At 41.8% G+C, this 72,089-nt stretch overlaps 3 protein-coding genes and 1 long non-coding RNA gene across 11 annotated transcripts in view; 3 read left to right on the forward strand and 1 right to left on the reverse strand.

Annotated features, from left to right (window-relative positions):
• Nucleotides 1-22,749: 22,749 nt before the first annotated feature.
• Nucleotides 22,750-24,400, forward strand: LOC117592957. The gene is made up of 2 exons (XR_004574700.1): nucleotides 22,750-23,750; nucleotides 23,834-24,400. It is a non-coding gene; the product is annotated as an uncharacterized LOC117592957 (long non-coding RNA).
• LOC117592955 lies at nucleotides 23,748-26,710 on the reverse strand. Its single transcript, XM_034287545.1, has 4 exons — nucleotides 26,608-26,710; nucleotides 26,159-26,218; nucleotides 26,015-26,072; nucleotides 23,748-25,699 (listed from the first exon to the last, which is right to left on the reverse strand). The coding sequence occupies exons 1-4, from the start codon at nucleotides 26,688-26,690 to the stop codon at nucleotides 24,479-24,481; spliced, it is 1,422 nt and encodes a 473-aa protein (XP_034143436.1). The 5' UTR covers nucleotides 26,691-26,710; the 3' UTR covers nucleotides 23,748-24,478.
• Nucleotides 26,711-26,821: 111 nt separating this feature from the next.
• LOC117592956 (cancer-related regulator of actin dynamics homolog) lies at nucleotides 26,822-31,808 on the forward strand. 4 transcript variants are annotated; one of them, XM_034287546.1, is made up of 13 exons: nucleotides 26,822-27,051; nucleotides 27,313-27,441; nucleotides 27,646-27,750; nucleotides 27,908-27,973; nucleotides 28,250-28,397; nucleotides 28,934-28,977; nucleotides 29,129-29,194; nucleotides 29,417-29,503; nucleotides 29,660-29,695; nucleotides 30,083-30,227; nucleotides 30,452-30,523; nucleotides 30,728-30,755; nucleotides 31,648-31,808. In XM_034287546.1, exons 1-13 carry the CDS (start codon nucleotides 26,842-26,844, stop codon nucleotides 31,796-31,798), a joined length of 1,287 nt encoding a protein of 428 aa, XP_034143437.1. In that variant the 5' UTR covers nucleotides 26,822-26,841; the 3' UTR covers nucleotides 31,799-31,808. The 4 variants fall into 4 exon arrangements, with proteins under 4 accessions (XP_034143437.1, XP_034143438.1, XP_034143439.1 ...); XM_034287547.1 differs by having other exon boundaries at nucleotides 29,132-29,194; XM_034287548.1 differs by lacking the exon at nucleotides 30,728-30,755.
• A 37,203-nt stretch (nucleotides 31,809-69,011) lies between these two features.
• atp2b4 (ATPase plasma membrane Ca2+ transporting 4) overlaps nucleotides 69,012-72,089 on the forward strand; it is a 109,459-nt gene continuing 106,381 nt past the window's right edge. For all 5 annotated transcript variants that reach the window (XM_029114218.2, XM_010880880.5, XM_010880882.5 and 2 more), the window contains exon 1: nucleotides 69,012-69,869. The gene's annotated coding sequence lies outside the window, so the exon portion shown is untranslated. The remainder of the gene's footprint in view (nucleotides 69,870-72,089) is intronic.

Consider the following 72,089-nt stretch of genomic DNA (forward strand, 5'->3'; position numbering starts at 1 on the left):
TGTGTGTGTGTGTGTGCGCGCGTTTGTGTGTGTGTGTTGAGGGCGGGGTGGCCAGCTGTGAGTAGTCATATTGATCAAGATGATCATTGATCATGGAAAAGCCTTGACCAGACTGATGACACAATCCTACCAGGGGACTGGGTGGGCCAGCTGTGTGTATGGAAACAAACACCGTGAGGACACACGCACACGTGTTCCAAACACATGAGATATGGGAAAATGGAAAATAAGACCTGAATATCCTGGGGAAAAACGAATACCAGGAAAATACTGAGAAATATGAATATGATCTGATGAGGAAAAGTGAGTGGTTGGAAATCTGTTTCTCACTGTACATTTTTTCATATAGGAATGTGTGTGTGTGTATGTGTGTGAGCTCAGGAACCCCAGGGTTTAAGTGCTCATCTTCTGTCACAGAAATAGAAACATTGGTCAAATATGCATGGGCCATAAAGAGAGACCATATATAAACCATACATTATTAAATTGCTCACATTACTTTTTTATATGAATTCACATGAAACATGCTGTGACACATAGTAAGATGGTAAAGTGTCTTCATTACTGAGACTTGCAGAAGCAGCTACATGTTAACTACTCAAATTTTTGACTTATAATAAGGAAATCTACTGCTCCTACTGTTTTAGATAGAAATGTTACAGCTGTTTGTCGGAGTTTAGAGTGATGAAAAGAGGCTTGCCAACATCAGTTAAAAGCCTTCTCATGTCCGTTGCTATGGATACTCACACAGAGCTATGGTGGCAAAACAATTAATAAACATTATGACCTCTGACACTGATAGGGTACATGACCAATTCTCCAACCAGTTAGATAGTTAGAGTATATGAAATCACAGACTCCTTAACAGCTATTCAAATATAAAATCAGAACAGAAATAATTTGGACCAATCTAACATTTGAAGATTTAACAACATGTTGTGCACAAATGGCTGTACACACCTGCTGAGACCCGTAAATTACAATAAATAATTTGTCACCACTGACATTCAATAATTCATACCTCATCATTGACATGTACAATAATTTATATATCACCACTGACATGTACAAGAATTCATACCTCATCATTGACATGTACAATAATTTATGTCACCACTGACATGTACAAGAATTCGTACCTCATCATTGACATGTACAATAATTTATGTCACCACTGACGTACAATAATTCATACCTCATCATTGATATGTACAATAATTTATGTCACCATTGACATGTACAATAATCATACCTCATCACTGACATGTACAATAATCCTTCCTCATCACTGACATGTACAATAATCATACCTCATCACTGACATGTACAAGAATTCATTCCCTACCACTGACATGTACAATAATTTATAAATCACCACTGACATGTACAGTAATTCATACCTCATCATTGACATGTACAATAATTTATATATCACCACTAACATGTACAAGAATTCATACCCCATCGTTGACATGTACAAAAATATATTTATATCACCACTAACATGTTCAATAATTCATACCTCATCATTGACATGTATACGAATTCATACCTCATCATTGACATGTATACAAATTCATACCTCATCATCAACAAGATTACATATCACATTATCACTGAAATGTAGAATATTACATATCATCAATGTTTCCCAGTTGTCTACTAGACCAGCATACTGTTGATGCCATGTTCATGTTCCAATGCACAGAAAATGTAAACTTCGATATCAAAGGGTAATTAGATAAAGAATCAAAAATGTGTTTGATGACTTAGTTCAAACTGTAGCATAGTTACCAAAGGACTGTTGGACTCACAATATAAATTAGTCAACAGCTGACTAATTTACTTAATTAAATCACAACCTAATATGCTCTTGTCTCATTCATAGTTTATATTAGCTGCAATTTGACAATGAATAACCAACAAACAAACCTTGCAGCAAAACACCATGCAAAGAGGAAAGACGTAGGAGTTTTAAAGACACATTTGAGATGTAGGTTGACTATTCTACTGCAAGAAAATGACAAGCAATCCACGTAGCAGTTCTGTTTTAAAGCACCATCGACCCATGCAGCATGAAAAATCAGAAACATCATATATGTCATAAAAGTCAAGATATGTAATCAAGATATGTATGCACCTAGGCCAGTTAGGCCATTTATTTTACTGTTTTATTTATGCATTTTATTTATCTGTCACAGATGGGATCTTCTGCTCGAGGACAACCCACAGTGACAGACGGGCAAGGATAAATCTTGTTGAAAATGCTCTGCCCTTTTCTGGTTGAAATCATTTCACACTGTTTGCTCAATTTTTGTTATTTGAGACAGCAAGCATTTGAGATTGAAGTAAATCATATAAATTGCTGTGAAATTAAGTGCACATTTAAATAACTGTTTTCAGCAGGAGGGCCAACATAAAGTAAAATTATTGATTAATTGGTTTCCACTAGACCAGTTGTGCAAACCCTTACAAAAACAATTGTTGTTGAGATGGAATTAGTTATGTCATTGATGCCAAATTGCAAATCTAATTTGCACATCTCCAGAACAAATGGGGTAAGGGTGTACCTGAGTCTTATCATCTCTCAGGCTAATCTGTTTGAACCAGTTCTGGAAGAACATTATCCTGCTTTCAAAAGAGAAAATGACACTGTAATCTGTGCCTACGACTGTTAGGTGTATTGCAAAATGTGTGAAAAGGCTGCAATAAGGGATGAAATGTTTTGTCTCAGAATACATCCAGAATATCCACTACCCACAAGAACGCACATGGATGATATGACAACCTTGGCGCTGTTCTGGTGAGTACATGATGCCGACTGATGGCAAGCCAATTTCAACAGGGTTAGACCATCGAAAGCCTTGGAAGAAAGCATGATGCCATTGTAAATGACACCAAGCAACCTCATATGATATGATAGGAAAACATCAGTGGTCTTAATGGCACTGAAAGGTCCATGCTACCTGGTTCCCTGATGCTTAGCCTCCAGCTGTTGCCTCACATGTTGTGGCCGATAACTGTGGAGTTTGTTAGGCGAGGTGATTAGGTCCTCTCCGAACACAATGATAAGAGCTGCTGCGCCAACCATTTTGATGGGAGGGAAGTGGTTCAACACGGTTCAACACGGCCGTCTGACACACAGGCTCAACAAAGGCAACACAAGCCAACAGCAGAAGAAGCACGAGCAGAAGAGATCAACGCGTTGAGTCAAGGCAGTCCCACAAGTCGAGCTGGGTCTGTGTATGAGGTGATGAAATCTGGAGATGGGAAAGAACAGGTGGAAGGGACCTATGAGACAGGAGGGACAAAACCACAGCTTCAACAGCTTCAGAGACGAAACCAAGTTTTCACAGATTTATCTGGCAACAAAAGCAGAAACAGATCTATCTCAGATTTAATACAAGAAAACATGCTCTGAAGACTCATTGGATAAAAAGCAAGAAAACCAACAAGGGAGAAAAGGCACGTTTGGCCACTGAATGCTAACAGACGTGGTTTATCCTTCTGAGGCAAAATGGGCAGAAATCATCATGAGCATTTTTAAGGGTTGAAATTGTCCATTGTGTGCAGCAGCTGTAGACCAGGAAGTATATTCAGATCCACGCTCTGCCAAAATCAGGGACCCCTATAACTGTCAGGGTAGTTACTGTTACCAAGGCCAGAATACCTGTCAGGGACTCAAACAATGAGCCCATTCTGGTTTTGTGGGAGATGACGCATTCACTATTTAAAGGGAAACACCATTTAATGATGTACGGGTAAGAGACGGCAAATGCATGAAACTTTTGAAATGTAGAAATTATACGAATGCAAATGCATGTTGTAATGAACTGAAAAAATATACAAAATTCAACTTGGAGGATGTCAGCTCATGTCCGAAGCGTTCCTGTTCAAAACTAATGACATGGTTCTTTGATTACAAGTTTCATTTTGGTCTTGATAAAGCTAAAAAGATCTACAACTTCCGTCACCAAGAAACCAGAAGAAATTAAAAGCTGCTTTCACATCCCTTTGGTATGAGGAAAGAGTCTGTAAACTGTTACAGACCTATTGTATCCCAATGGTTTTTTCATTGTTTAAACCAGGCATCATTAATTATGTTGTCTCCCACTTTCGCTGTTTTACCCACAGAGCTAGCCAAACCATTGATGTCGATCAGTTACGTGGGGATATGTATTTAGATCTTTCAGAGTTATACAGAGTTGCGAGTTTTCCATACATACACATGCCTGAACATGTGTTAACGTATAAAAGTATGCAAGCAAACATGCTATTGGACTTTTTAGGTGTTTCCATGTGCCAATCAATGTATTTTGAAAATGTCCGTTCTCAACAGTAAGACACATAATTCACCCAAGTCAGGTCAAAAATTGCACAGTAAGGACTGAGAAATGGCGGGGGACCAAATGAATTTATTGGCGGGGGTCGACAAAAATATGTCATAAATATGAACATCTTAATCAACTCAAACATGTTTATAGATAGCATATATATAAATGGCACTAAATAATAAAGCTTTGAATACTTCTATACACTTCTATGTTGATCTAAATGTTAACATACTTTCTTCACATGAAATGACAACTTCCAGCTTGTAACTCTACAAACAGTTGTCCAGCTATAAACAAACCCAAGTCTACATAGTCGGACAGTAAGTGGCCTTGTCAACAGCTGTCTAGTTATAAACAATATCCCAACTTACACGTGGATACTTTTACAAGGTTCTGTCTGCACAAAGCATAGCAATACAATGCTAGCCATGGTGGAACGGAAATATCAGTCTGGTTCAAGCGGTATGATTTAATCAGATGTTTATGGGAATAATCAAAGACTAATTGCAGATAAAAACATATAGTCTCAAGTGCTTTACGTAAAGTGGCTTTTCAACTTTTGGCTACAAGGTTAGACTGCTTCAGAGTACAGCCATTGTTTCTACCAGTAAAAATAACAAGACTAGCTGAAGAGAGCTCAAGCAAAATAGCCGATCTGGTTGGTCAAAATTACTGCATCAGAATTCGGCTGCCTGTGTAAATGTATCAATAAAAATGACTGCTCTAGAATGCCACTAAAAGCCTGCCAAAAATGAAATATGTTAGTATAAATAAATGTTCCACTGGAATCGACTTGAAGTAATGAATATATCGACCAAAGGTTAGGACGCGCTTGTGCCAAAAGCTTTAATTCCCAAGAAACAGATAAAATAGTTTTTCCCAATATAGTCAAAATATTTGGGAAGTCATACCAAACGTTATCATACATTATCACAATTGGAAATTAGGTTTTTGTAAGTGTTTCAGGTAGAAAGGAATAAGAGGGTTTATGATCTTTATTCATTTAGTTGCCCGGCTTATTATCTGTTCTATACCAAGTGGTTCTAATACTGATTGGCGGATAGCCATGTTAAATATGTGCTTATATGAGAGAGTATACTGCTGGCATGACATCAGATCACACACTGCTCTTATTGCATTGGTAACCATTTTAATAACAATAAGGTATCTTGCGGGTTTGTGGTAATATAGTGGCAATATACCACGCCTAATTGCTGGGTCCCAGAACTCCACATTGCGCTGCGCCTAAGAAAATCTTTTAGCCGTGGCATAATTGGCCATATACCATGTCCCTCATGCAGTTTTGCTAAATTAAAACATGACATTTGAGCCATAAATATGCACATAGCCCACTTCTGTCTGTCAAGGAAATGCGGAAATATCCCTGCAGTTATGTTACACACTAGTGCAAGTGAGTAGGAACAGGGAGGGGTAGAGGATACATATCCCCCCAGTGATGGAAACATGATTCCCCCACATTAATAAGAACGCATTACACAAAATATACCCCGCCCACAATCTTAAGGTGACACTCTGCACTTTTTTCGCACATGCTATTTTTGCACATGTATTATTTTTATTCTATCTAAAGCTGCATGTTCTAACACATTTCTGTTGAAGCATGTTACATAATATTGTATAGAATTCTCATAACCAAGGTGGCTCGATCGCACCTGGCTGTTGTTTGCACTAAAGGTTCCCTGGCCCAATTTTAAAGACTCTAAGTAACCCTGTTTCAATGAAGATTAGGTGCACTTAAAAAAAAAAAAAATTAACAGTTGGAGCAAAAACTAAATATTGTTATTTAGTTGAGTATCTGGAACAAGAAGGTGGTTTGAGTTTTGCCTTGGTAAGTAAGATATATTTAGTTCTTGAATCTGGACCAATCTGTTGCCAGATCATACTTTTCCCTATGTCAAATATCCTCTGAGAATCATGGATTGTCACAGTCCATTAACCTGTAGTATGCTCATAATAGAAACATATATATTATTGAAAAATTGCAATTCTTACCCCATTCACAATGATTAAAAACATAGAACGCCCAGCCCATCAAATTTCCTAATCATGTCATTTCAAACAATACGAGTCTTGGTTAACTTTGACATTTCTCACCCCATACGCCGCACAATGGTCACAAACGTTGTTTGGTAAAATGCATGCAGTACAGTAATTAGATATGCGTACATTAGTTAAGATCAAGTCAGTTAAAGATGTATTCTATTTTTGGCCACTGGTTGTAAGTGTTGCTGCTGAGACAAAACAGGTCTCCAAAAAATGATGCACTGTCATGTATGTGTCAAAATCATGGTCAACCGAAGTGTGATAGTGATTCTATTAACAGAGTATGTGCATATAAACAACATATTACATTCAGCCCAAAATTTGGGGTTTCAGAAAATAGTTTATTTGCAAACAATGCATCTTAAACTTTGACCTCTCTGGAGGTTGTGTATTTGGACATTTGGGTGCATTTCTCAATAACATTTACATCTGTCAGCAACAGAAGACTGCCAATTCCAATTTAGATCATACATTAGAAGGATTTCCTAGTAATCCAACTCAGACAGTAAAGCAGACACTGACGTCAGAGGCTCTTTGACTACAGACAGTAATCAATCAAATGTATTTTATAAAGCCCTTTGTACATCAGCCATTGTCACAGAGTGCTTGTGCAGATACCAAGCCAAAAACCCCAAAAACAAGAAATTGTTGCACCCTGGCTAGGAAAAAATCCCTGGTAGGGTCAGAATCTAGGAAGAAACCTTGAGAGATGCAAGACTCTAAGGGGTGGCCTCTCCTCTTCCAGCTTTTCAAGATAACAGCACATTATCTTTTCAGGCAACATCAATAATGATGCATGTTTGCAGGGATGACCAGGTGGACAAGGACAGGGAAAACCAGATAGCAGAGACAACCAGGTGGACAAGGACAGGGATGACCAGGTGGACAAGGACAGAAATGACCAGGTAGATGAGGACAGGGATGACCAGGTGGACAAGGACAGGGACAACCAGGTGGACAAATACATGGATGACCAGGTGGACAAGGACAACCAGGTGGACAATTACAGGGATAACCAGGTGGATGAGGACAGGGATGACCAGGTGGACAAGGACAGGTACAACCAGGTGGATGAGGACAGGGATGACCTGGTGAATGAGAACAAGGATGACCAGGTGGACAAGGAGAGGGATGATCAGGTGGACAAGAACAGGTGCAACCAGGTGGACAAGGACAGAGATGAGCAGGTGCAAATAATTCAAACTGTTTGAGAACATATACTGTAAATTTTTTACCATTGTTTGCTGAAACTATGTATTTACATAAATACTGTAGAAATGTTCCCTCCTTAAATTAGTTGGCCAGAGATTTCATTATCAGGGACTGACTTCTTTAAGCATGTCTCAGACAAATCCATACACTGTATAAATAAGTAAAAATTCCAATCTGTATCCATTGGATTTTAGCCCAGATTCAATCCCTCTTGATAACTCAGCTATGTACACTGATATTCACAATTCCGAGACCAAAATGTTTCTAAAATTCAGTTGGGGCAAGTAAACATTTCATGTAAGGACCAGCTTTTGGTTAGTTTCTTCTCAATCCTGAAACTATTTCTGTTGACATATAAATTTGTGATGATTTACATTCTGTTACTCCCACCCCATACTCTAACCCATAGTTAACCCATAGCTCCACTACTGAAAATGTCCTGTTGCCGTCAGAACAATCAAATATTGATACAATGGTTTCAAACATTATGTCCTGTGTGCTCAGAACTGTCAACCTTGAGTTCAGTATGAGCCACAGTATGCAATTCACAGACATGTAAACATTTGAATGTTGCCTGCATCTGATATGAAATGACATTGAGGGACACACACTGAGGCCTTCAGTATGAATGGACATGGGTGCGAGGCTCCACACATTTTTAATGAATGTTATCCTATGTTATATTATTCAGGAGCACAAAAACAAACCGCTCCACAAAATCTTTCGTAGCAAATGTGACCAAAATTCTTGTACTGTAGGATTCTATATGGACCCGATATTTGGGTGACAACAACCTAAAAGGCGTCCTTTACAGCCGGCATTTTGATGACGGTTAAAGAGCTACCAGTGCATGGCCTGTGTGAATAGGTCTTTATTTAATGCAGCATGCTTTGATTGGTGTAGATGTCATGGCTGATTGGAAACCATGTCCCAGTGATGCGCTGGGCCATCTTCTCTACACACTGGAGGGCCCTGTGGTGATGCGAAGAGCGATTTCCACACTGGCATGCTCAAATTACCAAGATTCATATTCTCCAAACGCTATCTCAATGGCAGCTGAACGTTTGCGGCTTGCAGAGATGCCCATCCATTTACAGAGACAAGATGTTCAGAGAGTGATATCTCAAACACAACACGTACAGAATGGAGTCACTGTCTCACACTTTGTGAGTCTAGGGTTAAAAACCTACTTGCATGTTGATGTATTGAAGTTTACATAAAGCATCTATCCATGACATTACTTTTTCCAGGAGAATACAAAAATAATAACTCTGACAAAACATTATGGCAGAATGTTCATTGTGCATTCATAACTGAGTAAAAATGTATCCAGAACGACAAATAATCATGGCATTAAACCGCTCTTAAAGCTGCTACGATTCCAAAGCGGTTTTCCAGCAGGCTATTAAGATGGGCACATCCTGTGTTTGCCACAGATTAAAACCCTCCATTTCTGGGATGATTGACAATGGAACCTTGTTTAAAGAATCCTTTTTTAACTGCAGCCATACAGAGTTGGCCACTATTCAAAGGTTTTCACAAAAGCAATTAATAAAAACTGATATGACCAATTCGTCATAGCTCTGCCACAAAAATGGAAGCGGCAGTTACTTGAAAGAGCTAGGTGTTGGACCTGTTCATGAAATAAACCGGGTCTCCTTGAACCTCCTTGGGTCACATCGCCATACAGCGCCCTACATGCTTTCGTGCTAAGCTTTTGACCCGTTCACGAGACGAGCCTCGGGACGACATGTTTACTGTTGCCTTCTTCATTAATGATCATGAATACATTCTGCAATTAGTTTATCTGGTTTTGAAAGCTCCCATTCGGTATTAAACATAACATCCCAGATCCTCCCACTGGTGTGTTATGAGATGCGTGGGTGGTGGCTTTGATTGATGGGCCCTTTGATCTGCCTTCCATGTGTGAGTTCCCCTATTCTCTCTATAGGGTTAATTCTCATAGGTCTATATCTCCATTCAAATATTACATAAACGTTACTGTTGGAAGCTACATGTATCTTATATAACTATAGGCAATGTACTAAGGTATAAAATTAATTCCACCCTGCTGAGATTCCGCTGTGCTTTCTGAAAAATATAAAATTTTAATAGATTTCACTGCATCCATGTAGTAACTGGAAGAATTAATAAATAATAAATGAATAAATGTTATACCTCTCCTGATTTAGGACACATAGGATCTGGTAAATAGTGTTATGTTCCTAACATTTAGTATCATCTAGGCAGTTGTGAAGTACTCTGTAAAACATAAAAGATCAAATGCATGAGTAAGTGTACAAATATGGTTTAAAAAAGATGAAAGGCTACATTTTAATATAATTCTTTGAGGGGATCAGAGTAACTAGTAAAGAGCAAGGTGTCATCTAGAGATGTAAAGAAGCTTGCAGGGTTTTTAGTCTTCTGAACTTGCTTTCTCACTTGCTCTCTCTTCATGATGTATCCTCTGATGAAATAGCATTTGGAATGTGGCGAACCTTTAGACAAAAGCTACCTTGTCCAGACAAAAGCTACCTTGTCCAGGAGAGATCAAAACTCATCAGGTAAAGCTTCACAAAACACACCAAATGAGTCCAGTCTGGGTCTCCTTCCAAAATAAACATACTGTACATAAATGCCACTTAAAGCTTTGTATTGCCCTGTAGTTCTCCCCTTTCCATACCATACCATCTTCTTCCGCTTATCCGGGGCCGGGTCGCGGGGGCAGCAGTCTAAGCAGGGATGCCCAGACTTCCCTCTCCCCAGACACTTCCTCCAGCTCTTCCGGGGGGACACCGAGGCGTTCCCAGGCCAGCCGGGAGACATAGTCCCTCCAGCGTGTCCTAGGTCTTCCCCGGGGTCTCCTCCCGGTGGGACGGGACCGGAACACCTTCCCAGGAAGGCGTTCCGGAGGCATCCGAAACAGATGCCCAAGCCACCTCAGCTGACCCCTCTCGATGTGGAGGAGCAGCGGCTCTACTCTGAGCTCCTCCCGGGTGACCGAGCTTCTCACCCTATCTCTAAGGGATCGCCCAGCCACCCTGCGGAGAAAGCTCATTTCGGCCGCCTGTATCCGGGATCTTGTCCTTTCGGTCATGACCCAAAGCTCATGACCATAGGTGAGAGTAGGAACGTAGATTGACCGGTAAATCGAGAGCTTCGCCTTGCGGCTCAATTCTTTCTTCACCACGACAGACCGATACATCAACCGCATTACTGCAGAAGCTGCACCGATCCGTCTGTCAATCTCCCGTTCCTTCCTTCCCTCACTCGTGAACAGGACCCCTAGATACTTAAACTCCTCCACTTGAGGCAGGCACTCTCCACCAACCTGAAGTGGGCAAGCCACCCTTTTCCGACTAAGGACCATGGCCTCGGATTTGGAGGTACTGATTTTCATCCCCCCCGCTTCACACTCGGCTGCAAACCGTCCAAGTGCATGCTGAAGGTCCTGGCTTGAAGGGGCCAACACGACAACATCATCTGCAAAGAGCAGAGACGAAATCGTGTGGTCCCCAAACCTGACACCCTCCGGCCCCTGGCTGCGCCTAGAAATTCTGTCCATAAAAATTACAAACAGAACCGGTGACAAAGGGCAGCCCTGCCGGAGTCCAACATGCACAGGGAACAAGTCTGACTTACTGCCGGCAATGCGGACCAAGCTCCTGCTTCAGTCGTACAGGGACCTGACAGCCCTTAGCAAGGGACCCAGGACCCCATATTCCCGAAGCACCCTCCACAGGATGCCGCGAGGGACACAGTCGAATGCCTTCTCCAAATCCACAAAACACATGTGGATTGGTTGGGCAAACTCCCATGAACCCTCCATCACCCTGTAGAGGGTATAGAGATGGTCCAGTGTTCCACGGCCTGGACGAAAACCACACTGTTCCTCCTGAATCCGAGGTTCTACTATCGGCCGTATTCTCTTCTCCAGAACCCTGGCATAGACTTTCCCCTTTCACTTTTCTTAATGTAAAATTCGCAATCATGGCCTAATCCCATCAGCTCCAGAGCAGTTGCAGGAGAGTCGAAAATGAAAACGATACCTCCGATGCACCTCTCGTCAAGCCAGTCTGCTTCTCATAACACTGGTTGCTCAACCAGGAAGTTTTCCCCCGGCACCCATGCACTGAAGGTGACCACATTCACCAGCCAACAGCCACAGTTGTGCTTGCAGGCGGCAGACCCACCATAAGGACTCGTTACAACTTGACAAGCCAGCCGTGCCTGACACCGAACTGTCCACCCCAGCCAGTGATCAGACAATTTTGCACCGCTCTCTGTTGGACCTCCGGGCACTGTCAGAAAGCTGGGAGTCAATAATATCTGTCCGCAGTGATGCATGTGGCAGTGAATACTTCATTCATATTTATCTCTGCTTGAGTGATACTGCAAGAGCCCAACTTGGAGAGTAACCTCCTGGGAGTGATGACAAGTCCTGTTCCAATCTAGTGACGTGCAGCTGCGTGACAATAGTCAAAAATGAACACAGCAAATGATAATCACTCTTTGTTGTCGTGACCTAGTCACAGAATTGGTCACTCACAAATCACTCTGCCTCCTCACAAAGACTGAGGAATTCCAGAAGGACCACAACAGTGTACCCAGAAGCTGGACCACTGCACGTCAGGACGAGAGGAGGCGCTGCAGAGGAGGAGACGCAGGGGCATCCAGGAGGTGCTTTTCTACGTACATCATCCATGGCCGGCGAAAGGGTGAAAAGTGTGGTGAACATTGTCATTCCCTTTGCTGTTTCACACGCATGTCTGTCTGCTCCCACATCTCCATCCCTCTGTGGTTTCTCTGCACTGTGCATACATCAAATGAGTCATATTTGTACAGTTTTAAAAATGGGAAGCACTGGAATTATCGTTATTGCAATGGCATGTTTTACTACGCGTCTGGCTAAAGACAATTGTACTCACCTCAAAAAGTGTGTAGCAAAGCTTAATTTGAGCACATTCTGTACATGTATATTTTTTTAAGTAACTAATAAAGACGCTGAAGACAATTCGATCCCATAGGACATTGATCAACGTGCTCTAAAGGGCCTAAAATCCAATGTGTGTGGGGATCTGTATCTAGGGAGCCGATGTCTTTAAAACCTGATTCATGCAATGAAGCCGTGGGGGCTAAAAGCATCTCTCTGAAGCAGTATGCTGTAGTTGTTTTTGAGTGGGTTTCTGTGGGTTTTGTGTGCATTCATTAATTCAACAATGTTTTGTTGTTTGTAATGTCATTTTGTTCTCTTTCAAACACGTTGAAAAATACTACTTTTCACACTTAGTGAACCAACAGTCAGTTGTAAAAAATTCATAAATAACTGAGCTATTTTCAAAGTACAACAAAATATGGTTCTTCTGTGACTATCTTGATCAGATCATCTTTCTATGCTCTCAACTCTAACACAAATGTACAAATCATACTTTTAACATAACGGCATTTGATTTTAGTGTAGATTCGTGGTTATGGTATAGAAAGTCCTTAAGCTGATATTATCATTCTGTGTAACATTACCTTGACTAGATAAACACACATTATGACAATGTCATGAAGCATTATAACTATCCTGGGTCACTTTGAATAGCAAAATACACAGTAAAAGGCATGGATTCGTGGAAGTTATGCTGAGAAGTGCACAGAAAATGAAGTTAATCAGACATATTGTGTCGTATTTACTGTAGACCAGTGACATACAGGCAATACATGTGTTTAAAACATCTCAAACGTGACACATGAAACCTTGTCTTGAGCGCTCTCTTTTAAAAGAAGCAGTCCAATTTTTAACACTGTGCTTTAAAACAAAAAATGCCCCCAAAATAAACATGCACAGTTCCTATCTACGTTACATTGAATCATTGAAGATAGTATACTGTCCCTTTAGCCACAGTGTCATAGTATAGCAATATAACTGTTTGATTACAGTATATTGAATGACATAGTTTTTTCCTTGTTTTCTTAGTTATTCCTGATTTCTGTTTATTTCAAAGAGCTTTGAACTAAGTGCTGGGTTTGATTCTGACAGATTTACCCAAGCATGTGCACGCAGAGATGTAGACACTCTGTCTCTCTACACACGCTCACACTTGAGATTGATCAGATTGGCTTAAACAAATCACTTCACTGTAACTACTCTCCAGCCGGTTTCTGCTGATAAAGATTTTCTTTAAGTTGCTTGTGAATCCTAGTGAGTAAACCAAACATCTACAAGCTGTGTGTTTGTGCTAGGATACAAATACAGTAGTGAGTGTGTATGTGTGTGTCTGTGTGTGTGTGTTGGTGGGAACACACTGCTTTCCTTAACCAAGTGTGTGTCTGTTATTCTCAATATGTTTATTCTTGTTTCATCTGTTGTCTTGTGTAGATAACACCCAGTTAGCTGAGGGGGTACAGCCTCAGTTTTCGTAGATAAAGGAGGTTCCCTTCATTTAAAGGGGCTTGCATACGCTGCCAAGTGCTCAAGGAAAGCCAGCATCTAGAGCCTATGTTTATGTTAGGCGATGAAAATTATAAACAGCTTTATTGTGAGAGAACAGAGCGCCTGCGGAACAGAGAAGAGATGTGTGTGGAAAGATAAAGACTTAGCGGTTCTAAATGGAGGGGAAACCAACAGACATCACAGCGACAGAGAGGGAGATTTATCTAATGATAAACCCACAGCAGGCCCAGGGGCTGCAGGTAGACCATCCAACACACAGTGACTGGACATCCTGCTAATGAAAACACCAAGAGAGTTAATGAATGAAAATACAGAATGAATATATGTTAAATAAATTGGCATATGAATGTACTAAATAAATTATATGTAAATGTACTAAATAAATGATATATAAATGTACTAGCAACGCAGTATTTTGTGTTTACAGAGTAAATATTGCATTCTGTCTTTTTAGTTTATGTTTTCAAACTCTTGGCGCATCGTACAGGATCCCCAATAATATTAACAATAATCACATGTTGGCCACTTGATCAGGTAAAAATACCAGTCTTACTGCAAATGAACTGTTGGCAATATAAACGTCCAAACCATATACAGACCAGCGTACATGTAGTTGGGTTGACAGCTTAACTCTGCCCGATGGGCATTCTGTCTCTGATTAACCACCACAGAGTCAGCAGTAAAGTATATAACACGGACATACGAATTTAATAAACATCCAGACTTGTGATCGAACAACAAGGCATACCAATGCACGCACACGGGCAGCTGACAGTTAAAGGGAATTTCCAAATGGGCCTACATGTTAAAGACAGGAGCCGAGTTTTCCGCTCTGGGATTGTAAAAAGGCCAAAGTGTTGCCCAATTGAAACATACACACAAGGGGTCACACTGACTTGACTACAGGATTGACACATGCTGACCAAAAGGGGTCGCCCATGAGCAAGGAACTATACCGGGGCTTCCAACTGGGGCAGGGTGGTAGCAGAGTGGGCTGAGATGCCCCACCTGGGAGGTGGATGTGTGGGAGGGCAGATGGAAGGGACAGGGTGGGGGTGAAGACCGGCAGAGAAGGAGAGAATGCGAGCTGGTGTGGCATTTCCCCCCTCGTGCTTCAGGGGCAGCAGGGTGACAGATACAGGCAGAATGGGACAGTGTGACAGAAGGCTGGTGGCTACTGCCTCGTCATGCATGTCATTCTATCATGCGTATGTTCTGTCGCGCCGCTGGCTGTCCGGGGGACGGAAGAACCGGCGGCTTCTCAGACTGTTACCAGCTCTCTTGCTCCCTCTTTCTTTTCTCAAACTATGCCTCCCTCTTTCTATCTCCCCCTTTGTTTTGCCTCGCCTTACTCTCTCCCTCAAATCTCTTGGCACATATTGAGTCCGTCCTTCTCTCCGTTTTGTTCTCTCCCACATCGACATGATGTAAAGATGCATGGAGCCAAACTGCAATCAATCAACCAAATAATCTCTGATCAGCCTTTGTCCTTCAGTTTACATCTTTGCTGTTCCCCTTTAGCATCAAGTGATTAATAGAGAAAACCTTTTCAACCCTGACTGATTAGTTAATGCATTTCAGGACCAGTATGAAATGTCTGTCTGTGTGTGTGTGTGTCTTTAGGGTTTGGGGTGGGGGTAGCGACAGCCATCAGAGATAATCAAGAAGATTGCTGATTCTGCTTACAGGAAGTTTGACCTCTTCTCTCATTGAAGTCAAGAGACACATTGCAGCCTATTGAGAAATATGTGTTATGGATTAAATGTTTTGTTTCACACCCAAATATACCAACATAAAGATTTCTTCCTCACACCTTTTTTTGTTGTTGCCTGAACTCATGGACACACACGCACGCATGCACGCACACACGTGCACGCACACACGCGCACTCACACATTTTGATAGAATGGAAAAGGCCGTTGTGGTGGTGGGGTGGTGATAAATGCATCTCCTTGGACCTCTCTATGGCTGCCAAGGAAGCCCTTAGAAAAGCAATCATAACCCAGTCCTGAAGGCCAGACCAACACACACACACACACACACACAAGAGTGGGCTATTGGCAGTATTGCTGCTCCGCCCTGTGATAAGGGTAGAGAACACACAAACCCAAACTGCAGTGTAAGCCCATTAACTTGAGCTATTACCTCTAGGACAACACTGCATCATTGTGACATGTTGGCTGATTTCCCTTTTTTCGTCCGCCACCGGGGGCGTATATTGGGTATGACCCTAGCCTAACACCAACACATTAAAACGACAATTTAAATAATTCCAATCCTAATTATAAGAGGAATGCAGTTTGCCGGAATCAGTGCGCTGGCTTTAGGACCGTGGACATGCAGCTAGGCAGCATTGGGGGGACATGCAGGGGAACTAACACACGTCACTCACCACCTTTCGAAATGGTGCAGAGATGGTGTAGAACTTGGTGACAAAGGGTCAGGGTTTGTGACTAGAACAATTCAAAACCAATAATCCACCTCAGCAACTCTGACTCCGAAAGGTGCACCAATGAATATGTCGGTCCTATTTTATTTGGTCTGGTACGGGATAGCTACTCTTGATGTAACAATTAGAACAATATAATGAAATGTAGCCCGGGACAACCAGCAGTTACGACTACTGGAATAGACGGTTGATCCTGGGCAATGTCCATGTTCTGAATTCAATTATTTATTATTGCAGCAATCCGGGGGCATCCCTGTCAAGGCGGATAGCAGACATACTGTGCTCATACACTTCCCAAAGTCTATTATGCTACATGGAAGTGGATTAAGTCAATATTCCGAGAAATGGGTCGTCAAAGAAATTCAGTTTATTACACTAAAGCAATGAAGTCACAGTTCAAAAGACAATCATTTTACATATCAAGTAGTATCCAGACTCCCCCCATAGCAAAAAATGTACATCACTTAAATTGCGTTGGTGACGTAATCCACATAACCGCATCAGTTTTATGAGCCAGACCCTCTTAGCATCTACCTCCAAAGACATAATCCCATTACACTATAATGGTACACAGCTAGGTAGACTATGGGTGTTTTACTTAACATGAAACCAGAGTTCCTAATTTGGGTGCTGACCTAGGGCGTAGCAGCTAAATTCCTGTATGTGTTTGCTGCAGCTAGCCCTGTGGTTACCAAACGTTTTTCACTCAGGCTTCCATCACGTGAGGACAGGCAGGCTGCAATGACTGGGGTAGAGAATCTGGCTTGTTTGAGTCTACTCTCAAAGGTTCAGAGGAACTTGATTCTCCAACACTGTGCATTTCATATCTTTTTACTCTGATTAAACACTGCATTCAGCAAGGGCTTTGCAATGTCATACCCGTGTGGTTTAGATCACTGGATCAAAGTAAAAAAGTCTCTACTGGAAACACTAACCAAACGAATGATGTTGTGACGTTTTCTCGACTCCACTTCTGGGAGTTTTAATGATAGGTTTCTATATTCTAGTCATTAACTACAGTCTTACATATTATTTCACTTAGTATGACAGTAGCACTGTGTTTGTCATGTCATCCAAAAAAAAATTATCACAAACAGAATAAATATTCAGATCTTTTTGTTGGTGATTTGCCTTATATGTAATATAGGAAAATGTATATTAAAAAGTGATTCACATCTGCATTTATTTCATGATTCCATAATCTATTTTCTATTATTTTAACTGTGATAGCGGGTGTGTAAAGTCCGATTTAGTCTGCAAATGTTTGACTACATTTAAAAAAAGAGCTAATTGCACAACTGTATTGGAATGACTTGGTGCAAGAATAAAAATATTGATTAAAATAATACACACTGGTGTTCTAATTAATTGAATAATTAATTGTCAGGCATGATGAACGTTTGACTCAAACCTCAACAGTAGATGTTTAATTGGTTCATATGTGATATTGTTTTTCTTTTGCATGGCTCTCGTTCAAAATGCTCATTCATGTCAGTTTCTTTTTTATCACATTACTTTATCACATGACAAAAAGAAAATGTCCCAGAGAAACAGGATCATGATCCATGAAAAAGATGGATAACGTTCATCTTAAAGCTTGCTTTTATGCTTCAGAGTCACTTGGTGGTATACATTTAATTATGGTAGTGGCCGCTTCAACACCCTGAACATTTTTGCCCTTCTCTTTCCCTTAAATTGCTAGTTGTATTTAGTTAACCTTTGGAATTGTTTTAGCCCTTAATCCACCTGCCTCCTATAATTTCAATTAACTTGGTAACAATTTAGAACAAAACCCCAGTAAAAATAAAAAGAATAACCAACCTCAGCCTTCTAAAAAACCTGAACCCTGGTATAGATTCTACATTTTCCTCATGACAGTTATATAAATTGTAATACCAAAGACACACCAGAGTGACTTCCAAAAGGTGTTCTTGAATAGTGGAGTGTCAGTTTTAAACGAACAGCCCCCCAATTGCCCCACTACATTGCCAATGGATCAGAGTGGCGTTCAGGAGCGCCGTACGTGGCTCAATGTGTCGGCGGTGTTGCAACACTGAGTTACTAGATATAAGCCAACTACGGGGCCATCTGTTCAGACAGCCCACTAACCCATTTGGTCACGCCTCTGATAACACTGCTAAACAGAAAGACTGAAAAGCGGCCGAGCCAATTTCTATGTAAATGCACTGCGCATTCAGGCAAGTGACAAGAATGGAGAAAGCCGCAACGATGCAACACACACACCAGGGCATACCAATGGACGAGGCGACCAATCACAGTCCCTCTCTCCTTCTGCTCCTCTCTACATCCTGACTCCTATAGTTTCATGTTCGTTTTTATTGAGCACAGACAAATAGTTGGCACAGGGCAGTCTGCAGAAAATAGAAGAACTGTTACTACTTAAAAAAATATTTTTGGTCCAATTTTCACAATTATGTGTTGAATATTTGGAACTCTTGATGCTAATACATTTTTAATTATTGTAACACAGCAAGTCTAATTTTTTTTTTTTTTTTAGTGCACATAATGTTTTACATCCACACAAATGTCTGACAGGTCTGGATAGAGGGGAAAAGAGGCTGGTACTATCATTATCATGGCAAACTGTCTTACCTTACCTGTATTGTAATCATATGTTGTATTTTACAGTCTTGCCCCTATTGTAGCCACTGAACAATATAACTTACTTGTGAGCTCAGCTCAACTGCCGTACCCCATCCAAGTCATAAGGCTGGTTTCAATCAAATGAAATGATAGTGTTGCCACTGAGACCATGTCTGTCCTTATGCGACTGCATTTTCCCTGAAAACCTCATGTAAACCATACAACAGCAATGTAGTATATGAAAAGCACCATAGCAAGGTTGCCAAGGAGGTACTGTGGTCCCACTGGTCCAGAAAGGGCTCTGCTGCCAGTTATATCCTGTCACTGGACATTTCTATGTTCATTACTTTCTGGCTGCGTCATACATAACCTAACCATGTAGAGTGGAGAACATCACATGAAATTGTATGGTACTGGTGGAACCGGTGGAACCGGTGAGGCGATTGGACAGACTGGTAGAAAGTTTGAATATCCTGTTAAACTGGACAGATTGGCAGAAAGTTTGAATATCATGTTAAAACCCCTGATGGAGGCCTGGAGTGGCGTAAGCCCTTGTTATCAAAGTAACTTCTAGGTGAAGCCTTCATTATGGGGAGGGAACCACTGAACTCGTCTGACAGAGATGCGACTGGACAGGTATGGGGAAAAAACACATTGGGAACTACTGTAAAATTAGAAAAATGTTACACACTAGCAAAAGCTGTTCAGCCAAAAGCCAGGTGTATTTCTTGTGGGATGCACAGGCTCCTACACCTAATGAAATGAAAGGTCCACAGAGCCAGAGATGGTAGAGATCCCGTTCCTGAACTGTCATGATCATAGGAAGTCCAGATGTTATTGGGGCCCAGCAATATTTCAGAGTGTCTGCAAGCAGAGGAACCTGTTTACAGTATTGATTCTGTCAAAGGGGAGGGAGTAGGGAGAAATCTTGTCCGGGCTGATTTACGTCTCGCTTAAAGGCAATACCAGAATGTGAGGAGAATTTTCCACTGCTCCATAATTTATTTAGTTAATTAAACGCAGATAATAAACCCGCCCTATGAAATGTGTGGGCGATCTGACCCACGCACTGAATGTTGTCCTCTAGTCTAATGGCTTCTACTACATTTGCAAGCAATGTAGTTCACACAGTTGGGGTTTTACAAGCGACTTTGTGAATATTGTCCTACTGGAACTTCTCACTGATGAAACACTGTGATACCAGTGAGACTATGTATTTGTTTGAAATGGTCAGCTATAGCAATTATTTTATAAACTTTTTCAAATGGTAGGGTTTCAGAAGTTCTGTGTTCCACCAGACTTCCACCAGTGGGGTGCCAGGACATATTAGATCTTTAACTGGGCCGAGCTCGGCGTGGGAGATCATATATACCAGAGGTGTATAAACAAATAGCTTGGATAGAGATGTAGAGTCTCACTGTAGCATGATGTTATAAGTGGCAGTTTCCCCTCTTGCTCAGTAGGCAAGCATCACAGATTTGTAGTGGACGCAAGCTTCAAGGGTAGAGTGTTGTGACATGGGAGAACTTGGATTGTGGAACATGATGCGGGGCTGTAGCGTTCTGGATAATTTGCAACGGTTTGATGGCACATGCAGTGAGCACAGCCAACAGTGAGTAGCAGTAGTCTTGACATGAGATGACAAGTTCCTGGATTTGGATCAGCACCACTTCCTGTGTGAGGTGAGGTTGTTCTCTACAAATGTTGTAGAGCATGAGTCACCGCTTTGATGTTTGTGGAGAACGACAGGGTGTTGTCCAGGGTTAGGACAAGGTTCTTTGCACTCTGCACCTAAACTAGCCCACCATTGAACAGTAACTGTGTAGAGCTGGCCCAAAATCCGAGTGGGAACATTTGGTAATCGTTTTTTTGGGAAAATTATATATAGGGTTGAAGCACAATTGCAAACACAAACAACTTGTTAGACATTGTATAAAAATGGGGAACTGAGATCAATTGCTGTAGTTTTGAAAGTGGAGTGTTGTCCCATTCTTGCTGGATATAGGATTGCAGTTGCTCAACGGTTCGTGGTCTTCTTTGCTGTATTGGTCATTTCATAATGCGCCAAATTTTTCAATGGGTGACAGGTCTGGGCTGCAGGCTGGCCAGTTTAGCACCCAGACTCTTTTACTATGGAGCCATGCTGTTGTAAAACATGCAGAATGTGGTTTGGCATTGTCCTGCTAAAATAAGCAAGGCCTTCCTTGAAAAAGATGTTGTCTGGATGGCAGCATATGTTGCTCCAAAACCAGTATATATTGTTCAGCATTAATGGTGCCTTCACAGAAGTGCCATTCACCCATGCCATGTGCACTAATGCACCCCCATACCACCCCCAAATGCATCAGATCACAGGACAGTTTTCCACTTTAGATACAATAAAAGATACATGAGCATGTCTTCAGATACAATAAAAGATACAATAAAATGTCTCAGTTTCAACATTTGATATGTTGTCTTTGTACTATTTTCTATTGAATTAAGGGTTTAAATGATTTGCCATTTTTTTTGGAAACAGGGTTGTAAAATCTCAATATTTTCTTCATGGTGATTTTAAAATACTTGAAGGAAAATCACCTATTAAATGGATACTTAGTTATGGATCGTCAGTCCATTCATCTCTACCTATGTATGTATATTTGAAAGTGGTTCAATTTCTCCAGCCCCAGTGCCTCACTGGCATTTCATTCACTGGCATATCGTGACGCCGGGTCAGGTTTCAAGCTGTCCCTACAGTCAATTAAGAAGCGGTACCCATGAAAGCGGTACCCATCCTGACGTAGATAAACCCACCAGCTGTGATAACGGCGTAGAAACACCGGACATGAAATAAAAATACACAACCCACCCACCACCCCCCCACCACGGGCCCTGATGTAACCACACCTCCTGCACACCTGATAGTTACGCCACTGCTCAGGTTTTGCCGACACAGGGGTAGGGAGTACACTTCATCGTTTCAACTGCTTGGTGCTCCTTTTACTGTAGTCGTGTTCCAGGGATGACCCTCTTGCCCTCTTTTATCGTATTGCTCCCTCCATCCTGCTCTCTTTTTTCATTACTCCCACTCATCCACATTCAACTATCTTTCACTCTTCCCTCCTTCCTTTTCCCTCCCTTGCTGTGACCTATTGAATTCTGTAATTGTAGTAGTGGCCTGTTGTGTGTGTGTGTGTGTGTGTGTGTGTGTGTGTGTGTGTGTGTGTGTGTGTGTGTGTGTGTTTGTGTGTTCGTCTCGGACCATGGACGGGCCATAAAAGAGGAATTTATGACCAGGCATAATCAGTTTTTTCTCCCTGTTCTATACCCTTCGTTTCCTCTTTGCTTTCTCTTTACAACAGCCAGCAAAGGAAAATCAATGGGAGCAAGAGGACCAATCCAAATGTACTGCTGCTTGGAATTCAAAGCCAGACTCAATCTCAATCACTAGGTTCTGTGGTCCTTTCGCTGTAGAGAACTTTATATTGAGAAGTGCCAATTAACCTGCTTTCACTCCAATCTCATCTTGTTCTATTCCTTAAACCCTACCCACATGGAAAGAACCTATATGAGGATATATGCGCATATATGTAACCTATATGCAGTCTATATGCACATATATGCTGCATATATGCTGCATATATGCACATATATGATAATATATATGCTGCATATATGCGTGTATATGCCACATATAGGCAAAATTGAGGTGCATATATGTGCATATACAGGCCATATAGGTCTCCTGTATTGCTTCTTTATATCCACATATAAGCCCTATATGTACATACAAGATACGTCTCCTAGCTCATGGCAAGATCTGGTCATTTTGTAGCTCATATCTCACTTTGGAAACTGTCATACATGATGCCTAGCTCATATTTTCTATTATCAAGGCAATAACTAAGAAATAACTAAAAAAAATTATGCAAGAACTTATGTATGTGCGAACACGTGAAATGGGTATCACATCTAATTGGCATGTTATGGAATTTAACTATGGCACTTAAGTGAGAGGAGATGGAAAGCTATGATGTCTACACGTTTTCCTGAAACATTTACAAGGTCAATAGTGGAAAAGAAGGAAATGTATAACAAAATGGTTTGTGTTTTTTTTATTTTTGTCAATCAAGCCTTTTTTCCAATTTCAAGTCACTTCCAGATTCACATTACAGCTCATACACATCCACACATTCACCGTTACATCCACCAAATGCAATGTTTTCTGTATTGTCTTAATGCATTTTCCAGAATATGGCTGAAAGGTCATTACAGTCTGAATGTAGCAAAAAAACTAACAAAAGAAAAGTACATAGAATATACATTCAGGTAATCATCATCATCCCACATCTATCTGAGCATTTCACTGTGGTTAATGAATTTGAAGACAATGTCAACATTTCTGTTCACAGTTTTAACAAACAGACACTTTTCTTTTATCTGAGATGCTTGTATAGCAACTAAAGGCCCCAGACATTTCCTTACAGGGACGTAATAACAAGGATTCTTAAATTGACCGCAGATGTCCTGTTTCACTTTTTGGTAGTACTTCCCCACTGCATAACATGTCTCCCCCTGCCCCAGATCACAGACAATGAATGTCTTCACAGAGAAAATACTTTCCTCTCGATCAGAAAGAATGACAGTCTACGAGTTTCTCCGAAAAGTACGTGAGTAGTTTTGTGAATGAACTATTTCAAGATTAACCACTACTCTGCAAAAATACTTCACAGTGACTCTATTTTCAAGGTTGCTGATGCTGTTCAAGGCCAGAAAATCATCATTTCTGATCATACAAATTTTAGGCCTACCCAGAGATGTAACACCATGACAGCGACTTACTTCCTGCACCATTTTTTTCTCAACTGAAAAAGACTCTAAGAGAGCTAAGTAATCATCAGAAGCTGCCACCATGGTTTTTTGGGAAAATGATGGAAATGCAACCTGTAGCCAAACTGTTTTCATTATCTGCAGAGAAACTCCCTGGCTGCTCTTTATCATATCTAAAATGATCCCATTGTATGACTCAAACACAAATGCAGACTGTGCCCAGAGGGGACCCCAGTTCCTCACAGTATTGGGCAGATGAAGGCACAAATGTACATTGAAAGTGACATTATTGATCCCATAAAGGGTCTCCATTTCCTGAACAAACTCTGTTAGCAACCCCTCAGATTCTGATATGTGCAGTGGTGATATATTCTCACCGAGTAGAAGAGAAACCCCCTTTACCAACTTAAACCAGTGCTTCAGATATTTTTCAGGTAAGACCCCTTTCAATGTTGGTATGCTGTAATAAAACAACCACATGTTCCACTCGTGTGCCTTCCAGAACTTTTTCTCTTTCACTGAGCGAGGGACACGGGAAACATTACAGGGGGGTTTAATAGAAGTTCAAATGTCATCAATCTGTTCTGTTGAGTGTCCGATATACCATGGCGATTGGTTGTTTTCAGAATGAAACCACAGCGTGGTGATGCTTCTTGCTACACCCAGCAGCACACTGTGCATATAATCTGGAACACAGCCATCAATGATATTAAAATCAGGTAGACAAGACAAAATACTAGGCCCTTTCACTCCCTTAGTGGGGTTTCCAGCAAGAGCCTCTTCCACCAGATCATCAGTCTGGGAGGGATTCCTCAACTCTGCTTTTTCATAGGGATAAGCCCTTACACGCCCCCTGCGTTTTAGCACACTTGTTCCTTTCTGCATACAAAAAGAACACCCAAACTCACCATTAAACTGTTTAAAGTTCTGAATCAGTGGCCGAGCAACTGAATCTGCCACCATGGTAGTAAGCAGTACTTTACTTGTGACAATTTCCCCACTTTCACTTTCCCATATAAGACCATTAGAGTACAACTCTATGCATTCATCGACAAATGGTTTCATGTAAGTGTTCATATTTGGTTTGTTTTGACCAAACCACAGGCCACAAAGCATAACATGTTTTGCACGTAGCTGTATTGGCAGTTCATTAATAGTACACAAAATTGGCCACAAACTTTTTGTGTTTGATTTGTGCACTGGCACTCCATCACAGTTGAAAGTCAGTGATATGCTGTCTGGTGATGCAAGGGGTGATCGTTTTTTGTATAAATGTCCATCATATATATCTTTGATGGAGGCATCCTTCTTCTCAAAGCGGTGTTTCAGGTGTTTCCCTAATTGGTGGTCCTCAAGCAGTTTTTTAATTTGGTATTTTAGTGGCAAGTACAAAAAACACTGGTCTTTTTGTGCATGCGCTTTTGATGTGTCCTGGTCACAGACTGGGCACTTGACATTAAAGGGACCTTCCTGCATGCTTACCTTGCAACTCTTGCACACATAATGTACTTCTAATATGTCTTTCACTGAATCAAATGCTTTGTAGAAAAGGTACTTTGAGCCACTAACCAATTCCCCACCAGGACCAGCAATAAAGTTGATAAGATGCATGATGTCCTCCAAGGCTCTATTTGTTAATCCATGTTTGAGTTTTAATGCCAGCAGCAGGAGTTCCACCTGTTCTTTTGTTGGTTTCTGGTCTAAAGTTGGACTTGTGGGGTCTTCTAGATGTTCCTCTACTGGCTCCCCAGGTGAAGAGCTAGGGCCAGGTATGGGTTGGTTCATCTGTGAATTTAAAACATTGGATTAGCAATCCCAAATTTGCACAGACTCATACAAATGTACCATTTCATGTGGTTGGTAACCACTTGCATTTGAAGGCTCAAGTGTCTTTGTTTATTTTTTTTAACAGTCTTCTCCAAATTAATTTTATGCCCCCTTTTGTCCACATGTATATTTTTCTGACACTTTAAGCAACATCAGGAAGAATTGGGTTGTGGAATTATCTATGATGATTTACATTAACTAGTGTGCATGCACATGCACGAACAAAACAAAAAACACCTAACTTTAATATTTTTGCCATTTTTAGCCACTTACTGTGTCATCAGAAGCAGTAGACACCGGGTCATCTTGATTGTCCTCTTGGGTGAGATACCTAAAATAAAAATAAAAATCATTCAGCAAGAAATATGTAGGTTTTTTTATTTGGTATTTAATTTGGTGTGCGTGTTTTCTACTTACTGAGTTGTAGAAGAAGAGGCCACAGCTTCTTCATCATCACCCATATCTTCAGAAATGTCCCTAACAAAAATGTTGTGGTAATGTTAAAACACTTCATGCATCACTCAATATAATAGGATTGATATGACTGATTGATTAAGTCCAAGCAGGTAAATTCCATTCATGAGGTGAAACCTTTAAGACTGTAGATTCAAAACACACAAAGTGAAATATTTTCCTGGCTAGAGTTCCAACTTGAACAGTTTTCTTTATTTATTTACTTTGGACATGGAAAGGTACAGTGGACATGGAAAGATACATTTTACCTTTATACAAACATACTTAACATACATTAAGGGGAATTATGCCACATGCGTTTACATGGTATAGGAAATGATCTGTAGCTGGTAGCTTTGTTAGCTGGCTAATTTAGCTAGCTAGCTTCTAGTACGTTTTGTTACAAGACTTACTTTCGTTTACGTCTTCTCTTTGTTCTTTCTGGAACGGGTGCTTCGTCGTCAACGAGGTACCTTTTGTAACGTACTGGATCCATATCTATTGCTTTTCTTTAATTGCGTCTAAATTGCATTTCTCCACTCTGCTGCCACCGATCAGCCGCTACAGCGTCGCGTAGTTGATGACGTCATCCGCATGCGGCCCAGCACACTATCTTTCGCGCCGAAAGATAACGGCTGGGCGTAAAAATGGCGATATCAGCGTTGGAGATCCGCTATGTCCTACTTGAATGGACTGAGGGTGAGGATAGAGGGGCCCATAGTATTTTGGCTCTCGACTGTGTCCGGAATTTTTCAGTAAAAACATTTCTTGAAAGGACTGAAAAAAACGAGAAGCTGGTGGAATGGCGAAAAGGCCGCCAACCCTGGCCGGTGCACCGAGCAAGAATTATTGACGTGGCAAGTATGTTACATGCTAACTTTATCTGACGTTATGTAGTTACATACCACATTTAATGTTTTTTCTCGCTCTTAAAGAAGTCTAAAATGGATCTTGCTAGGTCCCTGGTTAGCAATAGCTTCGCTTTCTGGCTCATGTTAGCTACATAATTTGCTAATGTAAGCGAAGTCCAATTGGGACTAATGTTAGATTTGGTAACGTTAAGCATGATTAGACAAACGTTTGCAGTTCATGATAACATTTTAATTTTATTGCACCAGAATTTGAAAAAACTCTCCAAATTAAACTGCGTGGGATCGAGATGGAGAAAGAAGTCACACAGCAAACAAAACATCCCAAACTCAAAGTACCGTGATCAGGGGCAGACTGAGAAGGCTTCAAAGAAAAGGGTAACTGACTGCACCAATTGGTGCTTTACTTAAATGATCTCCCCCTCTCTCTCTTGTTTCTTAATGTGTAGGCATGTGTGTAGGTTTGTAATTGTGTCATCTATGATGATTTCATGTGCTTTGTTGACAAGATGTATGTGCAAGGTGGTGTAACGTAAGTTAATAAGAGTTGGGCTAAAAGTCAGTCTGTTTCTCTCTGTCAAGGTTGACAATAAAAAGAGATGTCCTTCTAAATACAACCACGAGGAGGAGGAGGAGAAGGAGGAGGAGGAGGATGAGGCGCGTCATGACAGGCCTTCAAAGAACAAGGTACACTACCAGTCTGCATCCAGTGTGTGTTGTTACATTGCAATACAGTAAAGATAAGTAAGACTTTTATAATAAAGTGCATTACCAGTAGCTGTAACAAGGTATGACACCGGCACAGTAGGCAACTTTGTCCTCTCACTTTCTCTCTCCCTCCCAGCGGGCCAGCGAAGAGGAGGAGCGTATTGGGGATGAAGAGGACATAGTACCACCCTCTAAGAAAAAGGTAGCCTAAATGATGACATCCATTGTGTGGTGTATTACATACATACATTACATGACATACAAGATGAGGAAGTTTCATGTTTTAAGTAAGGAATAACCACCAGGAGGCCAGACAACCAGTTACATATAGCCAAGTGGAGGGACTTCTGCCCTAGACTTCTTGCCACCTTCCTCTTACACCTCTCGTGACATCCTCCCAGCCAATCAGAATCAACCATTTACAAAATAAGTTATATAACAATTAGCTGTTGTTCTTCTCTCTGTCTCTTTCTCGTAGACAGCTGCTGAATTTAGAAAACACCTGGATGAACAGATGTGGGAGAGAAGGAAACTTGACCAAATGCAAAGAAATTTGCAGGAGTTGAGAAATGAAGTCCATTCTCTTAAAAATGAAAATGCACGTCTGAAAGACATTATCATCAATCGTAAGTATTCCTAATTTTTATATTTATTAGCAAGGTTTTTTCTGGAGATGGATATTGCGGTGGCAGAGAAGTGTAAACTTAGAAATGTTATGGGCTGAAACACGTGTTTGGCAAAATATGTTGTTAGCTGGTGAGGTAGTGTGTGTGCTCATATAGCCGTTGATAAGATTCAAATTAGATTTATATTTATTTGTCTCTTTCTGGAGGAATTTGTAGAGGGTTAACAAAAGTCATGGCCTAGAGAACATACAGTTCATGAGAATAAATGATGCTTTTCTGCCTTCAACGGCTCAAGAAGGCAATCGGCTCCAGAAAAAAACCCTGGGGAATTAGAATTTGGGAGAAATTGGAGAAAGAAAATTGCGTTCACAACCAGGTTTCCTATGCAGAGCCTTATCAATGGGCTTTGGAGGGTTTTAGCTTGAGTTCACACCTGCAGGAAATGTCTTTCGAAGAGTAAGGGCACTGAGTTGCTGGGTGCTATTTTGATCTAGTGATTGTAATTATAGTTTTTTATTTATATAACCTCTTTCTAGAAATCCCTCAAATGAAAAGTGACATCGCCATTATTGCTCAAAAGGTAAGTTCCTCTGATTTTCATTGCTTTTTAAAATTGTTTCTCAAGCAGAACTGGAGAGACTTGTGATGTTGGGCTGATTGATAGTGTTAATTTTTTATGTATTTACACTTTAATTTATTTAAGAGAATAACTATATTTTTCTTCTATGAAGAAGACTGGAAGGACTCCTGTGGAGGATCTAGATTCCTCCTTCTCGACTTTTGGAGAAATGCAACCGGTGAGTAACCCCCTTGCATTTTTATTTATTTATTTATTTTACTTGTTACTCAAACAGAGCTATATGGATTTTTATTATGTTTGGCTGATTACTTTTGCATGTAACTTTAATTTATTGGCATGTTTAATGTTTTTCAAGCCCCCCCTGTAAATAAGAATCTATAGTGGCTTGCTTGGATGAATAGAAATTGTTGAGTTTGACTATGTTTCTTTCTTCTCTAAGACTCCAGAGAGGAGACAGAGCCCAGAGGACACCGAGCCCTTTAAAGAGAGTCCCATGGTGACTGAGCGCTTTCGAGAGACACCACAGGTGTGTGTAACCCTTTTATACCTCAGATTTTACTTAAGGCTCCAACTGAGCTATAGGGATTTTTATGTTGGGATAGTTAGTGGTAATATGTAATTTACTTGCCCCATATTTATAAAATTGTTGAAGAGTTTAACAATGTTTTTCTTCTCTAACAAGACTGCAGCAACAGCTGAGACCTCAGCGAAAACACAGGTGAATAACATATTATGTAGTAAGGATGGGTATAAACTGTGTGCTTTGTAGGAGCCAATTAGTGTTATAAGTGACAATCATCCTCTCCTCCTGCCCCCCTTCACTCCTCTCCACCCACTGTCTTTTCTCCTTCCCTACTCTCCATCCAACCTCCTCCTTTCCCCCCACCCTGTCCTCCTCCTTCTCTCCTTTAATAACGTTTTGGGCAGTGATTAATTTGTTTCATTTCTTTATCATTCATCTGCATTTATACATATCATTAATCTGCATTTATACATAAAAACCTATTAACTATTGGGAAGCTAAGCATAAGAATCAATATGAAACATGAAAAAGTTTCTAAAAATTGCCAATAAATGTATATTGTGATGTGAAATTATTTTTCAGATGGAAGTTATAAAGGGCTCTGGGGTGTTTTGCCAGGCAGAAGCGTGGAAAGCAGCCCGCCTTGCCCCCTCTGCTACTGCCATGGTGCGGAATCTCCTGCTGGGCACCTTTGATTTGGAGACTTTGCTGAAAAGCAACCTGAATGGTACAAAACAACATGTTCCTAATCTCTTCTGTCCTTGAAAAAAAAAAACAGTCATATTCTGTGGAATAAATTATGTGTGTGCGGGCATACCATCGCTTTTTTACTTGGCATTTTTGTATTTCCTTGCACCTCAAGAAAACATGATGTGTATATAAAAAAAACTCTTGCTTTCTCCACCTTCATTTTACACCCCTTTCATAATAATTTTGAAATATTACTTTAAGGTGGGAAGCCAACCAGAGGGGATGGGGACCAGCTGGTCGCACTTGACCAAATTAAAAAGGCAGCCATTATTGGTGAGTAAATGCATAATGCATTGAGAAGGGAAAACCAAACTTTTAAGACTTTATAAGTTCACCACTTTAACCATAGCCTACTTGTAACAAAATTTATTAGGCATCAATGGAGACTGCATAAAGTAGGGCACCAATTATTGTTACTGTATCTGCTACTAATTCATCGCTTTCTGACTTCTTGATCCTACCTTTCCTCTTCTAAAGCCACATTGCTGGGGTATTGCGCTGTAAGGTGTGTAGTCCTCTATTTTGTAGAACATATAGTGTTGCAAATAACCTCATGGCATATTGTTGTCGTCTGAAGTGTTCTTAAATAATCATATTCACCCCTCCTTCACCTTAATCCCCTCTGTCCTGTGTTTGTGCCTTATTTTGTCTATACCGGTTATTGATTTGCTTGATTTTATTGCTTGATCTTATTGCACTTCGAGTAAACCTAGCATGGCAGCTCGCGGGTGGAATGTGTGTGTGAATGGGTCAATGGGAGGACATTGTAATGTATTTTGGGGGTGCAGGAAAATGCTATAAAAGTGCAGCCCATTGACAACTAGATATGTTTACATGTGCAAAGTTTCTTACATCAGATAAAAAATTTGAGGGATTAGAATATCTGAATCTGTTTACATGGAAACAAATAATCTAATCATGACGTGCATAAACATGCACCAAGCCTTATTCAGAATAATAGCATTTTGACATCCGCAGAGCGGTCTTAATTTCCCTAAAACAACTGCAGAAGTTGTACTTCACCTGTGTTTTAAGCTAAACAAAAAACTCGGGAGTGGCAACATTTTTCCTATCCATGAATTTTCTCTGCTTTGGATGCACATGATTGACTGTGTGACTGTTAACAATGCAGTTCCCATGACGGACGTGTGCATATGAAAGAACAATGCCCCCCCCCCCCAAAAAGGGGGGGTGATGTTTCCAATCAGAATTTCTTTCAGATTTAGCAGAATCCAATCAGAATCTTCCAATTGACGTGTTTACATGACACATTTTTTATTATGGTCAGCCCTTTATCCAAAATATGTCTCCAGTCGCAGCTGTACTGTAAGCACTTTGGGTTCCTGATGAAGCACTATATTATTATTATACTGTCTAATTATTTTTGTCTTCTCTAGATGCTACATTGAAGAAGTGGCCGGCAGCCAGCCGAGGGCAGATAGGCACATCTATCAATTCAAAGCTCACGGAGCTGAGAAGATCAACAAGATAAATAGTTTTTTTTTTCTATTCAGTTTTTTGTCTTGTTTTTGTTCTTGTTCTATTTGATTGTTCTTAAGTAAATAAATAAATGTACATTTCTACATTTTGGGCTTTTATTTATTTTGCATAGTAGCTATGGATTTTAATAATTTTACTAATATATAGGTAAACATATAGGTGCATATATACATGCATATATGCACCCATATATACTTGCATATATGTACCTATATAGGTACATGTATGCACGTATATATGTACCCATATATGTACACATATGTGCATATATGGGTACATATATACGTGCATATATGTACCTATATAGGTACATATAAGCCCGTATATATGTACACATATGTGCATATATGTGTACATATATGCACACATATATACGTGCATATATGTACCTATATAGGTACATATATGTACCCATATATGTACATATATGTGTATATATGTACATATAATATAGGAAAACGGCCAATTTTATATATGTCACATATATTAAAAACATATATCAAAACCTATATTTAAACATATATGTTTATATAGGTTATTTCCATGTGGGTACCCTTCCCACGCCCTACACCCACCCTCTCCCAACGCTACCCACGACCCAACACACACCTTCATCAACCTCTCTCACCCAACACACACCTTCATGAACCTCTCTCACCCAACACACACCTTCATCAACATCTCTCACTTAACACACACCTTCATCAACCTCTCTCACCCAACACACACCTTCATCAACCTCTCTCACCCAACACACACCTTCATCAACATCTCTCACTTAACACACACCTTCATCAACCTCTCTCACTTAACACACACCTTCATCAACCTCCCTCACTGAGAACATACCTTCACATGAACTTGCCTCTCCAATCCAACACACGCCTTTACACAACCTCCCTCCCTCCCTCACACAACATGACAAAACCTCCCTCACCCAATAAACGTCTTTACACAACTTCCATCCCTTACCCAACACACCTTTTAAAAACCTCCCTCCCTCACCCCACCCAGCCACCACTAACAGCCTTACACTTGTGTATACATGCCCTAACACACAACATTCTACAAACAAAAACCAACTCATTTCCCTGACCTCTCCCTCCTTCAAACACACCTACTGATATAAACACGTGCACGGGTACAGCACAGACAGCGTAGCAGAAGACTGTCTGGAAGTGTATTCATGCTGCCTGTGTGTGTGTGTGTGTGTGTGTGCATCTGTGTGCGTATGTGCGTGTGTGCGTGTATGTGTGTCCCTTAGTCTGCATGAACAACTGCCATACATATTTAAAAAACAAAACGGTCAGAGCAAGAGGTGGGGTAAAAATCCATAACATCGGCATTGCCTGGTGAGTTTTATGGCGTATGGAGAGGCAGTTGACAGTAAAGATGCCCCAATCTCATTTTCAAAATAAACGAGCACGTTCTGAACACTCTGGTCATGATTCATGGACACACACGCACACACCCATAAAATGAATGGGAGAATGTTTCTGATAGTTATTTCACAAGAGACAGGGGTACAAAACCTCAGTAGTCATTACACATATCGTATCCTTATGAATGAGCTATACGCTGAACAGGCGATGTGGCACGATTTGTAACAATTTACATTTATTTATTTTTTTGTTTGTAAAAATGAACCAGAGGAGATATACAAAATGGTTTAAGCCTAAGAAAACACCTTCTCTTTTCACATCTCTTTTTGTCTCATATTGCTGATACAGTATAGAATGTCTGTCCTACAGTAGTATTTGGTAAATATATCCTAATATTTTTAATTATTTCTGATTAAAATCCGGAGGTATCAGGAGGTGGTCCTCGGATTTTTCAGTCTGTTAGTTAATGTGATCACAGGGAAAAGAGCTATTGTATTAGTAATGTGCATATTGTTACATTTACGTTACTATCTGTAAGCTATAATTGACAAAAAAATACTTCTGCGACAGTGTGACTTAAAATATATTTATCTAAAAGAATCAAAAGCCTTCTTTCATGGATGGTACTTTATAACACAAAACTAAGTGTATTGTTTCGAGGTGGCTTGGACCTTAAACAAACCTAGCGTCAGCAGCAGAATAATGGCCAGAAATCCATCTCATCGCTTGGGGAGTTGTCCTCGCCCAGCATTATGAGGCTATAACATTCGTTTTCAACTCTACTCACAAACCATTGTCAGTAGCCACAAGTGAAATAACATAAACAAAGACTTTCATTCAGTCTGGGAATTTATTATTAAAAATAAACCAGTTCTGAACATATCTATTTATAAGGAATTGTAATCCTGAACAAAAGCTGACATTGAAAGGTAGCTATTGAGCAAGTTGCTGGGACAAACACATCGTTGCCATCCTAGAATGAAATTGCTAAAGTGTATTGATTCTTGGTTGTGAAGAAGGGGAGAGACCTATCTGTGATTAAGGGATGCCAAACATTTCTCACAGCATGTTCAGCTACAGCTTTGTATGAGAGATAAAGTTTTGCTCATAAGTTTGCCCTGGAAGGAATTATGAAATTGTGGCATTGATTTAGAAAATATGACTGAATATGCACAAAGAAACTGTCTTTTATTTAAGGATACTGATCATATGAAGCCATTTATTATCACATAGTTGTTTCCTTTTTAAATCATAATGGTACAGGCTGCTCTGGAATAAGATGGTATGGTTGTTTCAAGCAGCACAATACGACGATACTTGAACAAAAAATTGCTGCATGTTCGAGTTGCCAGAAGGAAGCCTTAACTGCGCCAATGCCACAAAAAAGTCTGGTTACAATATGCCCGATATACCGTCCCCACTGTGAAGCATGGTGGTGGCTCACTGATGTTTTTTTTTTTTTTGGGGGGGGGTATTCTAAAGGCATGGGGAATCTTGTGAAAATGAATGGCAAGATGAATGCAGCATGTTATAGTAAAATACTGGCAGACAATGTGCATTGTTCTGCACGAAAGCAGTGCATGGGACACTCTTGGACTGTCCAGCACGACAATGTTCCTAAGCACAAGGCCAAGTTGACCCTTCAGTGGTTACAGCAGAAAAAGGTTCTCAAGTGGCCATCACAGTAATATCATCGAGCCACTCTGGGGAGATCTCAAACATGCAGTTCATGCAAGACGACCAAAGACTTTGCATGACTTGGAGGCATTTTTGCCAAGACCAATGGGCAGCTATACCACCTGCAAGAATTCGGGGCCTCATAGACAACTATTACAAAAGACTTGTGTTTTGCCTGCTCAATCGTGTTTTCATTACAAATGGTACATACAGCTCCAGAAAAAATTAAGAGACCACTGCACTGTTTCTTTCCTTTCCAAAAAAGTTAAAAAGGAATGTTTTGAATGAGGAAGAGAAGCGTTCAATTTGCAGTGGTCTCTTGATTTTAACCCTTCTGTTCCTCATGCAAAATCTTCATTTTGACTTTTTTGGAATAGAAAGAAAAAGGTGCAGTTTTTTTTCTTAATTTTTTCCGGAGATGTATATTATCAATTATCCAAGGGTATGTAAACGTTTGAGAACAACTGTATTTATTGTTCAGGGGGGAGGAGGAGTTAGTTATGTTTCCTCTGCCAGTCAGGTGCCTTCAAATAGATTTTCAGGCATCAGGGTAGGCTAGTGGAAAAGAGTGTTGGCCCAGGTTTTTGCAATGTACTTACCCAATACAATAATGGTTGCAAAAACCTGTCTTGCATGAGACAATATGAGTGGCCGGTAGCTCAGTTTGACTTGTGAGTGTGTGGGAAAGTGTATGTTCAGACATTTGGAGGAGGAGTGTGCTGATCTCTGAATCTCCTGAGCCCCATCGGAATTTGCAGCAATGACAAAAGGTTGTATTTACGGGTCTGGATGTCACTGCAACTTCCCAGGAGGCTCTGGAGAGTGAAAGATCAAGCCATGTCTCCTCTACCAACAGCTGTTCCCAGTAGCTGAACGAATGCAGGGCAAACACTGTGATTGTTATTTTTCTGTAATGCAAAAATTCAACTTTGATGTTACATTCAGATTCAGGAGGTGTAGCTGCTGCTTCTGTTAACAGCTAATGAGGATCCCAATAAAACTGGTAAAAAAAATACACACACACATGCACTCACAAAGAAAAGTAAATTTTCTTTAAGTTGCACCCATGTCCAGAATCCTCAAGCACCCAATTCACTGCATCTGGACATTCTTCCTGACCCTGTTTGGAATAGGCAATTGTTAGTTTTAGGGCAAGCTTAACCATTGGTGTTAGGGTTAGGCATTATTGGTTAAGTTTAGGGTTAGGCTGAATAAATAATATAATGTTAGTTCTCAAAGGAAATTCAGTCTGTGTGTGTGTGTGTGTGTGTGTGTGTGTGTGTGCAAGCATGTGAGCTTGTGTGTTTGAGAAAGAGAGCGAGAGAGAGAGAGGGAGAAAGAGTGAAATTGGTCCTATGACTATTTGTAATCGGCCATTGTGACATCTATTAAATGAGAGAAAGGTTGCAGTCACTTTAAAAACAGCCGTCCTCCCAGACAAACACCATGAGACCCTCCCCAGCAACACATAACAACTCATTCACACCATCCAATCCCTCCCCAGCATCTTGACATGTCCCTGCCTCATTGTTCATCTCTGCATGTGCATGCACATACTTGTCTGTGTCAGTTGGGGAAGGCCATGGCAGAGCAAACTCAAACCATATTCATTCATGTCTGTTGTGACGGAACAGCACCCAGGAGAGCGATTCAACCATGGTTCGGTGCCTAGCCAAGAAAAGATCCATTCAGCATATTCATTAAGAATGGTCTGTGCGTGTGTGTGTGCGTGTTTGTGTGTGTTTGTGTTTGTGCCTGCTTTTGTTTGATAAAATTGCTGACGAAACACTGGTGTGAGATGGAATGCTCGTCTTGAGTGCGTTTGAACAGATGTCTGTACCAGGGTTAAATGGAGTGGTCCAGGGAGACCTGTAGCTGGGTTAACACCCTATCCCGTCTGACGTGGGACATGAACACATACAGTTGTCAAAACATCTCTTTATTAAGTGAATGAGACATGCATCTTCACCTGAAGTGGAAGAACAGTGAAGGAGGAATGATACAGGGAGGGTCATGGCCCCTGGACAGGGATGGTCGGACTTACCGTTAGGTATTATAGTTTGGGTTACTTATTCAGGTTAAGGTTAGTAATTAATTTTGATTGGTAAAGGTTAGGTTTATTCTTATTATTCTAGGGTTTTTCTTCTTAATAGTTAAGGTAGGGTTTTAGATATTAAACCTTTAAGGAAGAGGTTTAATATCCCATCCAAAATGCCCCATACTCACTGCCCATCTACAATGCCCAATCACAATGCCACATCCTTATTGCCCCAGCCTCAATTCCCCATCCTCAATGCCACATCCACAATGCCCTTATTGCCCCATCTTCAATTCCCCATCCACAATGCCCCATCCTTACGGCCCCATCCTCACTGCCCCCTCCTTATTGCCCCATCCTCACTGCCCCCTCCTCAATGCCCCATCCTTATTGGCCCATCCTCACAGCCCCATCCTTATTGCCCCATCCTCACTGTCCCATCCTTATTGCCCCACCTTCACAGCCCCATCCTTATTGGCCCATCCTCACAGCCCCATCCTTATTGCCCCATCCTCACTGTCCCATCCTTATTGCCCCACCTTCACAGCCCCATCCTTATTACCACATCCTTATTGCCCCATCCTCACTGCCCCATTCTAACTGCCCTATCCTTATTGGCCCATCCTCAATGCCCCATCCTTATTGCCCCATCCTCACAGCCCCATCCTTATTGCCACATCCTCACTGCCCCATTCTCACTGCCTCATCCTTATTGCCCCATCCTCGCTGCCCCATCCTTATTGCCCCATCCTCACAGCCCCATCCTTATTGCCCATCTTTATTGCCCCATCCTCACTGCCCCATCCTTATTGCCCCATCCTTAATGCTCCATCAATAATGCGCTCTTCACCAGTCTATTCAAATGAGATAGTCTTCACCTCTGGCAATCGTGGCTGGTTTTCAACTTAGAGATGTTTTACCCACTTGACAAACGCTTTACGCTTTAACCTGTTTTCTCACCTCCCCAGACATTTCAGTTATTTTTACTGCAACCCTAAACCCAACCCTATAACCCTACGGTATAAAGAAGAGGAGAAGGTGGAGGTGTAGAGGAGAGTAAAAGGGAAGGAAAGGAAGTTGTGAGTTGTGGATTTCTGGATACAGAGTTCTAGTTAACTGCCAACACTTAGCCTGCTGTCAATGAGAGCAGTAGGAATGGGCTTTTTCTTGATCAATGCACACAAGTGCATGCACTTGTCCAAAAACACAAACACAAACAAATGCACGTACACACACACACACACACACCCATGCGCAGACATACACACTCTCTCAGACCTTTGACTAGTCTCTTCGCTCTTCATGTCATGAGGTACAGTAGCAACTACTGTAGAACAACAGGACAAAGCCAGGCCGACTACTGTGATATGCAGTAGGAATCAGACCGTAGGAATGTTGCTCTGGTTTCCTGGGGACTCTCATTTAACAGAGGCTGTGTGTGTAAATCTTTCTGCTTTCCTTATCACAAAGCTTGCTAACTCATTAGAAGCTCCATCCAGGGACTGAGAGTGAGAATCAGAGGAGCTTTGCAGCAATTATGTAAGTTTTACAGCCCTCAGGTTGTGTTACTGGCCCTGATATCACCATGGACACCTCAACCTCAGGCTAGTTGTTTGGTTGCTTTCACTAAAACACTTTAGGTGACTGGAAAAGAGGTTTTCATATGAAGATGGGTTCTCACATGAGGAAAGATTCTCACATGAGAATAAGGGAAGCAATACAGACAGGATACTGTTTGCAATGCTTTTTATTAACATCTTAAACATCGAATGTCAGGAACCACATCTGCGTTAGTTTCAACACATGGTATGCTTACTGCCTGTTCCCTCACCGCAACAACAACAGAAACAAAGCAACCTGCTGTAATGACTACAACGAATGCAACTTGTAAATCCCAACAGTTGATGAGCTGGGACTGAATAATGGGTACTGTTGCTCATACATGTTCCAGAAGCGAAGATCATGCTACTTGCCTGACTACCTAAACTCACCAAGCTACAGCAAAACGTTACTCAACACTGTGTTTAGAGCTACCCGCAGGTATAGAGTTGTCTATGTGTGTGTGTGTGTGTGTTTGTGCATGCTGTGTGAATACTCAAATACTCCAATCATCTTTGGTCAGACACGTTTTAATGATTTGAAAGGTAACTTGGAGGACAGGACACAACCGCCCCAGACCTTAAGTTGTCTAACCTGCCCCAGTCTCCTGGAGCTCACTGTTCAAGTCAGCCATGCAAGAGGAATGTGACTGCCGATTCAAAATGAAGACAGTTTTAGTGAAAAGGCATGGAGACACGAGCGCTGTGAAGGCAATGATAAGGAACCTCCTGTTGGCTGACTCAGGAATAAGTCACTCTGGCCAACTCAGAGATAAAGCCACCAAGCATTTGGGATTTGTACTCCAGACAGGCCGCAACACAAGCGATAGAACGGCATCAGAAATACCTGGTTCAGGTTGAGGGTGGAGGCTGAGAGGATGTGGACAGTGTCTGGGCTAGCTCTTTATTTATCAACACACCCTGTATGTCCATGTTTAATGTGAAGCGCTGACTTGGTTAATGGTGGATTTGGTATTCTCCAGAACCTCACTCTCCTTATTGCATATGACACATTGCGATTGGCTCAACCACTTGACCTACTAAACACACAAACATCCCTGTCTGATTTTTCATAGGGGTTTTGGCTGACTGAAACCTTTTAATGTATCCCCTCTGTATCTCTTTCTACATCACTTCAATTTCCTCTTCTGGCGTAGTCGCCCTCATTTGTCTCTATCATTTTGTTGGGCTGGTTGGTTCTGGGCATTTTGTTTGGCGTGGCTCCACTGACATGTTGCTGTGAAACATTAATGCCTGCTAATGTATTATTAACACAAAGTCAGTTAATTATAAATGGCCGCGTCCCAGTGAGAGGCTAATGACAAACCACTCACTGCTGATAAATGGAGAGCACTATTCCCTTTGAAGGACGTCACTTGTCAATCAATCACCGCAATCACAAAGCCCGCCCACTCATCAGCCAGGGTCTGTGGTGTGATAACATCCATGTTTCTGATACCCAGTGACTGGGAATTTCATTTAGTCTCCTTATCTGTTGGTACAATACTTTTCTCTGTCTGTACCATGGTCTCCCAAACTATACATTTATTTTCCTGTTCATCTCTCCACTCTTTCACCATCTTTGTTAATCTCTCTCCACTCTTTCCCTGTCTTTGTTCAACCCTCTCCAGTTCTTCACCATCTCGGTTCATCTCTCTCCAGTCTTTCACCATCTTTGTTAATCTCTCTCCACTCTTTCCCTATCTTTGTTCAACCCTCTCCAGTTCTTCTCCATCTCTGTTCATCTCTCTCCAGTCCTTCACCAACTCGGTTCATCTCTCTCCAGTCCTTCACCATCTCTGTCCATCTCTCTCCAGTCCTTCACCATCTCGGTTCATCTCTCTCCAGTCCTTCACCATCTCTGTTCATCTCTCTCCAGTCTTTCACCATCTCTGTTCATCTCTCTCCAGTCTTTCACCATCTATGTCCATCTCTCTCCACTCCTTCACCATCTCTCTTTATCTCTCTACACATCTACATCACCTCTGTTCATCTCTCTCCAATTCTGCGTGAAATGGGTCTGAATGAGACAGCTACTTTATTGACTCCCTTGTCACTTTCCACAGGTTTATTCAACAGTATTTGCTGCAGGCACTCTCTCTCTTTCTCTTTTTTATACACACACACACACACACACACACACACACACACACACACACACATCATCACACTCTCACACAGCACTGTAATGCCTTCCAGTAACTAATACATTCAACCTGCTTTAACCTCTCCCATTGTGGATTGAGATTCACTGACCTGCTCACCTTGCAGTGAGAAGCAGAGAGAACAAGACTTAGAGAGACAGAGAGAAAAAAAGATGTACAGAGACTGAGGGTTTGAGTTTGAGCCATTTATTTTAGAAAAAATCATGTGGTATTTTAGATGTTTAACTAGATATGAAATGAATGATCAAAATATATAGAAAAATAAAACAAGAACACGTATTCCTGGTTGCCTGGCTGGTGGTAGAAGCTCCTTCTGGTTGTGACCCTGTAGACTGCCTGGCTGGTGTTTGAAGCTCCTCCTGGTTGTGACCCTGTAGTCTGCCTGGCTGGTGTTTGAAGCTCCTCCTGGTTGTGACCCTGTAGACTGGCTGGCTGGTGTTTGAAGCTCCTCCTGGTTGTGACCCCGTAGACTGGCTGGCTGGTGTTTGAAGCTCCTCCTGGTTGTGACCATGTAGACTGCCTGGCTGGTGTTTGAAGCTCCTCCTGGTTGTGACCCCGTAGACTGGCTGGCTGGTGGTAGAAGTTAAGGGACGTGGTAATGGTTCTAATACATCTCCAGAGAGGTCACAGAGAGGTCACGTGTTGGGCATTGCATGGTATGTTTGTATGTTCCTGTGTGAGTTTGGGTATATTTGTTTGTGTGTATATTTGTGCGAGAGATAGTGAGAGAGAGCTTGTCCGTGGGCACAACTGTGCGTGCCTCTGAGCACGTGTGCTTGTTCCTGTGCGACTTTGGGTTTGTGACTCCTTCTTTCCCTCTTCCTCTCCCCACTCGCTCCCACTCCTCTCTCTCCTCCTCCTCTCCATCCTTTCCTCACTCCCTCTCTTCCTGTTCCTCTCCCCCGCTCTTTCCTGCTCTCTCTCTCTCCCTATCTGCCCTCTCTTCCCTAATTGTCATTCTGCTCCCCTCTCTGTAGCTCAGTCTCCAGCCAGCCCCCTCTCTGTCTCTGCTCTCCCCCTGACAGATAATCAATGCAGCCTGTGCCAAGGAGAGGCCCCGCATGAATTTCCAATGAGCAGCCAGCTGAGGGAATACATTGGTGTGTGTGTGTGTTTGTGTCTAAGTGTGTGAAGAGGGGGAAAATATATTTCACACTACTGGAATCAAGGAGTCAAGGGTCAGGACTTATGCATTCTCTTAAGCCACATTACTATTGGAGAGAGACAAAAGAGAGACAAGGTGAGAAGGAGAACTCGAGAGAGTCAGAGACAAAACTGAGAAAGTTAAGAGAAAGAGAGAGAAAGATAGGGCAAAGAGCAAGTTAAGAGTGAGACCATGAGAGATCGAGGAGAGAGTGGGGGGGAGAGATGGATAAGTGGGTGTGTTGGTGTGCCCTATAACAGCCTAAGAACATGTTGCTTGTGCACTTCCTGGACCTCATGTTCCTTCCTCCCACACAATTGCATTCCATCATACCAGAACAAACAATTATTACAAATAGCAATAGAAAATTATTCAACTACTTTTTCATTCTTTCATCCACAACTATAATCTCAGTCAGTCGTACCGCCAAATATAGTTTGAATGTTTTGTATGATTAAATGACCCTCAAGAACTCATTGGAGTTTTACATATCAGCATTTGTCCATGGAAAGTCTATATAGGAAAGAACACTGATCATTGATCATTTACAGGTGCATTGTTACCAACAGCTTTTTTTTTTTTTTTTGCTTCTGTCTCATCAAGGTGCCTCTTTCCCTCTACAATGACTGGATGTATTGATGTCCTCGCCCCTGGCCTGTGCTAAACTCTTCTGCGGCCGTGAAGGGGTCTGTGGAATGTAGCTGGACTTTAAAGTCAAAACAGGGACACCACAGCGCCCGGAGTACATCAAAGAAACTCAGGAACACTCACGCTCGCACACCAGAACATGCACACTCACCCTCACACCCTCTGGGCTGTCTGGCAGCAGTCCGTTAATGCCGTGAGGGCCGTGTCTGAGTAGAGAGGAGAACACAGGGGTAGGCAGATCTATAACGTATTGATGCCAGCTCCAGGTTATCTAAACCACGGGAGTACATGAGTGACTGGTCTCTATTCCCACCACTGACAAACAGACATCCCACAACTCTAACCCTCAAACGTGATGCAACTACCAATCCCCAATGACAACACTGTACACCAGCAAAAGAGTCATTCCCAATGTGAAATCACATTCCCCACTCCCGTGCACTGGGTCAGAAGCCCTGCGCGCCAGCCGGTACTCCCTGCTCACAAAATACCAGCCCAGTATATGTACCCCAGTAAAGGTCAGCGTGTATCTTCTTGGCAGCATCTTCTGTAATATATGTATTCAGGGCGTCGGACTGAATATCGTCGAGACAGACACGAATAACAAAACCTTACATATTGTTTTGTTATTTTTATTTTATATCTACGGGGAAGACCAGCGGAGGCCAAGGTCTCCTTTACAGTGGTGCCCTGTATTACAGCAACAAAGAGAAAACGTTAATTAAACCGATACCGAACACATTTAAAAAAAAAAAAAAGCAAGTACAAAACATTGTAAAATGTTCAGTCAGACACTTTTTACAATGTGCTGTGGACACATTATACTTCAACCTAAGGTCATCCTGTAGACCATTCCACGTTTGAGGGGCACAGAAGGTAAACGATGTCATACCAATCCTAGACGGAGCCCGGGATGCCTCGAGAACAATTCAATCTTGCGATCGTGTTTGATAAGAGCCGTTTTCCAATATAAAACAGCTCTTATCAAGGTCTGATACAACGTCCAGTCTGATACAACTGAATTGACTTGCAAATTGCTCTTTTATTTACATTTTAATTCTCACATTTAGACTGGCCACTCCACAGAAACCAGTTTGAGATTAAGAAAATTGAATTGGATTAGTAATCTCACCATAGTGATTCTCATTTTGACAACCTGTGTAGGGTTTCCTGCACCACGGACACCTGCTAGTTATTACTGCCCACACATGTGTTCCTTATCACCGGACCTATGGAAGTTCCTCCTTCCCTAGAGTTTCTTGTCGCTCATTATTTGGTTCTCTCCCCCATTGTAACATTCTTTACAGTTTCTTCTAGTTTCTGTTTTTGTTACTTCTTAGTTCTTATAGCCTGTCTAGCTATATCCCTGTGTCATTACAGAATGACGGAGTTTGACCCGTTTTATAGATAATTCCAAGGCATTAACAAATTAATGTAATATAAATAATTGAATAAGTAATAGGAGTACACAGTTGCATTAAAAGAATCAAATAAAGCAGTTCTCTGGAGATACAAGATGGCAAGAGATAATGGATGCAGAGAGGCTGTGGAGAAGAGAGATCATTTCTACAACCCCCTCAACTAAAGTTGAAGGGGTTGAACTTCTAACCTAAGGAAGGATCACAGGACTAGTCCTGAAGAATAGTCTCCCTTATCAACTAGGGACACATTCCAATCAATGCTTCCTGCTGCTATATCATAAGACAGTGGTCTAAGTCATGGGCCAAGCTGGGGTGATTACGGCATAACCTTACGTCTTGTATTCAGACCCAAAGAAGCTCCTCCTGGTTGTGACCCTGTGGACTGCCTGGTTGTAAGACATTAACAATCCAATCATAGCATATTACCAGACACATAGGCTGTAGGCTAGGGCTGAAATTGAATATATACATTGGGGAGAACAAGTATTTGATACACTGCCGATTTTGCAGGTTTTCCTACTTACAAAGCATGCAGAGTTCTGTCATTTTTATCATTGGTACACTTCAACTGTGAGAGACGGAATCAAAAATCCAGAAAATCACATTGTATGATTTTTCAAAAATACGTTTGCATTTTATTGCATGACATAAGTATTTGATACATCAGAAAAGCAGAACTTAATATTTTGTACAAAAACCTTTGTTTGAAATTACAGAGATAATACATTTCCTGTAGTTCTTGACCAGGATTGCAAACATTGCAGCAGGGATTTTGGCCCACTCCTCCATACAGACCTTCTCCAGATCTTTCAGGTTTCGGGGCTGTCGCGGGGCAATACAGACTTTCAGCTCCCTCCAAAGATTTTCTATTGGGTTCAGGTCTGGAGACTGGCTAGGCCACTCCAGCAGAAAGTGCAACCGCATAGAGTGGTGTGTGCGCACATTTTCATACTTTTAAAGATTTTTACTGTGAAGCCCACAACCTTGGCCTTGCAAGACAAGTAACATGCTGTACCACCTGAGCCACATTAGATGGTATGCATATTCTACGCCTGAATGAGTGAACTAAGTGAATAAATGTTTTTGTCAAATTAATGAAATATTCATTTTCACCTCTCAGTGTAATTGATTTGAATTGCTGAGTTAAATGATAATGCCTCCAATAAAGATTAAGCTCAAATTTATTTTCCTGCAAATGCAATTCAAATGTATTGTTTAAATTCAGAAACTGACCCCAACCCTGACACACACCCACAAACTAACGCACAAGCACGCACATAAACAAACACAAAGTGGTCTGTTACCCGGAGCTGCAGCTGACGTGTTAGACTGGAACGAGAGCCCTGTTAGCTGACAGCAGAGAGGATGGAGCCTGACTTAATCCAGAGAGGGAATGGATCACGTCCCTACACAATTACACTGACAGGAATTTGGTCTAACCGAGAGACTGAGAGAGCGAGGGACTGAAAGACAGAGATGGAGAGAGACAGATGGAGAGAGACTGAATTGGAGAGAGACTGAGAGAGACAGAGAGACTGAAGGAGAGACAGATTGAGAGAGACAGAGACAGAGATACAGAGAGGGAGAGAAAGAGAGAGAGACAGAGAGAGAGATGGAGAGAGATGGAGAGATCAACCCTCAACCCACACAAACACACTGGGCTGTAACAAAACCATATTCTAGTGATTTTGAATAGGTACAATTTGCTAACTGGATTACCTGGAATCATGGTAAGAAGAAGCAAAGAACACATTGACTTGAGTCCCACTTATAAGTCATGCACTTCCCTTGTCAACAGGTACATAAAGAGTTTGAGCATAAAGAAGTTTAGAGCGAGTGTCTGCAGATGGATCTGTAAGGAAATTATTCAAATTGCAATATTTAATAGAGCCCAGCAGCTTTACTGGAATCCTTGGTAAGGATGAATAAAAAGGCAAGCCAATGAAACAATTTCATTGTGATTTTTCAGCTTGAACTGACATTCAAAATATGAGGGAAACCACTCTCTTTAATTGAAGTACAATTGCTCAAAGATAAAACCAAATTCCTAATCAAGAAACACATATTTAATCAAAAGAAATGTGGCCCAGTTATTGGCGCCCCTGCGTTTTAGTAATGCCTACATCATCCCGAGGCTTCAGCACCAGAGTATTCTGCTCTAATGTTTGCTGAGGTCAGAGAACACACAGCAGGGATTCTGAGACCATTCATCCATGTACAACCTCTCCATGTCCTTTAGTCTTTGGTCCTCCCTCCTCTACCCAGCAGGTTTTTAATGGGCTTTAGGGCATGGTCCTGGGATAGCCATTACATAAAGCTGTGGATACCGTGGACTGGGAGTCATGCTTGTGTGGATCTTGAGTAAAGCTTTGAATCCTTGTCCTGTGGAAAGAGCCGAGTCTCTAAACTCCTGGCTGACGAGGCCGAACTTTGCTCTAAAATGTCTTGGTACTTGACCAGCTTAATGAAGCCACACACCCTAACAAGGTTCACGGGGGCCTTTAGGAAACCAAAATCCGTAACGTCATTCAGCCCCGTTTTCAGAAAAGTTGGAACGCTGCGTAAAATGCAGAGAAGGTGGGGGAAAATGTCTCAGTTTCCACATTTGATATATTGTCTTTCTACAGTTTCTGATTAAATATAGGGATCAGTAATGTGCACATCATTGTATTCTGTTTTTATTGACATTATATGCAGCGCCCCAACTTTTTTGGTATTTCTTTGCCAAACCCACGTCAGGTGTCATCTGAAAAAGACGAAGGTTCCAATGATGCCAGATAAATACGTTGTAATGGGAGTTGGGCTTTGTTCTGACAAGACATCTGAATAGCTTGTTGGCATGGAGGATGTGTGTAACTGCCGTTTTGAAGATTGACTTACTGCTCCAAGTTGGTTCAACAAAGTTCCAGTTGATTAAACGTCTCAAATGTTGCATTTATAGTGGAAATTTGTATTTTCAGAACTGTAGCTTTGTTATACAGCCATTGCTAAACTCATGAAGGGCATTTTGACTCATTTACTTTGTGTTCTCTTACCTTCCATATGTTAATAGATGACTAAAGGCTGCAGTCCAATCATCGTTTTTATCCCCTAAGCCCTTGCACAAGCTTCTTTCCCTGAGGGAAATCCTTGTGAAAACTGAATGCAGTTTGATTGCCATCTTAAGTGGCAGTCCAATTTACAAAAGCTGCCCCATCTGCCCTTGATTTAGCTGGAGGGGACATGTTTTTTCACTTGCAGGGTTGATATCACCTATAATTAAATGCAGACTGTAGTCACGTGTCTAATACTGGAGGCCTTGAGGTGTCAAATTTAATTAACACCTACAACGTTTTTCAGAAAGTTGGAGAATGTCGGGTTGGCAAAAAATATATGTCTAGATGAAAAATGTAAATTTGACACTGAAATTTTATCAGACTCATGAGGTGCAAGTATTAGTTTTTCACGAATGTATCAGAAGAAATCACCAAACTGCTAGCTAGCCAGCTATGTGTCACTTTAGTCAACTCTTAGCTACTACATGTGAAGTATGAGTTTACCTGAGTTGTTCTCCAATGACTATTTATGAAGTTTTTAACTATATTAGGTGAATAACACTGTTACAATATGTATATTGAGAGATAAATCTATTCTACTGCCAATAATTGAGTTAAATATTAGAATTGGACTTAGTGTGCAAATCTAGCCAGAGTCTCCTCCTGTCAGGCATTTGTGTGTTGCTAAAACATTGTTCTGTTAATGTTTCATGACATGACGAATAACTTTATAAAATGCATCTATGAAAAGCAACGTTCTTTACATCCCCTAAATAATAATCGTATGTCCCCTATGCCGCTACACAAATGTGATGAAAGATGCGAGAAATGTTTTACTGTAGGTTAATTGCTATCAGCCACACCCGGCATTCAGAATGACAACCAGGGAAGGGAAGATTGAACACTCATACGGCCTACGTAAATCATCTCAACTAGGACAAACATCTCAGTAACAGCAGTAATAAATCATGTGGGATAGTAAAAAAGAAAAAGTTATTCATCTATGTTTTGGATAAGATTGATCAACCAATGTATGCAAAAGAAAATCTAATATTAAAACTGACAATTCTGAAATAACCCTAAAAAACATATGTGGGGAAATTATATAGAGCTCTTCATCCCTTCTAAATCATTTGTTTTCGTCCTTCCAAAATGTATCAAAGAACCTTTCTTCCTAAATGGTTGTTTGGATGTTTGAAGGATCTATGTAGATCAGTTGCTTTTCAAAGAGCCCGTGTATCTCAAAAAGGTTCCTCAGATCAAAACAGTAATTGGTAGGAGCCCGTCCCTCTGTTATCCCTCTAAGTATTCTGTTAGCTGCATGTCTTTGTTTCATGCCACCACACATGCTCACTTCTTACACATTTCGAGCCATAAATTCGAGACTGCAAATCCCATGGCCATCCTGATAATCTTAAGCTTCAGCTTGATCAATACACTGATCAAAAAGGTGGTCTCATGAACGCAGAAATATGTTAGGAATTTAAGCATGCATGAAATGCCTTATTGATAAAAAAAAATCAATTGATCCCTTAATAAAGCTGAGTAGAATATTCTGAAACATTAAGTTCTGTCAGGCTTCTGACACTCACAGCAGAACTTTGATTAATTCTCATTTGGAGGCCTGTGTCTTTGAACAGACAAGTGTTGTTTTAAATAAATTCCTTTCAGTGTTCTTCCAGTGTTCCACTGGGCTAGAGCCTGGGTTCCTTCTACGCTCCATAGAACCACACCAATCAGACTGCTGTTTGCTGTGTGCTGCCAGTCACATCTTGTATGCATGGTAATAAACTGCATAGTGATAAAATGTATTTTTTTGGGGGTCGTTCAGCTTTAAAATGTACATCTTGGGCTGTGTTTGCCATCCCTGGAGACCTGCAGTAGTAATTGCTTTTGGAATGCAGATGAACCAGTGTAGGCAGCAGGCATAGAGAGGGTTTATTTTCAGCAGGATTTAGAGGAACTACCTAATCACTGCTTAAGGACTGTCGTAGAGAGCTAGGTTTAATGATATAACATTCAGGCAGAACAGGAGTTCGGCATACATTGACGAAGAGGAAGAAAGTGGGCTAAATGAGAGCAGTGGTGAGATAGATAGTGCATATTTGGTGATGAGCAAGCAATCATGTAGTGAGTTGATTACCAACGGAAACAACATTAAATAAATGCCCTTACTGAAGATGACTTCTCTGGATGTGTCATAGAATGTGAAAGTGTAAACGTTTCTCAGGACTTCCCTGGAAGTGTCATAGAATGTGAAAGTGTTAACGTTTCTCAGGACTTCCCTGGAAGTGTCATAGAATGTGAAAGTGTAAACGTTTCTCAGGACTTCTCTGGAAGTGTCATAGAATGTGAAAGTGTAAACATTTCTCAGGACTTCTCTGGAAGTGTCATAGAATGCGACAGGAGGAGGACAGGAATAAGTCGCACAATGTTTGTTCTCCAAAATAATTTTTAAAAGCTGAAGCAGTGTTCTGGGCAAAATCTCAATAAAAAGTTACTCTCTTAAAGATACAGTCTGAGATTTTTCCATGCAATAAAATAATAATGATGAACCTCCCATTTCGGGCTGGATGTGTAATATGTTGTTTATATGTGCATTTTCTATAATTACAATCACAAACGGGCAGTACATCTTCCTGAATCAGTCTATGAATGCAAAAGATGAAGGCATTAGGGTCACTTACAGACTACAGGGAGGGGTGGAAAGGATAACCATGTACCTATAATTATCAATGGTAACCTAATCTAACAGTAGGTCCCCCATGTTGGTGTCAGTGAATTCGTGAGTCCGCTGTAACAGAAAGTATTGAGGTGGTCATCAGACGATTACACATACGAGCTGTTTTTCGGGGGAAATCAGCAGTGAGAGGGGATGAATGGCTGTCAGCTTCCCTCCATTGAGGAGGAGTGCATGGCCCCAGACACTTGATTTTCCAAAGACCCTCCCCTGGCAGGTTCAGGTCAGTCATGTCCAAAACCACACGCCACCAGAGAAGCTTTTTACCCCATGCTGGTGTTCTTACCAACCGGCCATCAAGCCCATAAGGACTGAGGGAGTTTATATTCTATGCTGATCATTGTACTTCTAATAGCTTGTAACTTGTATGGCTGATCTTGATGTCATCAGGGGCCTCGTAACTAAGGCATCGTTTCAAATTAATAGTCATTCAAAATCTTGATTTTTGAAAAATCGAGATTTAGATTTTTAGACCCCATGCTACACCCAGAGCAACCCTCTAACTGCACCCCAACACTCTCACTCTGTCTTGACTCAGCAGCAGTGAAGGGCGGTTAGCGGAAATGTCGTTCCACCATTTTGTTGGCTATGTATCATTTGTTTTGCAGACTCAATTATAATATTGGTTATATATTTTTTTCACACTGGCCTCTGCCCAGCGCCTCCAAATCATTAAGTGTGCCACTGTTAATGAAAATGCCTGATATTATGGCCATTGGGGTTATTTGTGAATGCAGTGTGCTTTGTAGCCTACCATTGCTTTACAGGCACATTTTAATACATTTCCTTACTTCCCTTTCATACTCCCTGCCAAAAACAGACACACTACCCAACACAAACACAGACACACTACCCCCAACACAAACACAGACACACTACCCAACACACACACAGACACACTACCCCCAACACAAACACAGACACACTACCCAACACACACACAGACACACTACCCAACACAAACACAGACACACTACCCAACACACACACAGACACACTACCCAACACACACACAGACACACTACCCCCAACACAAACACAGACACACTACCCAACACAAACACAGACACACTACCCAACACAAACACAGACACACTACCCAACACAAACACAGACACAGACACACTACCCAACACAAACACAGACACGCTACCCAACACAAACACAGACACGCTACCCAACACAAACACAGACACACTACCCAACACAAACACAGACACAGACACACTACCCAACACACACACAGACACACTACCCAACACAAACACAGACACACTACCCAACACACACACAGACACACTACCCAACACAAACACAGACACACTACCCCAACACACATCAACACACCCCCTCATACACACAAACACACACACACACATATGCACATACACGAACACACACACACATACACACACAGACCCGCACCAATGAAAATAACAATTTAGCCAAACCCGAAACCTCGAACCAAACCCTAACTAAATTTTTCTAACTGTAATTTAACATTAAACCTAATTCTAAGCTTAATCCTAACCTTAACCTCAAATAAAATAAAGCTTATTTTAAGGACTGGACAAATTGCATTATTTTGCAGGAACAAACCCCTTGACACACACACAGACACACTCACCCACACACACATTAACATGCCCCCACCCAACCCACGCACACACACGCACACACACTCTCCCACATACACTCATTACCAGGAGCGGTTGAGCATGGCAGTATGATTGAAGTACAATGTCATGCAGAGAGGGAAGAAAGGGTATTTCTGGCCTGTTACTGCCTTTGCTGTGTTGCTGGCTGAACACTTTCAACTAGACTTGTCCATAGGACTCCCGGTGTGTGTGTGTGTGTGTGTGTGTGTGTGTGTGTGTGTGTGTGTGTGTGTGGAGCAGGTTTTACTATCATGGTCATGCTTAAGATTCTTGAAAGGATAATAGAGCAAGAAAAAAGGGGTAAAATTAACTGGTGTCCATTAGGAAAAAGGCTATTTCAGGTTTAGGGAAAAAGTTACAAATAGGGTACGTTTTGGGGTTAGGTAAAAAGAAAGCAAACAAGAAAGACAACAGAGAACCACATCCAGTACTCTGATCTAACCTCTTTGATCTGAATGCCTCTAAATCTCCCATTTTCAGTTTAAACGTAATCCATGTGTAATTTGTGTACATGTTTTGATAGTAAAAGGTCTTCCACTAACCTTATCACGTAGTAGTTGGTGCTTGTGCGAACAACGTGGGGAAAGGTGTTGTGAAGATGGCTGGTTTGCAGCCTAAGCCGATTAAGCCTTTGCCTATTGGTCCGGGAACATTTGACAAAATGTTCCTGCTGGCTAACGAAGGCCAAATTTGACTCATCGTTCCACCAGACTTTCAGTGTCTGGGAATAGGATTATGTGAAGCTTGGCTGCATGGAGAAGGAGGTGCTTCCTGAACCCAGAGATGTTTAGACATTCATTTTCTTGTTTAGATATCCATTGTCATTAGTTTGAATACTTTTGAAAGATGTGGATGATGGTGAATTTCTATTTTGTATTTAAAATGTTTGCATGAAGTGTGTGAGAGAGAACGAAAGATACAAACACAGAATGTATTTCTGTTCTGGGTGATATGTGTGTTTGTGTGTTTGTGTGTGTCAGAGTGTGTGTGTGTCTGTCTGTGTAATACAAGGTTTAAATGTGAGTTTTATGAGTCAAACTCTCCCTTCGGCTATGCTCTAAATCTATCTTCTGTCTGCTTCCATATATCTGCTACAGAGAGCACACCCCTAAGTCAAGGAAACCTTTATCTAGAACATAACTATCTAGCCTTGTCACTTTCATCTAATTTAGGCCTTAGCAGAAAACAAACCTAATGCTTTAGCACTGCAATATCCTAGTTCTCTCCAGGCTAACACAAAAAAGACAAGTGCAAGGAGAAGAGTACAAACAAGGAACAATTTGATTTGATTTCTCTGACAGGGTTGATATCACTGCAGTGGGAATCTTGTACTATTAGTTGTGTGTTATGTTTGGCTTATGCTGTTATAGCAACTACATTAAATAATTGTAAGTTTAATGGAGTTTTATGCACACATACACACATGCTTGTGTTATTGTACTAATGAAGAGTTTTGGGGATCACAATTGACTCCCATTAAAACGTCTATCCTTTCTAAACCTTAACCTACCCCTAACCCCAACCTTAATCCTAAGATTAACCCTAACCTCAACCATAACCCTAACTTTAATTCTAACCATAATACCATCCTTAACCAGTCACCAGTCATGATTTTCCATAGGTTACTATACTTGTGAGGACATCTGGACCAAACATGTATAGTAGTACATGTAAATTAATTAAAGAAGACCCAGCTTATGGAATGCCTGTTTTAATCAACAACCTCCCACCTCTTCCTCCCCCCTCTTCCTCCCCCCTGTCCTTCTCTCTCCCTTCCCTCCCATTCCCCTTCCCTTTATTCCTGTTTTCATCTCCCTCTGCCTTGTGTTTTCATCAGAACCTCACCTTTACCACGTTCCATTTGTGGTATGCAGTCAGGTTTGAGGAGCCATTATGCCATAGTGTGTTTTCATGTTTAGCCTGCTTGTTTGTTTGCATGTTGTGTGTGTGTGTGTGTGTGTGTGTCTGCGTGTCAGCCTCGAGTCATTAGCCAATGCCTTCATCCTACCAGTGATGGATGAGTATGGACTTGGAATCTGATCCTGCTCTCAGGCAGGGAACACTGCGTAATGATACCCATCAGCACCTATTACCATTGCTGGCCAAAGTCTGATTAATAGAGGACTAACCTCTCACTTTGTCCCTCACCTCAGTGAAGTAAGCTGAGGGTGTAGCTTGAGGAGGGGCAGGGTGGAGAGATGGGTACCAGCCTGGAGCCTATTGTCTCAATGTAATCGGAAGTAAATATCAGTGACCTGCATGGACAATGTCCTTGACTGTTCATTGTGGGAGAAATGGCAAATCGACATTATTCTTTGTCTGAGGAAAGTTATATTTTTTATGTTGGAGGATGTGGTTTACACCTACAGAGTCATTAAGCAATTAGTCATAATTCAACAGATCTACAGCAACTTACAGGTAGTGCCTACACCTTAATATAGCTATGTAGGTGGGTCAACCACACAACCTGATAGGATATGGAGGAATCCAATATCAAAATTAGTGCTAGAAGTTCACTAAAGGCAATGGTGGGGGAAGTGATATCTTATTAGATATTGGTTTAAAAGGTAGGGTTTCAGAGGTTTTGTGGAAAATGTGCAGGGTATTGCATGAAGGGTCAGATCGCCTTGCAGCCAGCACCGTTGGCAAGCACCAAGGTCTTGTAGTGCACGTTACTTTGTGTGTGAGGTAACTCTACTGTCTGTGTGAGGTAACTCTACTGTCTGTGTGAGGTAACTCTACTGTCTGTGTGAGGTAACTCTACTGTCTGTGTGAGAAACATTCTACAGATGTTGCTGAGAATTAACCTGTGAGTCACTGCCTTGATGCCAACATGTTTTCTATGGTCACGCCAAGGTTCTTTTTACTCAGGGAAATGTGTGATGGAGAGGTCTTGATTGTGAAAGTGGATCATAGGAATGTAGAATATTGATATATTCTTTTCATTTAGGTAGTGCATTGATTATATTATACATGGATATATTATATTTATTTGGATTGTAAAATTATATTATTGTATTTATTTAGAGAGTACAATTTTATCGTTTTTATTGTACTCTCTGCATTACAGTATATTGTTGTTAATTAGAGAGTGCGTTGACATATTTATTTATTATACACATTGCTTGTGTCTCCTCCAGTAGAGGGATTCCTCTGGTAAACCCACACAGGACCATATAAGCATGTAGTAACACACTGGCCAGACGATTGGCCTGAGAGGGAACGGGAGTCCTTTGGGACTGTGCTGTGACCGACTGGGGAGCCGACCCTAGCGGCCTCGCAGCTCCATGCGCTAGCGTCAGTGGCTAACTCCCGCGGATAACAGCACATCAAGTCCCCACGCGCAGCGGAGCACGCGACGCGTACCATAGCATCAATATGACGGCCCCATGGAGCTCATTTGGTAAGAGCACGGTGTTGCAGCGCTGGGATTGATTCTCTGCTGAACGATTAAATGTTAATACACATAGACAATACCCAGTGATGCGTTCACTCAGTTCCTCATTATGTTGTTGAAGCGTAACCGTCTGTGATGGTTTCATGACCTGGCTGAAGGGAAGTACCCTGCAACAGAAACAACATCTGTGGTATAGGGTTAAAAAACACTACACACACCACCTAGGATGACAGCGGTCTGAACTGAAAACACTACACACACCACCTGGGATGACAGCGGTCTGAACTGAAAACACTACACACACCACCTGGGATGACAGCGGTCTGAACTGAAAACACTACACACACGACCTGGGATGACAGCGGTCTGAACTGAAAACACTACACACGACCTGGGATGACAGCGGTCTGAACTGAAAACACTACACACGACCTGGGATGACAGCGGTCTGAACTGAAAACACTACACACACGACCTGGGATGACAGCGGTCTGAACTGATGGCCAGAACAGTGTTTCATTCCAGTAGGTCGAGATTGTGAGGGTGGGTTGGGGCATGATGTGGGGGTCTCCTGGCTCGGCCCAGCTGACTGAAGAGCATAGTTTCATGGGACGCGATGCCAAGCCATGTGTGTTGTGGCATAATTTAAACTGTTAGTCACTTGTATTCACTCACATACATGATCTGCAGATGTCATGGCTGTGAAGTGTGTGTTCTACACAGAACCAGGCCCGGCGCCCCCTCAGTTGAATTTTCTGCCCTCCCAGTTTAGGTTTGAAATATTCTATAGATAAATAAGCCAAAAAAATATGATTATTTTCTGCCCCCTCAGTCACTTGGTCCTGGCGCCGGGCCTGCATAGAACAATAGAAATAAAGCACTGTTATCAGGTGACGTGTTTACACAGATTTGCATAGTATTTTGTCTGTAAGGAACTGGAGTGTAACGTAGGACTGTGAGTTGACACTGTGACAGGGACAGGAGGCTTAAGCATGTGCATGGCATGTCGGAAATTGATAACACACATGTTCAGATTTGCCACACACACATACATGAGATGGGGGGATGATGCGTGAATAACACCCTATGTGACTACACTCAAAACACACGCACATGAACACACACATAAACACACACACACACACACACACACTGGAGAAAGTGACAGATCCTTATTACCATTCAAATGAGCTGATGTTTTTTGTTTTACTCATTGTCAGCTTTATGAGATAAAGGACCACTTCAGATGACTTCATGGTTTTGAATCAGAATGATTCGTCCAGGGTGGATAGTTAGGCAAACCTGGACTGATGCTGCCTCAAACTTATATGTTCAAGGTTTATGTCCCAAGAACTGGAAAATGCATGATAGAAGTACAGTAATGCTAGCTTTCAGTTTTTTCTGGTTTTCACTTCCTGACATCTTTCCAACCATAACCATGAATGCAAATGGCTGTTACCCTGAGGGCTGGTGAAATATGTTTTTTTTATGTTTTCCGTTTCAATTTTATACAGTTTGTGAAAAGTGACATATGGATAAAGGTTATTAGTCAGCGGTAACTCCTCTGTTTACTGACATTCTTATTGGGTAAAATCCCTTAGGGACGAACAGATGAAAGGGTGAAAACCCTCTGAAAGTTGCACTTCTATCACACATTTTCATCTCTAGGGACTAGACCTTCAAAAACATTCACTATGAGACATGATCCCCCGAAGTGAGCAAACAAGCATATGGTACATAAAGCACCAGCAGGCATGTAGGGGAGGGTTCTTGATGTAACACCCAATAAATACGATGCAGATGGAAGCCATTCAAAACATGTTGGATGTATGTCCGTATGTTCTCCAGATGTCCCCCAGCTCTCACTCTCTCTACTACAGGCTCCCTGGACCGTATGCATGTGGGTGTGCTGTATGCAGTTGGGGGTTGTCTTAGCGCAGACAATGAGTTGCCAGTGTTGGTTGTAAGCCTGGAGCAGGGACGACGTGCGCTAACGTCTTCTGTCCACAGTGAGCCTGGCGGGTCAGACGTGAGCCGGAAAGTGCCGGGTTGCGTAGCCGTTCGAAGTGAGCGCCAGGGCTACAGCTGTAGTTGGAATGCTAATGCCACGGCGGGCGGGGAGCGCGGCGCTAGCTGCTCGAACGTGGGAGAGGAGGGGGGAAAAGGCCAATGCCTGCCCACGCTAGACCTCAAACCCCAGAGATGCTGCTCAGCCAATCACAGCCCGGGCACGGCTCACGCTCTTCTCTCGGAGAACACATTAGTTTACGTGGTGTGAAAAACAATATGCAGAGAGAGCTGATGTTAATGATGTAAGGCTGAGTGAGTCGGCGTTTGGCTGGAGATGATGACTGGATGAAACGCCATGGGAAGTGGGGTGGTTTAGCCAATTAAAACTCAACTCCATTAGGGCCGTTAGTCGGTAATGGGGCCACCTCTGCTTTGGTAATTTACTGGCATTATTCTTACTGGTAGGCTTGGTATTTCTCAGGAAACAGAGTGGAGGTTATATGTCGTTCTTCTCCCCAGCAACATCAGGGCAGAACACGGCACCAGGGAGCTGCTCAGTCTGGAGGGTCCCACGCAAAAAACACATCATCACCCCAAGGAAAACACTAAGACAAACACGGTGATGAGTCACTGTCCTCTAAAACAAAAAAAAAAGAGTTAATCAACTCGCAAACACACATATATTGTTTTCTGAAGCAAACAGCCAAAGCAACATACACACAGACATACAGTACAGACATATGTAAACAATCTGTGTCAATTCCGCCTTAACAATGTAAATACACAGACACACAAACTTCAGATCTTATCACCGTTTTACACACAGAGCCTTGCTACTTACTTCCTTCCAGACTGGCGCTCGTCCATAATCAAATAAAAACGCAATACTGGTTTTGTGTGTATGTGTGTATTTATTCTGAGTGTAGTGTGTGTGAATGCGTGTGTCTCCCTTATCCTATAACATGTTGATACACATCCAAAGGACAAAATAACAGTTGGATGAATGTCTTCCATGTTATATTCTTTAAAGGCAGAGCCTCAACTGTGTCTGTCCTTTTCGTTTTTTTGTGATTTGTTGAAAAAAGACAGCATACCTGCATGCCTTCTCTTTCATAACATATTCATTAAAACATGCATTATGTATACGTTATGTAAGGTGCCTCCTTTATTTATGAACACGTGGTGGAGACTTGAACCAGCCACTAGGGTGAAGGAAGACATGAAGACCTGATTGCACGGCCGACTCATTTATGCATGGGAAAGCTCTCAGAGTTGTACATGGGGCCTTATTTTCTTTCATCTTGTGCTGGTAGTTGAGTCCCCAAACAGTTGTTTATCTTTTGTTTTGTCACAGAGAAAGGATCGTCTCATCCAATTCAACAAATGACGTCTGATCTGGAGATTCATTTCAGTTATTAAATGTGGAGACATTCAAAAAAAAGGAATGGTTTGGAATTTTGTTTTGGCGGGTCCTGTAATGCGAAGACATGTTCCTGCAGCACAAAGTAGGCCAATGATGACTCATGCAAAATATGATGACCGGTTTTGAGTTTTGCAAAAACAGCTATTTAAGAACTCATTAGTGGATCAATTCCAATAGAAAGTGAAAAGAAGGCCCACACTAAAATGGGGAAAATATCCCTTTAAGACAGTCTTTCAGTAGACTTCAGAGGAGGCAGAGCACACCCACCACTTAGAGAGAATACAGCAGACCAGATGAAACAGAGCGGTCTCTAGCCTAGGGGGTGGTGCACAACCCTCCCTCCACCCAACCCCCACCCCACCTCCATTCCCCTTAAACATTTCCCAGGGGTAATACTTAACATAAACAACATGTTAGCAGAAGCACAAATCACTGGCATTTCCAAAATAGCCACAATAAACACAAACAGAAGTGAAACAAACAGCTGCCGAGCATGCATGAATGAAACTCACAGCAGAACAACGGAGAACCCTCCTGTCGCCTCTACAATATCCCCAACTGAGGGGGTAGAGATCAGCAACCCCAGTGTCAGTCAGTCAGACAGTCTCTACGTAGAGGGAACCAGTCGAGTCCTCAGGCTACAGGAGTCACAACGCTTAACACTTCCTCCGTTCCATCCTTCTCCATTCAGGAAGAGTTCTGAATTTCTGGTTTGCCAAACCTCATCCCCTCTCATCCCCTCTTTTGAGGAGTCATTGTGGTCTTGATGATGAGTGACCCTCATCACCCCCTCTCATCCCCTCTCATACTCTCTCATCCTCTCATTCCCTTTCTTCCTCTCTTATTCAACCTCTTCCCCCGTCATCCCTTCTTCCTTTCTCATCCCCTCTCGACACCTCTTTCTTCCTCTGTCTGCCCCACCAGCTGACATCTCCTGATGGCTTCCCCTTGATCTTCCATTCCTTCATCTTTCTTTGTCATTACGGTCACAGCCCTTCATTTTATCCTTCATTATCATTCTCTTCTACATTGTTTGACCACACATAGAGGGAGGGACAGAGGGAAGGGGCACGTGTAAATCAGTCCTGGGCACCCGAGAGATGGGTGAAAAATGTACAAAAGGTCAGTTGGCTACAGCCTGATCCCTGACACACACACACACATCGGTTTAAAGCAAACACACAAACAGACCAACACACACACACACACACAGGTGTAAAGCAAACACACCAACAGACCAACACACACACACACAGGTGGCAGGCAAACCAACCAACCAACGCGCACACACACACACACACACACAGGTGAAAAGCAAACACACCAACAGGCCAACACACACACGTGGATGCACGTGTTGACCCCCTAAGGAGAAATCTCAACTGTCAAGCTTGACAGCTTCCGCAAACACATAAAACAAGCCCTGTTGCTCCATCTCTGCCACACACACACATATATAGTCATGAGGGAGTGATGCCAGAGATGTGATTGGCAAGGCATTGGGGCTTATCCGACAGATTGAACAGGAGTGTTTAGACAGATAGATTCTGTGGTATTGAACTTGGCTGGCCTCCGTGTCCACTGCTGCTACAGTCGCTATAGCAACAGTCTACTGGGTTTAGATGTTGTTCAGACAAGTTATTGTTGACCTCTTAGTGTGTACTTTTGGTCCTTTTCCTGGAAGTCACTAAAACCATCTGGGTGACTAAGGCTTGGACCCATTTAAACCCGCCTTAGCAATGTTTATACAGTGGCTCTATTTACAGTATTCACCCGTGCCTACATAGTTCTAATTGTGAAAATGTATACCAGTTAGACAGGTCACTGGAAGGTTTTTAAACAGTGACAAATAACATTCCGGGGCTTGACTTCAGCACTGGGAAAAGCGCTGCTGTCTAAATACTGCAATGCAGGTTTGGTCGGATTGAGCCCCAATGAGGAAGCAACAGGTTTGTCTTTTCAGTGGCTCACTTGGTTTTCATTACATGATCAGGCTAGAAAGGATATACTCCGGAGATGCCATTTACATTTTAATAAATTACCTACAAGAGTTTTTCAGCCCCTCTAATCAGTGACCCGGGAATTGTCACGACTGCATGAGTATCCCACAGCAGAACATCAGAATGTCCTCCTTAACTACAACATGTCCCAAATGTCTGTCTTCCTCAACTATATAACATCACGACTGCTTGTGTCTTCCTCAACTATATAACATCACGACTGCTTGTGTCTTCCTCAACTATATAACATCACGACTGCTTGTGTCTTCCTCAACTATATAACATCACGACTGCTTGTGTCTTCCTCAACTATATAACATCACGACTGCTTGTCTTCCTCAACTATATAACATCAAGACTGCTTGTGTCTTCCTCAAATATATAACATCACGACTGCTTGTGTCTTCCTCAACTATATAACATCATGACTGCTTGTGTCTTCCTCAACTATATAACATCACGACTGCTTGTGTCTTCCTCAACTATATAACATCACGACTGCTTGTGTCTTCCTCAACTATATAACATCACGACTGCTTGTGTCTTCCTCAACTATAGAATGTCATGAATGCTTGGGTCTTCCTCAACCATAAACCAATTCTATTAACAGCTGTCTACTGGGATTGGTGACAGCGTCCACAGGAGCCATGTTTCAGACATTCAGCTGGGGGACATAGGGAGATATCATTGTATCACCCAGAGCAGAAGGTTACAGCATCAATACAGTTTTGTTGTTGGCTTCACTGTGGGTCAATCCGTCCTTGAGCTGGTCCCACTGAGCAGTATAGTGGTGTGTGTGTGTGTGTGTGTGTATACCCACACAGGCCTGTTGGCTGACATTAAAGGGGGATGTGCCTGAAGAGAGGATGACACTTTCTCCCTAGTTGGAACGTTGAGCTACTGAAGGAACCCCCACAGAAACTCTAGTATCCCCTTTATCTCTCTCTTACACTGTCTCACTCTCTCTAACTCTATCTCTCTCTTACACTCTCTCTAACTCTCAATCACTCTCTTACACTCTCTCACTCTTTCTAACCCCCTCTATTTTCATTACACTCTCTCACTCTGTCTAACCCTCTCTCTCTGTTACACTCTCTAAGCCCCTCTCTCTCTCCATTACACTCTCTCACACTCTCTAACCCCCTCGCTTAACACTCCAAGGAACATCGTAATAATAATTCCAACTGTGTAGTGGGTATTCCTACATTAAGTGAAAGCAGCAAATAACAGTTACTTACTTTCATGGGAAAATATACCTGTTTTCTTCCATACTGGGGATGTGTTTTACTGAACTGATGGTTCATTCTTCATAGCATTCCAGTTACTCTATGGGCTGGTTTTGCAGAAACAGATTAGGCCTAGTCTTGTACAACAGAATCTAGCTCTGAGCTTAATTTCTAAGTCCAAGACTAAGCCTAATCTGTGTCCACAAAACTAAACCTATATGTCACTTCCATTAATTATATTAGCAGATAAGATGCTTTGCATTTCTTTATATTGGGTCAAACCACACCATTTAAGATTTCTAGCAAGATGTTAATGCTATAAAAATAGACATTATGTGCAAGGGTAGCCATGGATACAACCAGTCATAGTTATCAGTGCATATATAGAGAGAGATGTACATGTACAAGTACTTGTTTTAATGCATCCTGTTGTGAAAATGCAAGGGTGTAGGTGTGTTTTAACCTCCAGGTCAGGGTATTATATAAACTGGCACAAAGGCTGTTTTCATCAGTATTTTTTTATCTAAGATCAAACCATTGAAAGATACCTGTGTTGACTACTGAATATAATATATGACAGGATATAATTATCAGGATATTTGTAATAGAAATAACATTTATACAATATGTAGATACACATTCGCATACGCGTTTGCATCAAGAATGTGTTGGGCTGACCGAGCTGGGTGATAGCGCTCTGAGCCTTGACCTTTGTTGAGGTTGAGGAATAAGTTGCTGTTCTGGCAAGACAATGCCATGTTGCTAATCACCTCCCCGTGTAGGCTGACATTTAAACCCCCTGATCAAATCTCTCATATTAGTTCATTACAAATGTGAAATATAATCCTTTTTTTATATACTCAATTATCGTAAGTTAGCATAGTTCTTCCAGGTTGTTCAAGATGGTTTGACATCGCTCATGAATTGCAATTTTGCTCCATCATCCATCCTTTAACTATTACAAGATGCCCAGTTCCTGCTGATGAGAAGCATCCCCACAGCATGATGCTTCAGATTTCACTGTAGGGATTCATTCATCAGGCTTCACATTTCACTTTAGGGATTCATCCATACAGTGAAATGTGAAGCATCATGCTGTGGGGATTCTTCTTCTGAGCCTTGGTCTTCCTTTTCCTTCAGATTCACAGGCTGACCAATTATCTTTAACCAGTGGACTTTTTTATTCAGAAAATGTGTCAGCAACTTTAATTGTTCACAGTTGGAGGCCAACTGCAACCTATCTGAGTTTTGTGTTTTTCCTTCAAATATTTCTCAACATAAAACCACTGTCATAATAAAATTATTTATTGATTTTAAATGTAAAAAAAAAAAAAAAAAGAAATGTGACAGTGGTCATTCAGAAATATGAGAGAATTGGTCTGGGGTTTGAATACTTTTGCAAGGCATTTTATTTATTGTCCTGAGCTTTAGCCAAGGCACTAGATTGGGGAGTTTCTATTATAATTTCTGATTATTTCAACATAGTTTAGTCAGTGAATCACCTCTACTACATCTACATATAAGACACATACAAGATGCATGTATTGTACGCCCACGTTCTATCCGAGACGCCTACATGTGAAGACACCTGATATTCATGACCAACTGTTCTAGGTGCTATAGGATGAGAGGTGCCAGTCAACATCTCTGCTCAGCTGTTACTGACATCCCCCGCAAAGGGATAGCAAAGATGCTTTAATATGAAGATATGGAAAAACTGGACACAGGCATCCGAGGGAAAAGTTAAACACAGTCTTAAAGGAATAGTTAAACACTGAGTCTTAAAATAATAAAAAAAATGAGTCTTAAAAGGATAGTTAAACTCAGAATCGTAAAGGAATAGTTAAACACAGCATCTTATAGGGATAGTTAAAGTCAGGGGTCTTAAAATAATAGTTGAACACAGAGTCTTAAAGGGATAGTTAAACACAGAGTCTAAAAGGGATAGTTAAAAACAGAGTCTTAAAGGGATAGTTAAACACAGAGTCTTGAAGGGATAGGTACACATAGAGTCTTAAAGGGATAGTTAAACACAGACTCTTGGAGGGATAGGTACACATAGAGTCTTAAAGGGATAGTTAAACACAGACTCTTGGAGGGATAGGTACACATAGAGTCTTAAAGGGATAGTTGAACACAGAGTCTTAAAGGGATAGTTAAACACAGAGTCTAAAAGGGATAGTTAAAAACAGAGTCTTAAAGGGATAGTTAAACACAGAGTCTTGAAGGGATAGGTACGCATAGAGTCTTAAAGGGATAGTTAAACACAGAGTCTTGAAGGGATAGGTACACATAGAGTCTTAAAGGGATAGTTAAACACAGACTCTTGGAGGGATAGGTACACATAGAGTCTTAAAGGGATAGTTAAACACAGAGTCTAAAAGGGATAGGTACACATAGAGTCTTAAAGGGATAGCTCAAAGCCAAATACAGGGTCCGCTGGCCTTAGGTGGGTGTGGTGAGCAGAAGAGGCCCTTGCCCAACAAGGCCATAATGATGTGAATAGACAGTGTCACTAAGCCAATCTCTATTTTAATGTTGCAACATTTCCTCTATATTTACGGTTTGACAATGCTGATTTACCACCACCAGAAGTGTTGGAGCCATGAACCAATTCTGGTGTTATTCATGAAATGTGACCACTACTCTGGTAATATTGTTCAAAATCATTAACCAACAAGGCCAAAAAAAATTTAGGAATAAGACAATGCTGTGATAATTGACCTATCCAGATATTAATAAGCAATCCTTAACCCATAGGAATTCCGGTCCAGGAATTACAATCCATGTTAACACTGCCCAGGATTAAAATCCATGTTTAAACTGCCCAGGATTCAAATCCATGTCAAAACTGCCCAGGATTAAAATCCATGTTAAAACTGCCCAGGATTAAAATCCATGTTTAAACTGCCCAGGATTAAAATCCATGTTAAAACTGCCCAGGATTACAATCCATGTTTAAACTGCCCAGGATTACAATCCATGTTTAAACAGCACAGGATTACAATCCATGTTTAAAGTCCCTTTTGGCTGGTAGAGGCCTCTAAATTACTCAAATGGAAGGAAATTGTCCGAGAGGAAGGAGGGCTCTCTGGCTTCCTCATCCTCATCCAAGCACACAAGGTGGAGGTGAGAAATAGCAGTGGTTCCCTTCCTTCCTGAATCCTTTACAACCCCTTCACATAACGTAAATCAAGAACTAAGCGGGGAAACCAATTGACCACTAGGAGGAGCTGAAAAGCTCCAAATCCAAGTCCTTACATCCTGTACGGAGGCACCAGTCACCTGTGATGACTCCCCCTGAGCAGGAACTCACAGAGACCAGGGAACAGAGACACAGAAAAAAGGAGTGAGAGCAGGAGTTTGGGCTTAGGCAGACAAATAGACGACTCTGTGTGTGCGTGCGTTTGTGTTTGTGTGTCTGTGTGTGTGTGTGCGTGTGTGTGTCTGTGTGTGTGTGTGTGTGTCTGTGTGTGTGTGTGTGTCTATGCGTGTGTGTGTGTGTCTGCATGTGTGTGTCTGTGTGTGTGTCTGTGTTTGTGTGTCTGTGTGTGTGTCTGTGTTTGTGTGTGTCTGTGTGTGTGTGGGTGTGTCTGTGTGTGTGTGTGTGTGTGTGTGTGTGTGTGTGTGTGTGCATGTGTGTGTGTGCGTGTCTGTGTGTGTATGTGCGTGTGTGTCTGTGTGTGTGTGTGTGTGTGTGTGTGTGTGTGTGTGTGTGTTATTTCGCCCTCTGACAGCTCCCTGTGCTGCAGCATTACCCATCAGCACTCCTCCTCCTTCTCTTCATTTTTCTCCCAGAAGTCTTTGGATGTTTTCACTCTCTACCCCTATCTATCTATCTATCAGCACTATCTCCTCTCTTCCCATCGCCTTCTCTTCCTTTCATCTCGCTTTCCATCCCTCGTTTTTACTCCCTCACTTATTCCCTCTCCCTCAAGCTCTTTAACTCTCTCTGCATAATTTGTCCTCCTCCCCAAGAAACATTTTAGATTTTCTTTCTATCTGCATCCATTCCTTTCTCTTTATAGCTCTCCTTTGGTCCCTCAGTCCTCTGTTGCATTTCTCCTTCAGTCCCTGGCCTGTCCTATTGTCTGTTTCTTGTTCTTTCTCCCTCTCTCTCTATTTTCTTCCAATCTCTCACTCTCTCTCCTCTCCTTCATCCATCTGTTTAGCTGTATCCCTCCATTTTCTAACAACCATCCTTTTCCCTCTCTTTTACTCCCCCCATCAAGCTCTATCTATCGTATCTCCTCCTCGCCTATCTCTCCTTCCCCCCTCTCTGTTCTCCTCCTCACCCCTCTCCCCGCCCTCCTTTTGCTGTGTTGGGATACCCTCAGGTAGACTTGATCACAACATCACAACAAAACCCTCGCTAAGCTTTCCGCATGTGTATTGCACAGATGACTATACCGCCAGTAAGTGTGAGTGTTCCACAGTGTCAAGCCGTGTCCTCATCATTTGGTTCCGTGCATGTGTGTTCGCATGTGCGAGCCAGTATATGCCCGGACATGTGTTGGTCTCAACTATTATCCTGTCAAATACCTGGGCTTCTATACTGTCACCTCCTCTGAGTTTCATCTCGCCTTCCTCTGTGTTTTATAAGACGGTGGACTTCAAAGCCTCGGTAGGCTGAACGAGGCTGGACAAATACAGGCTGCCGAGCAGCCATTTCCATCTGCAGCACGGAGCTGTGGACACTCAGGCTAGAAACACGTGTCACCAGTTGCATTGCCAGCGGAACATTGGTCGTATCGTCAGCTGTTACTATCTAGTCAGATGTGTTGGTGGAGAAAATGCATTTGTGCTCTCAGTCTTTCTGTCGCCCCTCACTTTCCCCTGTCTTGCGGTCTTTTCCTCTCTCACAATATTGTCCCTCTTTCTTTTTGTCTCGCTCTTTCACTCTCTCACACACGCTTCCTTTCCTCTGCCCCTCTGCCCACCACAGACGTGATGTGATGCGTAATGACGAATCTGATTGGCTGCTGCCCGTAACACTGTCCAGGATCTCCTCGTCCTGTTGTTGTTGCCATAACAGCCCTGTGTATCTAATGTAAATACAGAACTTACTGGGAGGGGAGTGGAGGGGAGGAAGGAGGAGATGAAGGAGGAGAGGAGGAGACAGTAACAGAGACACTTATGCTGGTGAGGGGCTGTGCATGATCCACTTTTGTTAGGACTAGGTCATGGTTGGACACGATGGTTTTGTTGACTGTGTGTGTGTGTGTGTGCGCATGTGTGTGTGTGTGTGGTCAGAGTTAGAGAGGCAGAAACGGTCGTCCTGAAGAGGCATGAAAGTGTGTTGGACTTGAGGTCTGTAAGGACCCTGCATAAAGTGTTGATTTAGGGGAGATGGATCAAACCGCAGCGGCAACAGGTCGGCTGTTAACACATGCAGACACACACACACACACACACTGTTTGCTGAGGACCACTCAAGTTCTCTGCTCATGACGTATTAGAGCGAATATTATTCCCACGTTCCTTCTTTGACTTCCTCATTCATTTTCGTATTGCAATGAGACTATTGGACTATTGCAGAGCTGGGGTGTATCTTGTAAAGGGGTGCCTCACTCAAGAAGGTTTTGAAAAGAATAATACAGCCATCCAGATTTGGCTTTAAAAACATCTATTTGCTAAGAGATTGGACTGAAACAGAAAACCCCTCAGACCCAACTGAATTGTAATGTACAGTAACCATAGTTACCTGGAGACAGTGGGTGTGAGACCACAATAGGATAACACAGCACAGCCATGGAGGCCTTTCACATCACCTAGGTTTCCACTATACAAAAGAACATTTCGAGAAGTCCTAAATCAACATGGCATATGGTCACACACCACGATACACTCTGACCTCATTTTAGGTGACAGTTTGCTTCAGATATCCAGATGATACTCCTTAGAATGCCATAGCAACCAATGAACATTTTGAATCTGAGCTGTAGAGGAATCATACGCATCCACCTCGTTCATACAGCTTATTATCGGTGGACGCGGGAAGCTGCGGTGAGTTGCATGTATTCTTCAGGCAGCCCACCTGTTGACAACGCACGTGCAAACACAATGGCTCCTGAATGGAACAGCAATGACTGTTTCTTTAGGACGCAGACTTGGAAACAAACACAGCACTCAAATGAACTGTGTATGTTTGATTTGGGCTATATGGGTAGAGCAGTACTGATTTTTTGCAAAAGTATTTATACATGTACAAATATGTTCTGTTTCACTTCTATTGCATGAATAATATACATAAATAAATGTACTTTTATCAATAGCAATCCAATTCTAATCCAATTAGTTAAGGTCAGTGTCAGTATTGCCAAGTCCATGACATTGAACGAAGTGAATGAAAACGTCACCAGAGCAAACCGCTCGCTATTTCACACTGGTTACATGGGCCTCACCACCAGGGCACAGCAGAATAACTACACAACAAGCCTTGTGACAAATCAGATGAGATGGTTTTTTCAAAGGGCTATACCGGTCTATGCAGGTTGTTGTCAATGTTTTATTTATTTGTTTATTTTCCTTTTTCACTGGATCAGAATGATCTGGTTTCTGTGAGTCTCTTTTTCATGAAGGATCAGATTGATCTAGTGGTTCCTGGGACAGTCTTCAGAAATAATCCCCTCATGACCTAAAACACAATGTCAAGATAACAGAATGCAGATGTTCAGGGATTCGAACAGGTCACACACCTTACCCTTGGGCTAGCGTCTAGAGCCAGGTAACAGTTAACCAAATTCAATTTTTGATACTACCTTTCCACTGAAAGTATCCAGAGGGGCCTGAAAACATGCTAAATCTAACATCAAAGTTTAATTGGAAAAACTGGGTGAAGGAGTTTAAGGAGGTATTCAATGATTTTTCAGCCACTGGTTGTAAAAGTGGCACTGTAGAGCCAAAACGGTTTCCAGACCTGTGGTCATCACATCATATGTGCCAATATGTGCCCCAATTCATCCACATTGCTCAATTTCAAACGAGCTATTTCAAGGCTAAATGGGGTATGATAGTGATTCTACTCACTGATTATGCACATACTGTGGATACTTCAAGTATGCACATCATTATGGAAAATGCAGCTTTTGTACATGTAAAGGCTGAAATCAAGATAAATCATGTCAGACCTTTTGTCTCCATTAATTACATCTTGTAATCAACTATATTAATGTGAAAACCCAATGGATAATGTCTCTGAAAAAGAATACAAAAGAAAAATGTCAGGCCCAAAATGGGATGTTTAAAAAATATTGTCATTTACAAAACACCTGGAATACATCATTAAAGCGTCGGGCTTATGCCAGATCCCTTCACCTAGTGTAATTTTATTTCACAGAGAAACTTGAGCCATTGAAATGGGCAATTACCTGGTAACACTCAAAACGTTTTAATTAACCCCAAAATGGAAACGTATACTTTACCCACAGCCCACAATTTTTCACCAGAACTTATTCATTCATATGGAGGTTAGGCAAAGTCTGTCATTTTGTAGTGAATATTTAATAGGTGAGATTGGATTTCTAAGTCCGTATCCCTTCTGAAGGATAAACTAATTGTATTTACTTATTTTTAAGCGCTATCAATTAATGCTATCCGACTGCAGAAATCCGATCAGATACTTTTTGAAATCCTACGCCCAGAGATCCACCTTAATAGGTAATGCCAAGTAGATCCCTCCCTCTTTCTCCCCCTCTCCCTTTGCCTCCCCCTCTTCTCCGCAGCGGAGCTTGCTCCAGACCCTGGCGTTGTGTACCTCTTTCGTTTTTCCAACCACGGAAATCGGTGAACCGATCGGTGCGCTTTGATTTTTGGTATGGGGATAGGTTGCGTTTATCTGTAGTTTTGCCGCAGATCTAGCATACGTGAACCAGGAAACCACAGACAACTTAGACAAAAGAAACCTCGCGGTGTGAATCTAGATACGCGGACCCGTATTCTTTCTGCTACTGTCGTTTGTCTTCGAACCAAACCGACCCTTCCTCGCGCAATAATTTCCTCCTGTTTGGAGAGGAAGGGTGTTAGCTTTTAAAGTGAAATCTCACCAGTTCGTATACTTTGTGGTTCGTAACGTGTTGCTCTAGCTTATCACCCACTTTATCAAATTACTGATATCTAAAACAAAAGGACAATCTGTAAAGTGCTGCGGTCAATAGCGTCTCTGTGCAATGCCCCAGTTGTTAAATTGGAGCCCAGATGGGGAATAAACAAAACCGTAATCTATAGCACGTACTTTTAAGGAAGCAGATCGCACGTTTATTTAAAATAACGCATAGGGCAGATTCTTCTCACGGATTTCTCATCTCAAAAGTACGATATAGCCACAGTTTCTTTGTCCCTTCTGTTTTAAACTGTAAGCCACAACGAAAAACCCTTAGCACTAGCTTTGACTGAAGCGGAAGAGGACTGTTTCGAGACGGGATTCTGGATTTACCCGCTGGTGGAGACAGACTGTGCGTGCGTTAGTGAGCAGAGCAGAGTAGAGGAGCGCTCACTGAGACCACCTCCCGCCGGCTTGCTGCCATGCACCTAACCGTCTGACTGTCTCGGCATCCGGGTAAGGACTACCGCCTTTCTATTCCACACCCCATGTTATTTCAAAATATGTGTGTCTGGAATGAATGAATTGTGGCTTCGAGGTGGGACGCGTGTTCTCCATTGGCAATACCACTGTAACCAACCGCCTGTTGTCTGCAGATATTAAATTGTCAAGTTTCAATACCCTAAAACAGACCTCCATCAAGTTTGATTTATCATCATTATTATTTTAACACTGTGCTTTACTTAGTGTTGACAGATGTTAATTTAGCCGTAGGTCTGTCCTCTCTTTTTTTACGAATTGCCTGGGAGACTAAGAAGGAAGATTCTGCCGATAGTATATTTAGATTAGTGATTGTCCTTCACCAAAGTGTTCGTTGCAACAGTTTCTCAATTACATGACAATGAAATGGTTTTCCACTTTGGAGGCATTTATTGCTATCCTGTCGCGGGACAAATTTGAGACGCCGCCAAGTCACTGACAGCAATGCGCATCTGTCATCTGGGGTCCTCTCTTTCGTTGATCGTGTGGTTCTTCCTAGTTCAGATTGTACACGTCAAGACTAGTGAATGGCAGTGCTTGCAAACTGCAAAACATAATATTAGGTTTTAGCTCGAGCTTCGAAAGATAAGAACTCGTTTAATTATCATGCGCTTGCTTGCAGCAAAAGTCAATTATTCTTACGTCATCTCCAAACGATGGGCGTAATGAGCTCTCCGCCCTCTTCTCCCTTCTCCTCCCTCCTTTTCTGGGTGTGTCCTTGCACTATTGCGTTTTTACAGCAAGGGGAGACCCCGCAATATCGGCTCGTGACGATTTTCAGATTTTGTGACCTCTAAAGCAGGGCATCCGCGCTGTTATTTTCACTCTGCAACGGAGTGTTGAAAGCAACTGCGATTATTACTGCATTTCAATCACTAGAGAGTTCAGGTGGATCTCAACTCCGTTTTATCACCGGCTTTTGTAACCGTAGAGACACTGCCATCTTTCTCTCTGAATTAGGTGTGACTGCTGCAGTGAACTAAACATGTGTATTAATTAGCATCCGGCACGCTACAAATCACACCTTCTCGTAGAAAACATTGTATATTTCATTTGACTTCAGTTGTATTTAATGTAAAACGTTAAATATCGTCTGCTGGGATTATGATCTATGACATAACATAGTGGGACAGTCTGGTATGGTGTTGTCATTGCAGTCATGTCTTCGACAAAGGAAACATTGTAATGTCTGTTAAATTGATTAAATATAACACAAACTGATCAATTATGTCACATCACATTATACATTTAGTGAATTACACTGCATGCATGCACAGGTCTGTCTGTCTGTCTGTCTGTGTCTTTGTATTTGGAAGTGGGTGTTCTCATCCTGGATGTCAGAAAAGTGGCCTCAAACCTTACAGCAGAAAGTCATTTTAGGTGGTTGGTGGTTCAAGACGCATTCTGAGTACCGTCAATGCTTATCACTGAACTGGTGATCAGCTTTTTAGTGTGGCATTGTCTTCAACTGTCAACATCAGCCCTTCTCCCATAATCCTATGGGGCCTCCCTTTCTGCTTCATTAATTTGCCAATCACACGCAGAAATGGCTGCTTCAGTATCTCCACCATGAAGATGAACAGTGGTGTCACTCTGATTTGGCACTCAGTGGGAGGGGCTTGTGGTGGTGCAAAACAGTCACGCTTATTAGTCCCAGAGTCATGTATCTGGGGTTTTGTGTGACCATTCTGGATAGTAACACATTCTTCTCTATCGCCTTTGCTAATATGATAATGTGTGCTTCCTTGTTGTGCTGCTTATTTCTGAGAATTTTCAAAATGTCCAGTGAAAGCAGATATGCTTATCAATCAACACCTAAACACAATATAGACTTTGATATCCCAAATGCTAATCATTGAAAGTTTCTGTCGATTTCAACTGTCTTATTTTTAACAACCAGTCATTTTACAGGTAACTGACTGAGACGCCCTTGTGTATTTACACCACCAACATTTGAAGAATAAAGGTGTTATCTGAGCCTTTTAATTCAAGGCTCAGATAACCTCTGTCAGCAGTTCATGTTGGGCAGGTCATCATGGCTCCTGGCCTAATCAACCCACAGCTTCCCGCCAGCCCTTGGTGATATTCAATACAAACCATCTTGACACTTCTCGTGGGGCAGTGTGTTACTTATGAATACTTACCCACCCGGAAGAAGTTTTATCCGTTGCCACTCTCTGATTTGATACCGGAAAA

Source organism: Esox lucius, chromosome 17, assembly GCF_011004845.1.
Source record: "Esox lucius isolate fEsoLuc1 chromosome 17, fEsoLuc1.pri, whole genome shotgun sequence".
NCBI classification, from domain to species: domain Eukaryota; kingdom Metazoa; phylum Chordata; class Actinopteri; order Esociformes; family Esocidae; genus Esox; species Esox lucius.

What these genes read in the sequence shown, in the direction of transcription:
- LOC117592956 (XM_034287546.1), top strand. Translation starts at nt 26,842, where the DNA reads ATGGCGATATCAGCGTTGGAGATCCGCTATGTCCTACTTGAATGGACT. An exon ending in AGAAGGCTTCAAAGAAAAGG is followed by an intron (nt 27,442 to 27,645) that starts GTAACTGACTGC and finishes CTCTCTGTCAAG; the next exon opens with GTTGACAATAAAAAGAGATG. An exon ending in AGACCTCAGCGAAAACACAG is followed by an intron (nt 29,696 to 30,082) that starts GTGAATAACATA and finishes ATTATTTTTCAG; the next exon opens with ATGGAAGTTATAAAGGGCTC.
- LOC117592955 (XM_034287545.1), bottom strand. Translation starts at nt 26,690, where the DNA reads ATGGATCCAGTACGTTACAAAAGGTACCTCGTTGACGACGAAGCACCC. An exon ending in GCCTCTTCTTCTACAACTCA is followed by an intron (nt 26,073 to 26,158) that starts GTAAGTAGAAAA and finishes TTTTTATTTTAG; the next exon opens with GTATCTCACCCAAGAGGACA. An exon ending in CTACTGCTTCTGATGACACA is followed by an intron (nt 25,700 to 26,014) that starts GTAAGTGGCTAA and finishes TTAAATTCACAG; the next exon opens with ATGAACCAACCCATACCTGG.